Source organism: Miscanthus floridulus, chromosome 8 (genome assembly GCF_019320115.1).
Source record: "Miscanthus floridulus cultivar M001 chromosome 8, ASM1932011v1, whole genome shotgun sequence".
NCBI classification, from domain to species: Eukaryota; Viridiplantae; Streptophyta; class Magnoliopsida; order Poales; family Poaceae; genus Miscanthus; species Miscanthus floridulus.
This window is the reverse complement of record NC_089587.1, coordinates 147,882,503-147,954,591: the sequence shown is the minus strand read 5'-3', so window position 1 is coordinate 147,954,591 and position 72,089 is coordinate 147,882,503. Positions and strand designations below refer to the sequence as shown.

At 45.9% G+C, this 72,089-nt stretch overlaps 2 protein-coding genes across 2 annotated transcripts; one reads left to right on the top strand and one right to left on the bottom strand.

The window, feature by feature from the left end:
• The first annotated feature begins 43,584 nt into the window (after positions 1-43,584).
• LOC136477337 (beta-fructofuranosidase, cell wall isozyme-like) lies at positions 43,585-47,772 on the top strand. The gene is made up of 7 exons (XM_066475461.1): positions 43,585-43,885; positions 44,055-44,063; positions 44,576-45,435; positions 45,615-45,773; positions 46,603-46,847; positions 47,036-47,129; positions 47,282-47,772. The coding sequence occupies exons 1-7, from the start codon at positions 43,696-43,698 to the stop codon at positions 47,465-47,467; spliced, it is 1,743 nt and encodes a 580-aa protein (XP_066331558.1). The 5' UTR covers positions 43,585-43,695; the 3' UTR covers positions 47,468-47,772.
• Positions 47,773-59,090: 11,318 nt separating this feature from the next.
• Positions 59,091-62,667, bottom strand: LOC136473653 (small ribosomal subunit protein uS11y-like). Its single transcript, XM_066471308.1, has 7 exons — positions 62,553-62,667; positions 61,775-61,806; positions 61,552-61,674; positions 61,397-61,442; positions 60,145-60,230; positions 59,941-60,070; positions 59,091-59,352 (listed from the first exon to the last, which is right to left on the bottom strand). Exons 2-7 carry the CDS (start codon positions 61,775-61,777, stop codon positions 59,285-59,287), a joined length of 456 nt encoding a protein of 151 aa, XP_066327405.1. The 5' UTR covers positions 61,778-61,806; positions 62,553-62,667; the 3' UTR covers positions 59,091-59,284.
• Positions 62,668-72,089: the final 9,422 nt, after the last annotated feature.

The following is a 72,089-nucleotide window of genomic DNA, read 5'->3' as shown; positions in this document are numbered from 1 at the left end:
AAGGGAAAGGGTCCCATGCTGCATCAACCTCAGCAGAACAAGTTCACAATAGAGAAATACCAGTATCTCTATTGCAAGAAGATGGGACATTATAAGAAAGATTGTCCCGATTACTTAAAGATGATCATGGCAAAGAAAGGTGAGAACATTATTACGTTCATAAATGAATCCCTGTATGTACAGTATTCGAAATCTACTTGGTGGATTGAATCAGGTGCAACTGTTCATGTTGCTAATTCCTTACAGGGATTCCGTTCGACGAGGACTACGCAAAGAAGAGAAAGACATGTTAAAGTTGCAAATGGAGTCTGAGCAGATGTTGAAGCCGTTGACGATCTTTCTCTAGAGCTTGCTGATGGCTTCACACTTTTACTTAGAGATGTACTTTATGTTCCCTCTTTATAGAGAAACTTGATTAGTGTTTCATGCTTGGACAATAATGGATATGATTGCCATTTTGGAAATGGCAAATGTAAGATAACATTTAATAATGCAAGTGTTGGTCTTGCTATCTTACAAAATGACTTTATTTATTATCACTATGTGATGATGTGAATGTTGTATGCGATGATGGGAATGTTGCGTGCAACAATGAGAATGTATACTCATCTGTGGATGTAAACAGAAAACGAAAGAGAGCTCACGATGCGACGTCGAAATTATGGCACTGTCGTTTAGGCCATATTTTGAGGAGGAGAATAGAAAGACTAGTTAAGAATGATATTCTTCGTCCATTAGAGTTCTTAGATTTAGAACAATGCAGAGAATGCATAAAAGAAAAGTATGTAAAGAAAATTAAGAAAGATGCCAAACGAAGCGTAGGAATTTTATAGATTATTCACACAGACATATGTGGTCCATTTCCTATAAAGAGTGTGGATGGTTATGATTCATTCATAACATTCACGGATGATTACTCCCGTTATGGCTACATTTATCCAATCAAAGAAAGAACAGAAGCTGTCGGGTTCATAAACCCAGGGTCCCTCGCGGACTGGCTTCCCCGCAAAGGCCCGGCCCAAGCAGACAGTGCGCAAATCATGGGCTGGCCCAAATACCTGAGCGACAGGCTGGGGGAGTGATCCAATCTCCGACCGAAAGATTAGGCCGTGGAGGAACAACGCCCGTTTTCCAACTCCAGCCCACATCTCCGACCGGAGCGCTCACTTCGGTCGCCAGCCCACCTCCGGACGACATCTTCGTCGAAAGGCCTGGCCAAAAGCACCGCTTCCGACTTCGACCCCGCACTCTCCGACCAAGGATACGCCCAGCCCTTGCTCACCGCTCTTCTCTGACTAGCACGATCAGAGCCGACTAGTATCAACCGACTGGAGACGCCCACTTGGTAGGGAACAGGAGACTTGCGGAGAAAAGCAAGGCGAGGCGCACAAGTCAAACCACGGTACGAGGGACCATACCCTGCATGGAACAGTACTCTCCAACCACCCTGACACCAATATATTGTAGGCGCCAACATTTCCCTCTACAGTATTATGGGCGCCATTGACTCCCATACGGTAAAGCTCCCCCCACATGCCTCTAGGCATCGATAGTGTTGTGGGCGCTGGAATTACCGTACCGAGTGAACATAGGGAAAAACCCTCACATGCCTCTGGGCATCAACAGTATAGCAGATACCGACATCTGACATACCCAAACAAGACGACGTAACCTCCCACATGCATCTGACATTCTACAGTGACATCAACAGTGTTGTGGGCGCCTACCATTATCTTGTACCCGCGGCATGGGCAACAAAGCTCAGTAGTATGCATACCCTCACCCTCTCACTTGTCAAGCCATTCCCTTTATCTATAAAAGGGGATGTGCTCTCTCCAAGATAACTCAGTCCCTTTATATTTTTTAGATCGATAAGTTCACTAGCTCACAACCACAGAACCGCTAGGTTCGTACCTTAGGCACACGCTTGAACACTTAGCCCATAGCGGAGCTCCTGTAGCTCTTGGCCCTTCCGACCGGAGCCGACCGGACCTCTTGTACACCCCATCTTTCTCCTTCTCGTTTGTATCCCCACTGCAGACTTCGAGCATCTAGGCTCAGGAATAAAGTCATCGACCGACTCAAACTGGACGTAGGGTATGTTGCCTGAACCAGTATAAACCCTATGTCATTGAGTGCTAGGCCACCTCTGATCACAACGTACGGTAAAACTATAAATATTTACGTGTTGGTCACTTTCTGCATCGACAGTTGGCGCCGTTCATGGGGAAGACGTTGTACGTTCAACACTTTTTGGTCATCGGATGACCCACTTTTCCGCCACCCTCGCCGTGGCGGGCTTAGACGATATCATTTGCTTCGGCTCGCTGGAGTTTCCCGCACTCTCACCTGTTGGGATGTGGGTTCCACCCGTCTTTGAGCCATCCTAGGACTTCCTCTTCGGAAGCCTAGACTTCGTCGCCGACCAGCTCGGTGTACTACACCTCCATGAGGACATTTCGGCACCCGTCGGAGGGGCGCCCTCCATCGACTCTGGGATGCACGACTTCAACGATGTGGCATCTGCGCTTCATTCCGAGCAAACTCTCTGCTCAAACCCCACTGTAAGTAATATGCGTACTGTTATTTACCCTTTATTTACTATCTCCCACCGATCATCCGGAGGGACCGTATCGCCCAGGCCACAAACACCGTACGATCGGTTCCCCTATGGCCTCGAGTCCTCCATGGATGCGTATGCTCAGGGGCTCCGAAGGATGCTGGCGCCATCCCCCCTCGCAACTAAATTTTTGGGAATGGCAGGCTATGCTCCTGCCGCTTTCCACGAACTCCCGGATGACGAGGGCGAGAGCGACGGTTCTAGCATCGGCAATGTGGCACCCCACCACCGTCTGTCTCAGGAGTGTGCTATGGTGGATGCTCCGGGACAACCGCCGGTGGTTGTGGAGTCTACGCAGACTCACACCCCTCTGGACCCGTGTCAGGGGCCCTCGTGTCTGCGCAAGCGCACGCCGAGGAATTAGGACAATGGCGGTAGAACCAGCCACCGCCTGCGCCAGCACAGTCGGTACAGCATGTTGCACCCCATGCGCATGACCCGGTTGGTGGCACCCGGGGTCACGCCCGTCAGGTCCAACATGACATCATGAACGAGGGGAACATTCTCCCACAATTCACTCGGGCTAGCCAGAACATCGTTGCTGTGGCAATGCTTCTGCGTGGCGTTCCCAAGCCCGTCGACCCCCAGGAGCGGCAGTCTACCAGAACCTCCGGGTTCTAGTAGAAGCCGCCGCTGTTCAACAGGCGGAAAGCTCCGTGTTGTGACTCCGACATGCGCCCTCTCTCCCCACCGGGGGAACGAGGATGCACCAGACGGATCACTCCATTCGTTCACCGCTACAGCCATCAGGCGCGGCTCAAGGGGCGGCAGCCACACCACGGTCCGACCTGGCACCTGCTCCACACCGACCGTCGGTACACGAGCGGCATGATCCGCACCAGGACGCTCATAGCATCATCAGTAACCGGCATTGGGCCCGACATGATGATGATGTCCACCATGTGGCGGCAAGAGCAGGTGACACGGATCCTGGCCGAACCATCAAGGGGAGCGGTGAAACGCGTCCTAGGCACGATCGCCGGCCAGACGACCGAAGTCCTAGCCCTGAGGGCCTAGGACCATGGGCCTTTAGCTAGCGTATCTGGAGAGCACCATTCCTGCAGTGTTTCCGACCACCCACCAACATCACCGAATACACCAGGGAGAAAAACCCAGGCATTTGGCTCGAAGACTTCTGGCTCGCCAGCCGGGCCAGAGGAGTGGATGATGACTATTTCATCATTTAGTATCTTCCCATTTGCGTGGGGGAACATGTTCGGGCATGGCTTGAATTCCTCCCGCATGATAGCATCCGCGACTAGGTGGACCTCAAGAGGGTCTTTGTCAGAAATTTCTAGGGGACGTATGTCCGCCCTGGGAACTCCCGAGACCTCAAGAGCTGCCAGCAAGAGCTCAGCAAGTCCCTACAAGATTACATCCATAGGTTCTACCAACGATGCAACACCCTCCCAGATGTCGTCGACGCAGATGTCATCAGCGCTTTCCTCTCTGGGACGAACTGCGAGTCCCTGATCCACAAGCTTGGCTGCCTGAAACCCCGTACCACCCACGACTTGCTCGACGTCGCCACTAACCATGCCTCTAGCAAGGAGGCGGTCGGGGTGGTCTTTAGCGGAGGCCAGGACAAAGGCAAGGCCAAGCGCGTGGACCAAGACGAGGGCCCCTCCACACAGAGGGGCAAGAAAAACAAAAAGGATCAGCGCCGATCGGACAACACCACGATGGTCACCATGGCTGATCGCACGAGCAAGCAGCCCCAACAAGGGCTGCCTGACCACTTCAACAAACTCATGGATAGTCCGTGCACCAACCATGCCTACCCCATCAAACACCTCTACAAGGATTGCAAGCTCCTCAAACGTTTCCTCCGACAGGTCGGCGGGCCAAAGGAGGGAGCCGACAAAGAGGCGGCAACCAAGAAAGGAGGCACGGTAGGCAAGGATGGAGATGGCTTCCCCGAACCTAAGGAGTGCATCATGATCTTTGGCAGGTCCGACCCCATCTGGATGAAATGCCAGCACAAGGTGCGCTACAGGGAGGCATGCGCCTCCAAGACGGCAGTCCCCTCGTTCCTCAGCTGGTCGGAATCTCTGATCACCTTCGATCAGAGGGACCATCCCTCCCACGTCGCAAGACTAGGACGCTACCCGCTCGTCATTGACCCTATCATTCGCAAGAAGCACCAAGGTGCTGATGGACGGAGGCAGTGGCCTCAATATTCTCTACGTCGACACCCTTAACGCCATGTGCATTCCCCGGTCAGAACTCCGCCTAGCGGGTTCTCCCTTCCATGGGGTGATCCCGAGAGCGTAGGCATACCCACTCGGGTAGATCGATCAACCCGTCACGTTTAGCAAACGAGCCAACTTCCGCTCGGAGGTCCTCACCTTCGAAGTGGGGGACTTTCTAGGGTCCTACTACGCTATCTTGGGGCATCCATGCTACGCCAAATTCATGGCGATCCCCAACTACACCTACCACAAGCTAAAGATGCTGGGACCAAACGGCGTCATCACTGTAAGTAGTGCCTTCTCGCACGCCTTCAAGTGCGACCGCGAGCATTTTGAGCTCGCCACTGCGGTCATCAACTCGTCCGAGCTCCCACGGCTCGGGGAGTCATCAACCCCAGTAGTCCTAGACTACAACAAACTAACCTCCTCGACGGCCTTCTGCCCACTCAAGGAAACCAAGGCGGTAGGTGTCGACCCCACCGACCCAACCAAGACAGTGCGGATCAGGACCTGACTCCAGGCCAAATAGGAATGCGAGCTCGTTGACTTCCTACGCGCCAATCATGATGTCTTCGCATGGCAGCCATCTGACATGCCGGGCATACCGCGGGAGGTTGCCGAGCACCCACTGCGCCTCATCCCGGGCCTGCCAAGCAGCACCTGCATCGCTTCGATGATGAAAGATGCATGGAAATAGGCAAAGAGATCGCCAAACTCCTGGCAGCTGGATTCATTAGAGAGGTATTCCACTCCGACTGGCTTGCCAATCCCGTTCTTGTTAAAAAGAAGACCGGGAAGTGGAGAATGTGCATTGATTATACTAGCCTCAACAAAGTGTGTCCAAAGGATCACTTTTCTTTGCCATGCATAGACTAGATAGTCGACTCCACCTCGGGTTGTGAGATCCTCTCCTTTCTGGATGCCTACTCAGGCTATCACCAGATCACGATGAAAGAATCCAATCAGCTCGCAACCTCGTTCATCACCCCGTATGGTTTGTACTGCTATGTGACCATGCCTTTCGGCCTAAAGAACGATGATGCCACCTACCAAAGGTGCATGCAACAATGCTTCACTGACCAAATCGACCCGCTCGATCAGCCTGATCAAGCTGAGCGGCCAAAACCAACAATCGCCGTCTATGTTGATGACATAGTGGTCAAAATAGCTCAAGCTTGCGACCTGATCGCAAACTTAGCCACGACATTCATGAACCTCCAAAGGTTCAACATCAAGTTGAATCCCGAAAAATGTGTTTTCGGGGTTCCGAAGGGGAAGCTGCTTGGATACATCATGTCCGAGCATGGCATCGAGGCCAACCCTGAAAAGATCAAAGGCATCTCCAACATGGGCCCCATACGCAATGTCAAGGGCGTACAAAGGCTCACCGACTATCTGGCTACCCTGAGCCGCTTCATCTCCTGGCTCAGCGAACGGGGGATGCCACTCTACAAGCTCCTCAAAAGGACGGACGCCTTCATCTGGACTAAGGAAGCCCAGCAGGCTCTCGAAAGCCTCAAAGCATCCTTGACATTAGCCCCAATCCTTGTCGCTCCTAAACAGGGAGAACCCCTCCTCCTTTACATCGCGGCAAGCAACCATGTGGTGAGTGCTGCCCTAGTTGTCGAAAGGGAGGAGTCGGGACACCAGCTCAAGGTACAGTGACCCGTATACTTGGTCGGAGAGGTACTTACCGACCCCAAGGTCTGGTACCCCCAGGTGTAGAAACTCCTATATGCCATGCTAATGGTGACCAGGAAGCTCCTGCAATACTTCACTAACAACGAAGTTGTGGTTGTCACTTCATACCCGCTCGGAGACATCATCTGCAACCACGACACCGTGGGGCGGATCTCCAAGTGGGCACTCAAACTCATGGGCCATGACATCAGGTACACCCCTCGTACTACTATTAAGTCTCAGGCTCTCATGGATTTTGTCGCCGAATGGACGGAGGTCCAGCTACCGACCCCGGACATCACCCATGAGTACTAGACAATGTACTTCGACGGGTCCATAATGGCGCCTAGCTCAGGGGCTGGAGTGGTTCTAATCTCCCCAGATGGGAGTAGACTCCGCTATGCCATCTGCCTCCATTTTTTGGCCTCAAACAACACCGCAGAATACGAGACCCTCATCAACGGACTATGCATCGCCATCGTGCTCGGCGCTACGCAACTCTACGTTCGCGGTGACTTGGAGTTGGTCGTTGATCAAGTCATGAAGGAATCTTCCTACAAAAGCCCCCTCATGGCAGCATACTGCCAGGAGGTGCGCAAGCTCGAGGACAAATTCTAAGGGATCGAGCTGCACCATGTCCCCCGAAAGGACAATGATGCCGCTGATTTTCTCGCAAAATTGGCCGCTAGGAGAGACCCATCCCCAAGCGGGATCTTCATCAATGACCTCCATGAGCCATCCGCCCACGTCCTAGAAGGTCCAACCCAGACACACCCCGATGCCAGGCCAATGCCCGGGGGCTCTGACCCTGGCGCCAAGCCAGCGCTCGGGGGCTCCGATCCCAGTACCTCCATGACAGCATCACCCACCGACATTGTTGTATTGGCACTTGATCAAACCGACTGGCGAGCGCCGCTACTCACCTACCTCCTCGAGGAGGTTCTCCCACCCAAAAGGACTAAAGCTCGATGGATCGCTCAATGCGCCAAAACCTTCATCGCGCTCGGTGACATACTCTACAAATGGAGTCCATCTGGAGTGCTCATGAAGTGCATCCCCACCGACTAGGGGAAGCAGCTCCTCCTCGAGGTCCATGCCAGGATTTGTGTACATCACGCGGCCCCAAGGTCGCCAGTTGGAAAAGCCTTTTGCCAAGGTTTTTACTAGCCTACCGCACTACGAGATGCAGAGGAGGTCGTCTGCAGATGTGAACGATGCCAGTTCTACGCTCAGCAAACACATTTGCTGGCACAGGAGCTCCAAACCATCCCCATCACCTAGCCATTTGTGGTCTGGGGCCTCGACATGGTGGGACCCCTCAAAAAGGGCCCAGGCAGTTTCACTCACCTACTCGTAGCAGTCGATAAGTTCACCAAGTGGATAGAGGCCAAGCCCATCACCAACATCCGCTCAGAAGAGGCGGTCAAATTCTTCCTCGACATTATCTACCGGTTCGGTGTTCCTAACTGTATCATCACTAACCATGGAACTAACTTCATAGGAAAGAAGTTCCTAGATTTCAGTGATGGATACAGCATCAGGATCGACTAGGCCTCGGTCAGACATCCATGAACCAACGGTCAGGTCGAGCGTGCCAATGGCATGGTCCTCCAAGGACTCAAGTCACGCATCTTCGACTGACTCAACAAATACGCTAGATGATGGGTGGCAGAGGTCCCAGCAATCCTCTAGAGCCTGAGAATGACCCCAAACCGATCCACAGGGTTCACACCCTTCTTCCTGGCTTACGGAGCTGAGGCAGTGTTGCCCTCTGACCTCGACTAGGGCGTCCCAAGAGTGAAGGCTTTCGACTGTGACCGAGCCATGGAGGCTCTACAAGACGCAATCGACCTGCTCAAGGAAGCCTGCGAAATGACCATCATCCGCTTCGCTCGCTATCAGCAAACTCTCCATAGGTACCACAAAAGAAAGATCAAGGGGAGAATCCTCGAAGTCGGTGATCTCATACCCCGGAGGACCCAATTGACAAAGGAAAAACACAAACTCTCTCCACCATGGGAAGGACCCTATACGATGACCGAAGTAATCCGACCGGGCACCTACCGATTGGAGGACGATAACGGCAACGTTCTCACCAAGACTTGGAACATTGAATAGCTACGTCATTTTTCCCCTAAAATTTGGTCTTACCGCTTTTTTAGTCAACGCTTGCTCCTGTAAAGCACCCCGGCAGGAACAGTTTTAGCCCAGGTCGCTCGGGGGCTACATGAGGGTACAATACCGAATATTACCTCTCTTTTTTTATTGTCACGAGGTAAACAACTTTGTCCCCGAATGGAAGCGCATTCATTTTCCTTTGACTGTCCTACGTAACTTTGTTCTTACTCCTAACTGAACGCACCCCTCCATGACCTACGGTTATGAGCAGCCGAGCCCCGCGGGCCATGCCCAGGTTCTTAAAAAAGCTACAGCCTACGGAACTAATGGGTAGGTGCGAAAAAGAAAGGACAAAAACAAATAGCTACGCCAGGATAAAAACAAGGAATGGATAGTGATTCTATCACAAAGAACAGGACTGATGTATTCATTGATACGAAAACTGTTCACACAGGGGCTCACCCATGAACTCAACTATTACATTTTTTTGCTAAAAACTACTTCCATTCCAAATACTACTATGGCCACTCGACGACATCGCATGATGCCAAAGGAAAACGGCACTCACCGCTGGACATAACCACCGCTACAGGGTCCCCTGCCTAGTTCCGCTCACGACTTCGGTGAGCGCAACGGGTACCTCAAGGGACCCACCCGGTTTTGTTCCCTCGACTTTGGTGAGTGCGATAGGTACCTCAAATGCGTCGTACCCATAGATGCTCAGTAGAAGAGCATGGGGCTCCAGACCTTCAGATGTAGTCGAGGCAGCTCCTGGGCAGGGACACCACCACCGAAGTATGGCCACCATGGCTGGAAGAGATCTCATCAAACATTATGAATTGGCCAACCTGAGCAGTTGCAGGCGCGGAACCCTCCACCAGCATGATCCTAGGCAGCTTCCCCTCTACATACGGCTCTATCCCGAAGAAGGCCTCGCAGACAAATCCAGCACGCCACCCCCTTCGGCGGAAGCCGCCCCTTCTTAGGCAAAGACGGCCAGCACTGCCCCAGGCAGCCTCCATCTCAACATCATGCTCTGAATTCATCAAAGGATCTGTAAGTCCTGCCCCTCGCTTACCATCTCTCTCACTTAGGAACCACCACGGCATATAGGCACTCTCGGTGAGGAGGAAGAAGGAGGAGAGACAATAGTTGGAGAACAGGCAAAGGACTACGACGGAGAGCCCTCTCCCTCCCCTTATTTAAAGAAGAAACACGGCAGGCAAAGAGGGGCAAAAGATTAGGGCAAAAAACTCTCTCTCTTCCCCCATCAATGCGGATGGGAAACGATGGGACACACCCTGACCGATGGGACGCACGCTGGCCGACGGAACAACGTCGGGTCAGACGGAACGCCGCCTGGTGAGACAAAACATGGCCTAGGTATGGCCCACCACTATCGCACAACTGGGCGTGAAAACCGAAATGTCACCACACGCAGGCAGCTCTCCGCACCACCAGGCGGGACTTGGAAAAACCCAAAGCGGGATCTCCGCCAGGAGAGACCATCGGGCTTCCTAAGTCGATCGAACAGCACAAGAAAACACACCGAGAGACAGGTAGGAAGCAAAGGGACGCCCCATGTAGGCCATGCCGACTCCATCACGAACGACGAGCATGGGTCCCGGTCGAACATTTCTGACTAAAGCTCTCCAAAACCCTGTCATTCAAGTCATCAAGGTAAAAACTACCAACCCCCTCTATTTCTTTATAAATCATTTCATACATCCATATGCGCATTCATTTCATATGCTCGTACCTACCGGATGATTCGGGACCTGAACCGCCCAGGGTCTCGGGAACTAAGCATCGCACGTGTAGCGAAATGCATCACAATGCTCTGTGTTGCGTCACGAAGAGGTGGTTGCCTCATTCGACATAAACAACCAACAGAGCCAGGGGAGAAAAACATAGATGAGCCCCATGCGGCCCTTGCCTAGTCTGGCAGATAGGGTCATCTCAACCTTCTCATTCGATCCTGAACCTCTCGCCAAGCCCATAGAATCTCCATCAAGGGAAGGCCGTTAGGCCACCCGGGTCGGTCTCCGGAATGACCCAGGCATCTGTCGGGTTGCAGGTAAAGGAGTAGTGGAATGTCACAAGAGGGCTATGCTGACCCCGTCACAAACGATAGACCTAGATTCCACTCGATCATACCCGTTAGCGAACTCACCAAGCGCGTCACTCGAGCCCGAGTGACCAGGACAAGCGACAAAACTCAGCCCCTTCGGTTGTGAGGAACTGAGGATGGGGTAACGCACACAACTCAAACCGACCCCTACTAAGGCCCAACAAGGCTCGGGGGCTCAAGACACAAAAATCCTAGGTCTGCGACCCCAAACTCGCTCCTTCCAACTGCGCTCCAAACACCTGGGTCTGCGACAACGATCTCTTCCCATCTGGCTACGCTCTGACTATGCTCCAAACACCTGGGTCTGCGACCCTGATCTCACCCCATCCGGCTACGCTTCGACTACGGTCCAAAACACCTGGGTCTGCGACCCCGATCTCGCCCCATCTGGCTATGCTCCGACTGTGCTCCAAATGCCTAGGTCTACGACCCTGATCTCACCCCATCCTACTATGCTTCGACTGCTTTCCAAAAACTCTCTGGGTCTATGACCCCAATCTCGCCCCATCAGGATCCGCGAGCACCGCCTTGTCGCTTCGCCGGATCCCTAAACTAACAAACTAACTGACTTGGCTGTGCGGGCTACACTGAGGCCAGGATCTGCGAACACCGCCTTGTTGCCTCACCTGATCCCTAAACTAATGAACTAACTGCATCACCCAATCCCACGGCGCGCATCGATGCCAAGATCCGTGAGCTCCGTCTCATCCAATCCCCACGCCTAACCGCCTCGACTACACAATCATGCCTTGGTTGACAAACTCCGTCTCAACTAAAAACACGCACACATGCCCGCTAACAAAACACCCCCCCAGATGGTTCTGCCCAAACCGCCTGGGGGCTCGGGGGCTACACCCGCGGGTGCGCTCGCGCGCACCCGTCGATAAAACAGCAACCTCCCCCGCTGGTGACATGGGAAAACCCCCCAAATGGTTCTGCCCAAACCACCCGGGGACCCGCCGTCAAGGCAAAAATCCCCCAGACGATTCTACCCGAATCGCCCGGGGGCTCGGAGGCTCCTATTGGGTTCATAAACCCGGGGTCCCTCGTAGACCGGCTTCCCCGCAAAGGCCCGGCCCAAGTAGACAGTGCGCAACTCATGGGCCGGCCCAAATACCTAAGTGACAGGCCGGGGGAGTGATCCAATCTCCGACCAGAAGATCAGGCCGAGGAGGAACAACGCCCGTTATCCAACTCTGGCCCACCTCTCCGATAGGAGCGCTCACTTCGATCGCCAGCCCGCCTCCGGATAGCCTCTTCGCCAAAAGGCCTGGCCAAAAGCACCGCTTCCGACTTCGACCCCGCACTCTCCGACCAAGGATACACCCAGCCCCTGCTCACCGCTCTTCTCCGACTGGCACGATCGAAGCCGACTGGTATCAACCGACCGGGGATGCCCGCTCGGTAGGGACCAGGAGACATACGGAGAAAAGCAAGGTGGGGCGCACAAGTCAAACCATGGTACCAGGGACCGTACCCTGCATGGAACAGTACTCTCCAACCGCCCTGACACCAACAGTATTGTAGGCGTCGACATTTTCCTCTACAGTATTGTGGGCGCCATTGACTCACATACGGTAAAGCTCCCACACATGCCTCTGGGCATCGATAGTGTTGTGGGCGCCGGAATTACCGTACCGAGTGAACATGGGGAAAAACCCTCACATGCCTCTGGACATCAATAGTATAGCAGATACCGACATCTACCATACCCAAACAAGACGACGTAACCTCCCACATGCATCTGGCATTCTACAGTGATATCAATAGTGTTGTGGGCGCCTATCATTATCTTGTATCCACCGACATGGGCAACAAAGCTCAGTAGTATGTGTACCCTCACCCTCTCACTTGTAAAGCCATCCCCTTTATCTATAAAAGGGGATGCGCTCTCTGCAAGATAACTCAGTCCCTTTAGATTTATTAGATCGATCAAGTTCACTAGCTCACAACTACAGAACCATCAGGTTTGGACCTTAGGCACACGCTTGAACACTTAGCCCATAGCGGAGCTCCTGTCGCTCTTGGCCCTTCCGACCGGAGCCGACCGGACCTCTTGTACACCCCATCTTTCTCCTTCTCGTTTATAACCCCACTGCAAACTTCGAGCATCTAGGCTCAAGAATAAAGTCACCGACCTACTCAAACTGGACATAGGGCATGTTGCCTGAACCAATATAAACCATGTGTCATTGAGTGCTAGGCCACCTCCGATCACAACGTACGGCAAAACTACAAATATTTACGTGTTGGTCACTTTCTGCACCGACAGAAGCATTGGATAAATTTAAGATATTTAAGGCAGAAGTTGAAAACCAACACAATTTAAAGATTAAGATAGTCAGGTCCGACCGTGGGGGGAGTACTACGGTCAGCATACCCCATATGGCCAAGTTCCTAGACCTTTTGCAAGGTTCTTATAGGAGAATGACATAGTAGCCCAGTATTCTACACTGGGCGAACCTCAGCATAATGGAGTAGCTGAAAGACGTAATCGTACCCTGATGGATATGGTGCACTGTATGATAAGTTACTCCACCTTACCATTGAGCCTGTGGATGGAGGCGTTAAAACCGCCATTCATATTCTCAATAGAGTACCAAGTAAGTCGGTGCCCAAAACACCATATGAGTTGTGGACAGGAAGAGTATCCTCACTAAACCACTTACGTGTGGGGGAGAGTCCTGCTGAGGCTAAAGTATTTAACCCAAACATTGGGAAGCTAGATCCCAAAATAGTAAGTTGCCATTTCATTGGCTACCTAGAAAAGTCAAAAGGTTTTTGTTTCTACTGTCCAGATAGACATACAAAGTTTGTGGAAACGAGACACGCTGTCTTCCTAGAGGATGAAATGATGAGGGGGAGCATGGTAGCGTTAGAAATTGACCTTGAAGAGAAGCGGGTGTATGCGCCCACTCCGATGATTCATGAGCCATTTTTCTCACTACCTGCTGTCGCTGCACCGACAGTATAAGATACTGTGGTGCCAGCACCAGTTGTGATTTCGCCTGTGGCAACAATGAATGACGATGGAACCTGTTCTTCAGGATCCTGTAGAACCTATTGCCACACTTGAAGGGGAGCAACAACAGCCTCAAACAAAAGATGTGCCAAATGTGGAGGCCCCTAGAAGGTCTCAAAGAGTTAGAAAATCAGTTATTCCTGCTGACTATGAAGTATACAATACTGAGGAATTTCAAATAAAGGATGATCCCACCTTATTTGAAGAAGCCATGAGAAGTGATCATTAATCAAAGTGGCTTGAGGCCATGAAAGATGAAATGAAATCTACGAATGCCAATAAAGTTTAGGACTTAGAAATAATTCCTAAAGGAGCCAAAACAGTAGGCTGTAAATGGGTCTACAAAACAAAACTTGACTCTTAAGGGAATATAGGGAGATATAAAGCGCGACTTGTGGCAAAAGGCTTTACGCAAAGAGAAGGGATTGATTACAGTGAGGCCTTTTCTCCAGTCTCATGTAAGGATTCCTTCAGAATCATAATGGCATTAGTGGCACATTACGATTTAGAATTACATCAGATGGATGTAAAGATGGCATTTCTCAACGGGGACTTGGAGGAAAATGTTTACATGGCACAACCAAAAGGTTTTGTCATGGAAGGAAAAGAACGAATGGGATGCCGCCTAAAGAAATCCATTTATGGATTAAAACAAGCTTCAAGATAGTGGTACTTGAAGTTTGATCAGACAATAATGAATTTTGGGTTTAAAGAGAATGTAGAGGACAATTGTGTCTATGTAAAGTTTAAGAATGGGAAGTTTATCTTCTTTGTCCTGTATGTGGATGATATCTTACTTGCTAGTAGTGATGTCAGTCAACTACTGGAGACAAAGAAGTTTTTGTTCTCAAAATTTGATATGAAAGACCTAGGTGAAGCTTCGTTCGTTCTAGGGATCGAGATTCACCGAGATAGAAGTAAAGGGGTATTAGGACTGTCACAAAAGGCATACATAGAAAAGATCTTAAAGAAATTCAATTTGCACAAATGTAGTCCCTCACCTGCTCCTATAGTCAAGGGCGACAGATATGGGGATTTTCAATGCCCCAGGAATCAGTATGAGATCGATCAAATGAAAATGGTTCCATATGTTTCAGCTGTCGGAAGCTTGCAATATGCTCAAGTATGTACGCGTCCTGACTTGGCATTTGTTACCGGGTTACTTGGCAGATTCCAGCGCAATCCTAGAATAGAACATTAGAAATTAGTAAAGAAAGTCTTGCGTTATTTGCAAGGAACGAAAAGCCTCATGATGACGTATAGAAGATCAGATTTACTCCATATAGTGGAAAATTCAGATTCTGATTATGCGGGAGATGATAGAAAATCCACGTCTAGATATGTATTCACTCTCGCATGGGAAGCTATTTCATGGAAAAGCTCAAAGTAAACCGTCACTACATCGTCCACAATGTATGCTGAGTTTGTAGCGTGTTATGAGGCAACGGGGCAGGTGAACTGGCTAAAGAAGTTCATACCCGGATTGAAGGTGGTTGACGACATCTATAGACCACTTAAGTTATATTACGATAATAATCTAGCAGTACAGTATGCTCACAACAATAAGTCAAGTGGTGCTGCCAAACACATTGACATAAAGTATTATGTTGTGAAAGATAAAGTCCGGGATCATGTCATAAGTCTTGAGCATATAAGTACCAAAAAGATGCTCGCGGATCCGCTTACAAAAGGCTTACCACCCAACGTGTTCAGAGAACATGTAGCCGGCATGGGTTTAAGGGAAAGCCTATAATTCCTGAATAAAAGAAGGCACAAAGTTAAGTATCTATTTCAGAACAGAGTGGTGTGTTATAGTTGTTAAATCTATCGGCAATTGACCGTGACGATTAAACATGCTCTATGCGCTAAACTGTAATGGAATGAACAAAAGTAAATGATATGAAATTGAAAGATGGTAGGAGATCAAGGGGAAGATTGTTAGATTGATCTCTAATCCTAAACTGGGCCCAACGGCCCAATTGGCCTTTTGTTCGCGTCCTGATCGAGGGTGCCCAGCCCACTATGGCTGGAGGACCCCTGTCACACTGCGCTATATATAGAGGTGAGGGCTGGCGGCTCTGAGTACGAGGTCCTGATCGAGCTCCCCACTAAAACCTAAACCATAATCCTGATCAGAGAGGGGCGCAGTCAGTGATGGGAAGCCATCAGCCGCGCCGCCCCGCTCCACCGACGTCGATGACTTCATTGACCTCTTCCCTGGTCGCTGCCCGTGCGCAGACTTCACCGACGAACGAGATGGCGGCTTCTGGACCATCTCCCTCTGCGGTGTCAGGTTCGACACGTTCTTCTTCTATTCCTCTCTGTCCTTCTACTCTCGATATCGTATTCACAGTAAATAGAACCCGCTAGACCTAACCCTAGATAATCTTTTCGATCTCAACATTTTTACTTGGTCATTTGTTTTGATGAATGGAAACGAGCCGGGTTGTGTGTGTGGTGGTGGTGGGGGGCGGAGAGAGAGAGAGTGAGGATAACCCGACTTGGGAATCTGAGATCACCGGCCATCCGAAACGCAACACCAAATGAGACAGGACTGGACTCCAAATACTGCAGAATAAGCTGAAACTACTCTCTATAGGAGTATCTTTCAACGTACTACGTACAGCACACCACCTAATCCCACGACGTAGCGACGTGGGACGGCGCGCGCGAGCCCTTTGAGGCCGGCGCTTCGGGCGTTGTTGATCAGACGTTCAGCGCTGGTGCATCTTCTGTGTTCGTGCTCGACATACATTTCCTCACTAAATACATATGACATGTGACATGTCGACATTTCAACCAGAGCAAAACGGATGTTCTGGACCTGTAACCTGTTGACTGCCTTAGGCCCCGTTCGGCTTACCTTATAATCCGATTTATTCAACTTCTTTTTTCAGCCGGAACAGTGTTTTTTCCTCACAACAATTCAGCCGGAACCGTGTTTTCAGCCAAACGAACAGGCCAATTTCTACAGACCTAGCCAGGGTATGAATATGAACATGTGTACATAGCCGCGTTGCTTTGCTATTCGGCCTCGAGCATTACAGCTCGATCTTGAGTTGATGATGTCCCACAGGCCACAGCACCTTTTTTATTGGAACTGTTCCTTTCATATTAATTCGATGGAAATATTAGTATGACGAAGACATTACCTTGATGTACAATAAGCTCGATCTTGGAACTGTTCCTTTCATATTGTTTGTTTCCCCCTTTTTCTCGTCTAATAAAAATCCAGCAAAGCTCTTTCCGACTTTCAAAAAATGTACAATAAGCCAAGCTAGCTAGCTGTTCTTTTAACAATTAACTACACCATGCATGGTCAAAATCTGAGTTGGGTGTTGTGGCAAAACCGTCCGAAATAACACGTTTTCGGAGACGCTCGTCTTCTACTAGACACTAAACACCTCGAAAGTGAGCTACATCGGACAGTTCCGTTGAGCACATCCCAAGGGAGAACTCGAAACAATCCACGTTTTACATCCAGAATCCAATAATGAGTACGAGCTTACAATACTTAGTCAATTTCATACAAGGAGAGTTAAAGAAAATTATTTATTACAATACCAGAGTTTAGAGTGCAATAATTTAACAGCGGAATGAAAATAAACATCTAGCGAAAACGATACAAGGATCCGTCTGTGTCCACCAGAAGAATCCTCCATACAAGAGCTACTCCTCAAGCTACACCTGCAACAGGTGTAAAATAAATCCTAAGTACACAATATACTCCTCAAGCAATCAGCACTATTTTACCATCTTTTCATCTTTTAGTTCTTACTACGGTGCTAGACCACAGCTAAGTCCTACTGTCTCACAGAAACAGCGATTCACGAACCAATGTATCACAGCTGGGTATCCCGAAACACACGCCCCGTTTGTACCCTAGGCACAAACAAGACCAACCCATTCCACTCTTGTCACGGGGTCCATGTCCCCGTCTAAACTTGGACTCTAAACCCCCACACTTGAGACCCGGTCTCAACATGGTGTTAAGACCTACACCTTTCTCCGCCTCCAATCAGTCGGTCCGGAAAGAGCCAGAACCCACGACAAGAGTGTAATGAGCCTTTCCACTCCCATAAGCATGTATGTGCTCAGGATAATAAGTCTGTGACCTGACTACCATCCACAGCAACGGACGGTCCTTAATTGACACGAACAAGGAAAACAGTGTAACCAAGCTAAGCCCTATTGGCCACAGGACGCAACATGTTACACCCACTAATATCCATACCATATCCCTGTCCGGTCTCTATTTTTCTTTCATTATTTTATTATGAGAGTAATTATAATAATCACCTATTATGAGTAACGGCAGGTTACTCACACTACCAAAAACCTAAGCATAGCAGCTACTCGAAACTATACTAGTAGGACTCATAGGTAGATATATCTATGCATGTAGTTTTCATAAAGTTTCTGTAACGTAAATGCACATTAAGTGACTATCAAAAATAAAGGTTATGCACCGGGGCTTGCCTTGGATAGGCGCGGTGTCAGCTGAGTCAGTCAGTGGCGGCTTCGAGACCTCCTTCTACACAAGAATCTCCTCCTCGTACTCCTTGACTATCTCCTCGAACTCGTGATCGCCGATGGTCACGATCTCCGTCAACTCGTTCTCTACATGCATGTGATGATGATGCAACACTTAGCATTTAGGCAACAGCAACTATTAAACCAAGAATACGCATACTAAGCCACTAAGCTAGCTCTAATGACTAAGGTACTAAGCTAAGTACCATCTTAATCAAGCAAAGTATTGGGTTCAAGTAACAAACATTTAGCTTAGCAAACCAAGAATATATCTTTATTTCTACTAATGATTTAATGTATATTGAAACAGAGAGCATCTAACTACCCTAATGCTTAGTCCATTCTAAAGCTATAAAAATTACAGTGTGCACATAATAATACAATGAAACTACTATAAAAATTTTAGGACTAAAACTATCACCAATATACCACAAAAATTTCTACAATATTTAACTTAATATTATTAAGCATTCTCAATTGATTTAATAGCTCCTAATGTCAACACATATAAACATGAACTAAATACACCAACAGATAGAGTACAATTTTTAGGAACCTAACAAAATTTATTTCACAATTTTTAGACACCTACATGATTTTATATTAATTACCAAAGTTCAACTCATAAATTAAATTAGAAAGCCGTTCACTAATTCCTAGAAAAAGAAAAACCAATCTAACGCGCGGCCCACACGCACGGCCCGCGTGACGCAACGCGCGCGCAGTGGTCCGCTGAAGCGGCCCACGCAACGCCGTCCGCGCGCGACACGGCACGCGGCGGGGGAATCCCGCGCGCGCTGGCGCTTTTGTAAATAGACCTCGCACTTCTCCTGAATTACAATTAAGTCCTAACGCTATTTTCCCTTCTCTCAAACCTTCTCACTTAACCCCCTGACTTTCCTGGAATCCCCCACGCGCACCCCCGGCGACTCAGCGCACGATGGCGCGGCGGGCGGTGACACAGCATGGCCGCGCCGACCACCTAGGACATGCGCCAGCCCACCTATCGGGTCGGTCACCATCCCCAATCCGAGCGGCTATGCTAAGCGACAACACGAGGCAGCGGGGCTCGCTGGAGCTAGCTGCGGCGGCGCACGGCCATCCATGACGGTGGCGTGGCTGCTTCGGCGAACTAGGGCACCTAAGGACCTAACCGGCTAGTGAGTGAGCATCAGTAGATTACCGTGGATCTAGCCGAGGTGATGGTTGGAGAAGAGGGTGAGGGAGAAGGGCTGACCACGTGCGGCCGAGCCATGCGGTGGCGCACCACAGCGGCACAGTCGCATCAGCGACGACGGGGAGGCGGTAGCAGTTCCTCTGGCTTGCGCAAGGTGGAGAGGGAGGCAAGGCGAAGCTAGTGCTGCAGGTGAATTAGTTCGGGGTGGGCGGTAGGAGGGCTGCCCTCGACCATGGCCGAGCACGGCCTTAATGGCACGGCGGCACGAAAAGCTCCAAATTGGAGCTTGGCCTTGCACGGTTCAAGGCTAGGTGGGGTCGGGCAGCGAGAGAACTTGATGGTGAAGCCACGAACGTGCTGAATTGAATGGAGGTGATCACTTGATGGCCAAATTGATGGCGTGGCACAACGTCGGCAGTAGAGGGAGAGAGAGACAGGTCCGAGCTTTGGCCGTCCTCACCTAGGCAGCTAGCGGTCGGACGGACCTGCGACCGTGCCTGCGCAGTCGCTACGCGACACGTGACCAGACCACGGGCGTGCCAGGGAGGCAAGTGGGGGTGCGGCCTGCGCGGTCGCAGCACCATTAAGGCAAGGCGACGGCGTGAGCGCAGCCGGGACAGCCCACGTGCACGCGGTGGCAAAGCGAGCGGCAGCATCGCAGCACGGCATCGCGGTGGCGTCGGTAGCGGCAACGCGAGGCAGTGCAGCAGTGCATGGACGCGACGACGAAGTGATGACGCCGGCAGTAGCTTCGTCGTGGCGCGGGGCGGGGCAGGCGGCAGCAGCGGTGGCTCCACGCGGCGGGGCCAGCTGTGGGGTAATGGTGCAGAGGACAGGCGCGGACGCGACGATGATGCGATGGCACCGACAGCGGCCAGTGGCCATGGCCGGCCATGCAGGCGCGGCGGCCAGCAACGCGGCAGCAAGGTGGGGTAGCAGCACGACGGCTAGCAGCGGCCAGGCCGAGGACGGCCTCGGCCGGCCAACACGCGACAGCACGCGTGCGCACGGGCGGCCAAACATGGCGAAGTCGCGCTCCCTAGCATGGTGACCGCGCCCACCCGGCCAACCAGCCCGAGATGATGTTCGTGCATGTATTTTAAAGCGTTTACGAAAACTAAATTGATTTGATTGAGGCTCGACCACCTAACCCATGCTAAAGACGGTACATCAAACTACCATACTGAACAAAAACATAGCACTGACCTTTAGCTAGTTTTTTCAAAATTAATTCACCAACATAACCTTGTCACACTATTTTCAAACTTAAGAATTTTTCTAAGTCTTGAGCTGGATTTGATTTCAAGTTCTAATTCTAAGCTATTAGAAATACTAGCTAGCAATATTATTTTTCTATAGTAAGAGTTGCATTGTCATCTACAAAGTTTGTACTTCAAACTTTATTTAAGCATCACACACATGTTCTATAGTATTTTTGCTTAATAAAAAAATGGTTTTTAACCCTACTTGACATAACATGAGTTATTGAATAAATTTCCATTTAACATTTTTATTAGTCATTTTAGGTTACAAGAAATTGATCTACACACTTTATCACATGCTTTATCACATAAATATGATACTCATGACATGATTTTGTAATTTATTTAGGACGTAACACCGAGGGTATTACAGGTGTGAAATTTTCGTGGAAGAAAGTTAAGTTTCTTCCATGAAAAAAAGTCACCGGTCATTTCATCATTGAGCGTGTGCAAAGCTTTGTAGGGTTTGGTGTCATCGGCTTTCCTTAGTCCGCGTTCCAGCAGGGTTTGGTGTCAATCTTCTACACGTGACAACTAGAAATAGAGCAGTCAAAGCTTGCACTTTCCAAAAAATAGAAATGATGCTTTTCACCAGATCGAATTTGAATTCAGATAATAAAAAAGGGTAGATGTGCCGGTCCATGTGCGTCACATTGTCATTAAGGCAGCGTTTTATTTGTCGCCTTGAGCTTATCTCCGGTTTCCAAGTTGTTTTATATGGTCTTTCAAAAATAAGGTTTTTATCCATTCAAAAAAATAAGGTTTTTATATATGAACTTCCACACGGGCTTTTCAATTCTAGAAGTATTCCTTCAAAGACTTCACATACATTTGGTTCATTCACAACTGAAATGTCACGTTGATTAAGAGCCTCATGCTTTGCATTGTCTCTAATAAAACATATGAACACCCTTTTTGTTTTATATCTATTAGAGTTTAGAACAATTTTATAATTACAAATGCACTTCACATTCCTACAGTTATTATTTTGTTTCTAGTACTCCCTCCATCCAAAAAACATTGATTATTCTAAAGTCAAGCTATCTTAATAAGTTGATCAAGTCTATAATAAATATACCTATATTACCAAACAAGTATCATTAGATTAGCATAAATTTTGTTTTACATAGTTACCTATTTGGTGTCATATACACATTGATAATATACTCTATAAACCTGGTCAAATTACAATAGTTCGACTTAGGAGGTAGAGTGACATGTTTTTCGGATAGAGAGAGTATTAGGTATTCATGAGATTTATTATTTGAAAAGACCAATGTACTGTGATTATGGATTTTTATAGCCTTGTGGACGATCTATATAAAGTAGGAGATTTCGGTCTTAAACAATCTTTGTGATAGAGGTCAAAGCTAATCATATCCTACCACAACAATCATGCCATTTAAGTTATTGTGACGTACTCTAACATCTCCATAGTTGTAGCATGATCAACATTGGATGATCATACCTCAATCAAAGCTGACGAGTTCTCCCAAACAGATGCCGAAATGTAGTCGGGAGATGGTCTGTCATGGACGTCACCATGGAGGAGGCAGTTGTAGGCCCAAAGCACCAATGAAAGAAATGCATGGATTCCTTACAAAAAAGAAAGAAATGCATGGACAAATTCAGCTTAATTCAGCAAAACACCACTAATAATGATATTTACGATATGGCCTCAAGGGCGGTAGATAGTTCTAACTTCTTCTTCTTCTTCTACTACTACTACTAGTAGTAGTAGTTTATTATTATTATTACAGATTTACTCCTTCTCAGTCACCCTGATATTTGGAATATCCATCAGTCGTCCGTGCCCACGTTGTTCTTCTTCCCCACCACACGCGCCCGCGCTCAACACACACACACACACACACCCGTGCCCACGTTGTTCTTCTTCCCCACCACACGCGCCCGCGCTCACCCCACCCCCTTCTTCCCTAAGGTTGAAGATGACTGATGGTTTGCATGCCATCAGTCACCTGCGTAGGAGACACACCTTAATATTATGCCTGGTGAAAAAGACAAGCAGAATGAGATGAAACCACTGCACCGTATGTAAGGAGGACCAGGGTGTTTCCTAGAGGGGGAGGGCCGGAGGGCTAAATAAGCAATTCCCTACAAATCCAAACCCGTAGCAGGATTTAGATGCTCCAATTAGAGAATAAACTTGCTCGAATCTGATTATGTGGGGTAACTTCACTCAAAACTTCTTGTAGACAGGCTCATAGAAGATGTTTAAGAGTTATACTTTCACAAGCCCTATACCAAAAGCTTTGTGACAAAGTAGATCAAATGAAATCTTCATAGAACAACAAACAAATCAAGAACACAAGTAACAATATAGGAAACTCAAGATTTGCTTCTCGAAATCCGGCCACCTTCATAGGGTACCTACATGTTAGTTGAGGAAGCTCTACAAGCCAGGTTTATTTTAAGCACTTTCCTCGTTCCATTTTCTAGCTTCTTCCCTTGCAGAGGTGCAGACCGAGCATTCACAAGCATCCTCTTCCTGTGAATCACTGCACAAATTGGGAGCTCAATGGGTAACGCCTATGGGTTGTCTAGGAGGCTCCACCTCCAAGAATATGAAATGTTTCACAAAATGCTTGATGAAACCTGCAAGTGCTTAAGGATTAGGTTTGCTCTGTCTTTTTTGTTCACACACATCAAATCTCTCAAACCAACTAAAGAGTAACTACGGAAAAATATCAGAAAGGGAGGTTAGATAGAGCTTACAGGTCCTCTAGGGTGTCTCAACAACGCACCAAATTCAGCACCCTCCTACCCAAAAAAACACCCTAGCTGTTAGTCATAGGTCAGTTCTTATTGGACTATCAAGTATCCTTGCAGAAAATTCGTTAAGACTACATTCTCAACCTTCAAACCAGTTTAGCAAGTAGACACTTTGGCAACATTTACTACTATAAAAATCATTTTTGGAGACAAGCCCCTGATTAATAGAGGGGGGCATTTTTGGGTGCGGCCTATAGAAATGGCGAGGCGGGCCCTAGGCAAAAGCCCGCCTCTATTTGTAGTCCATTAACAAAGGGTCTTGTTATGTCGTAATAGATTTACAAAAGCACTCGGTAAAGATGATCGCTCTATTAATGAGTGGCCTATATAGGCCACACCATCTTCTTCCTTCCTGAGCTCACCCACTTGGACACCTTATCTGAATTGAGGTGGTCAAGGTGCCCAAAAATTGGTTTTCCAATGGTGGTCTTGATTTTTTTTTTTGGACAAGTTAGGTCTAAAAGGTTAGTCTGTGCCCCGAACATGCCTCTTTTGTTGTATCGTTACTAGTTTTTTTTTTTTTTTGCATATTTGGGACGGATATTTTATCTTGGTCTATGGATGTGTCGAATGTATGTTTTGGTTGCTTTGGTTTCTTTTCAGACAATGTCGTGGTTGTAATAATGGACAGCTATATGTATCATCGATACAGAGGCTGGAATATTAATACATATTACCTTTTCTACGAAAAAGATCTAGATGGAGGAAAGAGAGAGAAAAGGAGATATGTGTGTGTTGATTTAGCTAATTTTTGAAGCTTTTCACGAATTTGGCTGCTGAGAGCAAGATTAATAATATAGCATTCTCAAGCTATATATATTCTTATACCAACTTATCAGACCATTTATATAGTAGTTAGCTCACCTATGACTTACTCCTTCTCTACAATGATTATTGATTGGTTCTTGTGCATTAACTGGTTGTAAACTTGCCCACCTCTCATCTCTTTTCTCCACCTCAGCGTAAAGCCTACTAACAGCCCTTTTTTTTATCTAAGTATCTTTCATGATTCTCGAAAAAAATTCTGCAACACATCATGGCAAGAACCATGATAGATAGATGTTTCCTGACATGGATAATACTATATATCCGTAGTAGGAAATGGCCTCATCTTTGATGCAGTTGCTCTCGATTGTGAAAACCATGGCAAAGGGAGCTTACGAACTGTGAGATGAACCTTTGTCGAGTAGCGATGCAAATTGAGAAAATGAGTAATACCCTGATTGCGGATTTGTAGTCTCATAGTTATTTATATAGAACACATAGTGATTTGGAAACTAATATATTCTTTCTTAGCCATATACTCTAAGAATATGACTAATAGTAGGTTGAGCTCATTCATTCTCCAAGCTAAAATGTCTCTTAAGTATGTGAGTGGTGAAATTTAATAAACTTGTGGCACCTTGGAGTTCAGACCTTGTTTGGCTGCAAGTGCTAGTAGGTCCGTATTGGTTATGAGATCAAATTACGTGGATCACCACAAAATGCACAATAGTTTAGGCCAGAAGTAATCTAGTCTCGGTCAGTCGTAATGCGGATTTCCTTTTCATTAAATAAAAGAGGTGCCACGTAGGAAAAAATGACGATATACGACAAGTAGTGTCGGTGTTTTGAGTTACTAACGAATAAATTTGTATTTGCACGTCTGGCTCAGATGGTGTGCTTAGAGGACACGAGGTTTATACTGGTTCGGGCAGAAAGTCCCTATGTCCAGTTCGTCGCTGCTGCTCGTGTTACTAGCACTTGGTTTGCAGTAGGGATTACAAACAGACGAGAGAGAAAAAGGACCCCAAGTCTCTGGTGAAAGGAATGAACGGGTGCTGAGAGCTCGATCGCTGCTCAGCCCTGTGTTCGTGTCATGCTCTTGTGTTTTTATCTCGTGGTTCGGTTTCATGCTGCTCCGGATCTTGTGTCCGATCGTCCTCACTCATGGGATGCCCTGCTTTTCTTTTTATAGGCCTAGGGAAAGCGCGGGTTACAGCGGAGGAAAAGGAGAAGAATCAGAGAGAGGAAGGCTTCTAGGATCACCGAGTCCTTCTTTTCCTTCATGCGGGTCATGCCGATCCTATAGATGTCAATAGGGACGGCTCCACGTCGCGGCCCTGTTCATCACTGGCGCCATGCGTAGGCGTCATCTGCCTGTCATGGCGTCTCATTCTATCCCGGCGGGCATCGTGGTGAACTGACGCACCTGTCAGCGTTCGTACGAGGGTTAGGCAGAACAGCACCGGCACGACTGACACTGTTCTTGATGTGAATCCTCCGGTATGGTCCGTCATGGCCACGGGTTACATCGGAGCGTGCCAGTCTCTTCCTTGGTGTCAGAGTTTTGACTCAGGCCCATACGCTTGGACTTGGAGTGGTTGGCGGCGGTATGGGTTCCCATCGGGCGAGACGGATCCCGCACCCAAGAGGTCGGACGAGACGGAGCACAAACCCAAGGGTCGGGCGAGGCGGAGCCCGCGGCCTTGGGGTCGGAAGAGGTGGAGCCCGTGGCCTCAGGGTCGGACGAGAACAGGCACCCGACCCAGAGGTCGGGCGAGGCGGAGTCCGTGCACCTAGGGGTCGATTGGAGCTGTAGTCGCGCTCTTGACTGCTCAGATGAATCAATGCTGATGACCATTAGCTCCTCCTCTTTGGGTACCCTAGTATTGGTCCCTGACAGTAGCCCCCAAGCCTGCGGAGGACTAGAATATTCCTTTGAATGCTTTTCCGAACGGGAGGACTCTGAGGGCCTTGGCCTTCTTTTGTCGCCCACGGCGTATCCTGGGGACGGCGATTCCCTTTCGTCGTGATCGGACCCCTCGAGGGTATAGCCATGAGATTTGGTAGGTCAGAAAAGGTCTTTCTTGATTCTGACCCCTACGGGGGTCTATTGTTCTGCAACCGCGCGTTCGGTCCCCTTGCGAGTCTAACTTTCCTCGAGCCCCTGCCCGTAGCAGGGGTCCAGACGAGGATCGGCTCGTCTTTGTGATCGTCTTCCCTCAAGCGTTTTTTTTTGATAAAAACGGAGGGGCTGGGCGGTGTCATGATTTTTCTCTATAGACGAATTATGGTGCTCGGTGAGCTGTTAACGGGCTAGTCCGAGTGGGGCCCAGGCATCCCGTTCACGGGTGTCCGGCTTGGGTCAGCTGGTGACCGACTCTAGATTATCAGCGGTCAATCCATATAGTTCTTGGGTCCGTTCGACTGGTCCCGAGGGCTCTCTGCCTTTCTTCGAGGAAAAACCATGGATCGTATCCGGCCGAGACTCGAATGTGGGCCGGGATGCCCACGGCGCTCGTGCGCCCAGGTATTGCCCATTAACGGGCCCATCCCTTTCCACCCCTCACTTTAAAGGTGCCTAGAGCGGTTGTCGAACCCGTCGGTGGGCCAACCTTCGAACTCCTGGGCCTAGACTGGGCGTATGAGCGTTTTCAGCTCCGTATCCCTCTTACCTGTGACGGGTCGTGGCCCATTCGGGGAGGCGAAACGTCCGACGCATTTTCCGAGGGGACGCCATAGGTTGCGTGAGCGCGCCCCGCGACGAGACGTGGTGATAGGTCGTGACATGCACGGAGATCTAGGCGGGCGGTTGGTTTCCTCGCACTCGTCGCCCCTATAAAATCAAAGGGTTAGCCCTCCGTGTTTCATACGCACGCCTGCATCCTTACCTCCGCAGCCACGCCGCCGCCGCCAACACTTAGGTTTCCTGCCTCCGCATCTCCGCCGCCGTTGAGCTCGCATCCATCTGCCCCACCTCCAATGGTCAGGATACAAAATGTATATAGAGGAAGAAAAGGGCAAGAAGCAGGACCAAAGCAATACCCGCCCGGAGGGAACAACAACGTCGTGTAATGCGCCTGTGGCGTGGTCCAGGGTCTCGAGCACGGACGCGATCCCTACGTCGAGGCTCTCCCGCTCCATGCTCTCTGCGGCGTCGTCAAGGGTAAAAAGCATCGATGTCGGATCCTGCGGATCCGTCCACAGGGAGGCCCCGGACACACCGGCTCTGGATCTCGGATGGATGCATCTCCGCCGCCAATGCTTAGATTTCCTGCCTCCGCATCTCGGATCTGCCGGAGTTCACCGGGCGCCTGATCGAAGAGGTCCCGGAGCAGTGGAGGAAGTGGGGCGTCCCGGAGAAGGATAAGAAGAAGATCCGAGACCACATCGCCGCTATCCACAGTTTCCTGCCTCCGCATCTCGGATCTGCCGGAGTTCACCGGGCGCCTGATCGAAGAGGCTCCGGAGCAGTGGAGGAAGTGGGGCGTCCTGGAGAAGGATAAGAAGAAGATCCAAGACCACATCGCCGCTATCCATATCCTGAAGGAGAACGGCCTGAAAGGGTCGGGCGTCATCGGGGCTTACCACGCGAGGAGGGTGGCGCCGTTGATGACGCGCGTGCTCCAGCTATACGCGATGGCGCCCGAGGCGTCGTTCGACGAAACGGCGCTCGCCGAGGGAACGCTCCCCAGAGCAGCACGAAACTGTACCACGAGATAAAAACATAAGAGCACGACACAAACACAGGGCTGTGCAACGATCGAGCTCTCAGCACCCGTTCATTCCTTCCACCAGAGACTTGTGATCCTTTCCCTATCTCGCCTGTTTATAACCCCTACTGAAAACCAAGTGCTAGTAACACGAGCAACAGCGACGAACTGGACGTAGGGACTTTCTGCCCGAACCAGTATAAACCTCGTGTCCTCTAAGCACACCATCCGAGCCAGATGCGCAAATACAAATTTACTCATTGGTAACTCAAAACACCGATAAGTAAATTTATAAAAAAAATGGGGGTAAAGGTTTTATCTAGATGAGACTGAAACCTGCGTTCGAGGTCCAATCCGTTGCCTACCTCGAACCAAACACCACCTTAGTTGCTATAGCTAAGCTACGAGACAGTAATATAACAATTTTCTTTCACTCGTCAATGCAATTAACTATACAAAGCACTATACAGTAGATGATATCATACTCTTGTCAACGGTAAAATAAAATCAAACGATGCATCGGGTTTTGGGGTGCCTTAGCCGCCAGGTCCACGGCTAAGCTATCTACAGCAGGTGGCCATGTCCCATGTGGGACGCCGCCTTACCAGTTTTGCCAGCGCGCGAGCCACATATTTCAGGCCAGCAATCCGGTGGCTGCTGATCCACATCTCATGAGTCATGGCACAAAAACAAACAAATTTCAGCGCTGATGATGCAGCAGCTGTTGTGTTTGTGCACTACGTATACTCCTACATTTCTGCAGAGGTTGGTCGTTGCTTGTGAGATATGACATGTCGGCAGCCGCCCTGGTTCAGTTAATCATTATTTATAGCCATGCAACATGCTCCTTGATGGATCGAAACTTCAACCGGAGCAAAATGGATGTCTTGGACCTGTAAGTTCTGTAACCTGTTGATAGGTTGATGCAGACCTAGCCCCCGGGCTATCAGCATGTCCAGATTCCGAAGCACGTTGCTTTGCTATTTTGCGGCGTCGGGTATATATAGTTACAGCTTATGAGATATTGAGTTGATGCTCTATAGTGTCTTTTCAACTATTATAATTATTATTCCCTCCGTTTTTATTTACATGCCGTATTAATTTTGTCCTTAGTCAAACATTTATATCTTTAACTATTGATTTTCAAAAACTATATAGATTCTTGAAATCAGATTTATGTTTTTAGATTGACCGTGGAAAATACTTTCATACTATAGAATTCATAGATTGTAAACTATAAGAAATTTTTAAAATGAATGGCCAAATGTAATAATATTTGACTTAAGGCAAACCTAACGCGGCACGTAAAAAAGAACGGGGAAGTACTAGACGATCTGTCCTCCTCTAGCATGTCTTTATAATTTTTTGTTACAGAATTTATATCTAGATTTTATTTTAAAATTGATTATGTTCAACCTTTCTGTTCATATTTTATTTTAAACTTTCTCGTCTAGGGTGACTCAAGCGGCGACTTCTCCAACCCACGGCTTGGAACCGCGTCGTTCGCGAACCTTGCTCTCATCATTGCGTTCGAATGGGCTACTGGAAGCCAGCGCAGCCGCAAGGATTGCAGTAACGACGGTACCCATCGCTACCGAAAACATTATATATGCCAGACTGTCCAGTGGTTTGCTGACAAACAGTATCTTTACTGAGTGACTGCAAGTAAAAACTCAACAAAATAAATACACTCGACAAAAAACTTATTTGCCGAGTGCAGGAAATAAAACACTCGGCAAACAACAACAAGACACTCGGTAAAGAATAGACACTCGGTAAAAGACCGCCACGTGTGCCGGCCGTCAACCAAGGTGCCGGCCGTTAGGACTTTGCCGAGTGTCGGTTAGTGACACTTGTTTTCATCTGGCACTCGGCAAATAGGTCCATTTGCCGAGGATTTTATTTTGGCACTCGGCAAATTAAAAAGTTTTTTTCCTCCCTTGACCTTCACTACCCCAGATCTGGACATCACTGCCGGTTCAAAAACCCACTTCACTACCAGATTTTGAACCGACAGTGGTATACCGACAGTGATGGAGGGTTGACATCACTGTCGGTCCTTAAAAACCGACACTGATCTATAGGAAACAGTGTCGGTTCCTGGCTCTTCCCGGCAGTGTCCAGTTAAACAACACTGCCGGTTTGTAGTGCCAACCGACAGTGACGGTTGCTTTAAGAGTGTCGGTTCTTGGCTCAAACCAGCAGTGTTGAGCAAGCCTACACTGTCGATTCATGGATCAAACCGGCAGTGTTGTAGTAAATATCAGTGTCGGTTCATGGATCAAACCAGCAATGTTCTTATAACTTTCAGTGTCGGTTCATGGTTCAAGCCGGCAGTGTTGAGCAAGACAACACTGTCGGTTTGCTTCTAACCGGCAGTGATGGTTACGACAACACTGCCGGTTTGTTGCTAACCGGCGGTGATGGCCCGTTCATATTTTATTGTTTTATAATTTATTTTAATTTATATTTTTTCGTGGAATCGGGTTTCGCTTTATATACGCTACGTAGACGACAGGTCCATCAATATTAAACATTACAAATGTTACGATTACAATTCAAATGTTCTTATCCACATCTCGATCCCTCAAAATAAAAAAAATGTTCTTGGACTTCACACATGCTTCTCGGACTTCTTACAATAATCTGGCGAGTCGCTCTGGGCCATACTAGTCCTTGTACTTCACGGATTGTGCAATAGAAAATACTCCATCTTTTTTCAATACCTCGGCTAAGATGAATTTTGCTAGCTCCGATTGTAGTGTGACGATCTCCATGTCTAGCAGCCTTTCGTGCTTATATTTCTTACGCTGTCGTTCAAAAAAGATGATATCCAAAGAGGAACAGTAAATTATTTTATTGAATTATTAACAGACATAAATGAAATGGGGATTATACACACCAACTTATCGGCTTCTTCCGATTTCCCGCCGATGTAGCGAAGCATTGCCCACATTACATAAAACCCGCATTCATTGTTTCCCGCCGGCTGTGATAGGTACTTCCCCTCCATTTCGACAACCTTGAATGGGACCGGCGTCCCACCGATATATCTTCTTCGGACACTGAGCAACATTAAAAGGAGAAACATTAGAAAGCGGTATGTGTGATTAGAAAATAATAGTTGTTAGGATCGCTTACTAATTCAGCACTGCCACCAGTGCACTGACCTAATTGACACCGTCACCATTTAATACAAAGTCTAATAATAAGTCCACATACAACAAAGTCAAATAATAGCATATGTTTACCTAGAACAAATTCATTGTTTGATTGACCACATACAATAAAGTTCACCTACTGTTCTACAAAACTAAGCCTACAACAACTTCTAAATAAGAAAAGCGATGACCATAGCCATAAATAAAAGCATGACATCTTTCCAAGACCAAGGAGCAATTCTCCTAATCTTCACATCTCCGACGGGTGGCTTCTCTTTGATCTCCAGTGCCAGCGGATGACCATGGTTTACATTCATTGGACCATAGTAGGCCGGTTGCCCATGGTTTTCAAGGTAGGCCGGATGACTATAGTAGGCCCTCAAAGCTCCAGCTTCTATGTTGTATTTTTGTGCAAATTACTAAGGTAGCGATTGACTTGAGCATAGCAATCTTCCCAGGTTCGATAAATCCCAGGCATGTGACCAACATGCACTACATACCATGCCATGGTTGCCTATACATTTAAGTAAATTAGGCATGTGGTAAGTGGTAATGGTAACTCACTGAATAAGAGTTATTATTCAAGTTATATGGCCAAACTAACTCTATTTAATGTTCTTTATCCTTGACATGATAAAAAAATAACCTCAATAATTGGACTGTCTATTATTCGGAGATCAATGCGGTTTAGTAATCATACTTGCTGCTGCTGCCGAGCCAATTTTAAAAGTTGTTTTTAACTTTTTTTTCTGGAACAAACATCTATAGATGCCTTTTTTAAGCATGCTATATATTCCATCAAAATCAATTAACACTCTACCTATAGCGATTATACCTGTACACATTTAACAAGGATCCATCAATTGACACTCTACCTATAGCTAAACCAAGGAGTAATAGCATGTAACTCAATCGAATAGGAATCGGCTGCTATTGGGAAGACAACAACCGTGGGGCATTTCATTGAACACTTAGCGGACAGTGAGCCACGCACTCACCGTGGCGGTGGGAAAGCAGTTATTCGCGCGTGCTCCTGAAGACCTCGGCGGTGCTCCGGCGTCTGGCGGTGGACGGCGTGGGGAGTGCTTCGGCGTGGGGCGGTGCACGAGCGTCGGCATCGAAGAAGAGGAGCGCGGGGCTAGGAACGGCGGCGCGGGGGGGCGGTGGACGGTTGCTCCGGCGTGGGGCGGTGCACGGGCCTCGGCGTCGAAGAAGAGGAGTGCGGGGCTGGGAACGACGGCGCGGAGGACGATGGACGGGTGCTCTGGCTTGGGGCGGTGCACGGGCGTCGGCGTCGAAGAAGAGGAGTGTGGGGCTGGGAACGGTTTGCGCGGGGTTGAAATTTTTCAACCCGCGGCGGGCTTTTATAACAGACCTCATCACTGTCGGTTCTAATTAGAAACCGACAGTGATGGGGGTACATCACTGTCGGGCCATTCTTTAAATCGGCAGTGATTGCCGTGTAGCGGTTACAGCATAAGTAACTTATCTTTTTCACATTTTTCGAATACCTCCTACTTGCTCAACGGTTAAGACCCTACAACTCAGCCCCCGATACCCGTGTTCGAATCCCGGGCGGCCCAATTTTTTTGGTTTAATTTTATAATTTATTAAGCATATGTATTCCTATGTCGAAATGGCTTGAATTTTTTTTTTGGTTAAGTGTCTAAACTCTGTAGCCCGAGACCCAAGCTCAAACCCGAGGGCTGGCATAATTTTTTTTATTTTTTATATATCACTACCGGTTTCAAAATAAACCGACAGTGATAACAAGCATCACTGTCGGTTTCTTCTCATCACTGCTGGTTTTTTGAAACCGACAGTGAGGTTTATATATATTTAAAAAATTCTTTTATATACTGAATAAATAGAAGCATATGTATCCCTATGTCGAAATGGCTTGAAATTTTTTTGGCAAGCTTGGACACCCAAATTAATATCTCACACAGGATCTTAGGTTTTTCTAATCATTTTTTATTAATTATATTTTTCTATGTGCTGAATAAGAAAAAAGATGGTGAATTTCATCTTGGACTCAATAGATTTTTTCATCCACCTCCATAAAATTCTTATACCTAGGGCACATTAGAGCCTATGTAAAAGTTTGACATCATTCCGGATCTTTTCGTGGATAGACTCAGTACAACCTATAATTAAACTGTTTCGTCGCGCGGAAATTCAATTAAACCTTAGAAAGTAGCAAACCATCTCCGAAAATCCCAAACTTGGTGTTTCGTTCACACGTGGCACGTGCAATCCTAAGAAAAAGTTTGAGACCAATACGACACCGGAATACCTATGAACCACAGAAACCTTGATAACCTACGTGTATAGTCATGGTTCGATGAAAAGGCACATGTACCTCTGTGAAGCATGTATACTCCGCCTATGTCGAAATGGCTTGAATTTTTTTTGGCAAGCATGTACACCCAAATTACGACCTCACACATGATCTTAGGTTTTTCTAATCATTTTTTTATTTTTTTTCTCTGTGCCAAATGAGACAAAAGTGGGTGAATTTCATCTTGGACCCAATAGATTTTTTCATCTACCTCCACAAAATTCTTATCCCTAGGGCACATTAGAGCCTGTGTAAAAGTTTGGCACTATTCCGGATCTTTTCGTGGGTAGACTCAGTTCAACCTATAATTAAACGGTCTCGTCGCGTGGAAATTCAATTAAACCTCAGAAAGTAGCAAACCATCTCCGAAAAATCTCAAACTTGGTGTTTTCTTCACACGTGGCATGTGCAAGCCTGAGAATAATTTTGAGACCAATACGACACCGGAATGTATATTTCTAATTGCCCAACAAATGTTATACGAATTAAATGCATGACAATAATTAAACGCACAAAGCCGTACATATTAAAATTAGAACCCAATTAAACTACGACCTTGAAAACATAGCTAAATAAACATTAATTACTATCGGAATTACTGTCGGGATCGATCGGGCCACGCACACTAGCATGTCTCTGTAGCCATATATGGTAATTGATGTCACGGATTATGTATCCGCTTGTATCGATGAAGTCCAATGCCCATATGAGTGCACTCTCTCATGCCTCACAATACCGAAAGAATGGTCGGCCATAGATGTAACCTACTGAATGACCACTGCCCCTGTTAGTAATCCTTATGCAGTACTGACGTCCTTCTATAGTGAGCTGGCCGATGTTTCCATTGCAGAAGTCCCAATCGTACCCGAGTTGCTCCGTAGCTTAGTCTAGAACGGCCCACAAGCCACATGCAGCATAGGTAAGGTCCTGTAGCGTAATCTGCATGCGGAGAAAAAGAAAAAAAATTAGATAATGTTATTACAATAATAAACAACAAATAACCACGACTCAGGTATAAGTGACCATTTTACCACATCCGTATGGTTGTAGCTTGCAAACCATTCGCTTGCTTACGGGACGGGGATATCACCGGCATTCAAAGCAAGTGCCTTGAAGTACGAGAAATCAGGCACATCATAGCGAATACGTCGAAGTGCCTCTAAACAGATGCGCACGGCACTTAATTGGGCGCTTATCACGTCCGGGCTCTGTATTCCCATCCCGTGGATATGGTTCCGATGATTTGAACCCCTCACAGGGATGAAAAAACTGAGTTCACATGTCCATAGCCGACCACATACATTAGATGCCGTGTTCTCGACGATGTCCGAGATAAAGAACCAGCTAAGTGCTGTTCGCAGCCAATCTATTGGGGATATAGTCTGCGACATATATGCATGCAACAATGATATTAAACTAATTACACTTATTTTTTAGCATCAAAAAATAAAAGATGTTGGAAAATATTTCATACAATAGCTGGAACAGGGAACAATGGAATGGCCACATTAGGAGCGAATGGCTCATCGCCAGGGTGAAAACCTGGTTCTTATGGTGGGGGAGGTCCGTTGTTCATACCACCTGATCGATAAAATGCAAAAAAAATATGAACATAAAATATATGCACAAAAAAATCTTCCAAGTAAAATGTGGCAATATAATTAAATATATATCGAATGCAAGGAATAAGAATATATATAAATGTAGAATGCAAAGAAACATGAATATAAATATAGATCAAATGAATATAGATACAATATTGGAGAAGACAACATATCAATACCATTGAAAAATACAGGAGCCATGACCAAATCACGTAGAGAGAGAGTAGATGTCTTGAGAAGTAAGAGTAAAATGTGAGAAATGAGACTGAGAGAGTTCATGGGTGGGTGGGATCGATGTATGTGGCCGACAGTTTGTTTTATATAGAGGGGTATGGACATCACTGTCGGTTTTTAAATAGAACCGACAATGAAGGTGCCCTCATGTGTGCACCATTTTGGTGGACTACGATGCATAACGATATCTATGGTTTGTTGTGAGAGGAAAACATTTTATCATGGCTGATAAGACCTGGCTGAAACCAACATGCATGGAGAAGCTAGCTCCTGGCTAAGGGCCATTTTATAGGGGCCAGCAGTCGTGGTACATTTTTATTTCTGAACTAAAGTTGTCGGGTAGGTGGAAGCAGTGTTCCAACTGTTGTGGTCATGGGAGTACTGTTGGCATGTGAGGAGCATCTAAACATCACTGTCGGTTTTAGTTTAAAAACCGGCAGTGAATTGAGCCTTCTGTGTCGGTTTGAGCAACTGACTGTCACTGCCGGTTTTAAAACCAAAACCGACAGTGAAGTGCCTGCCGCCATCGCAGCCTTTTAGTAAAAAAGGTTTGGAGCCTACCATCGCAGCGCTATGTTTTAAAACCAAAACCGGCAGTGAAGGACCCCGCCGCCATTGTAGCCTTTTAGTAAAAAAATAAAAAAAAATCAGTCTCGTAGCCTTTTTCTAAAAAATATATAAAAAAAATTCCGAGCCTAGGATTCGATCCCAAATCTCGGGTTTCTTAGTTTGGAGCCTTAACCACTACGCTAGAATAGGGATTACGTTAGAATTAGTTGTTCTTTTTCTTTTATCCTGTCGTAATGCATTACTAAATAATAAATGTAAAATCAAAAAAGTTTGGTCCACCTAAAATTCGAGCGCGGGTCTCAGAGTACAGAGTGCGTAGCCTTAATCGCTGAGCTAGGATAGGAAGTTTGCTTAGTTTGCTTTCCTTTATATATTTATTAATAGAAATAATGCAGTTAGTTTATATTCTAAAATAACACAAAAAATTGTCTTGATTATTTAATTCTATGATAATTAATTAATAGTCTATAATTATCAAATAATAGTGTTTATGAATATCATCTTAATATTTGATTACATAGTCAATAATTAAATTGTAGAGATGCGCATAAAATATAAATTAAATATTCAGTGTAAATTACTAATACAACGTCTGCATAATGATTACATAGTTAACGATAATCTAACTATCTTTAGGTGCATCAACAATGAGGGCCTCATTGTGATCAATTCGTACATAAGCAGGTTCATCACCCCCTTGAAGGATAGGTAGGGTACGTTCGCCCCGAATAGATGCATTTCCTGATAGCCCCTGTAGTCTTCTTCGTCCGTCACTCCATCGACACCGACAATATTCCTTTTCCCTTCTAGGACTACTTTTAGCCTTCTTTTTGTCTTGTTGTCCCTTGCATAGAAGACTTGCATAACATCTCTTGCAAGGACGAACGGGTCGTCTCTGTATGCGGTCTTAGTGAGATCAACGGTAGTGAACCCTTCGCTGTCAGTGTTGATTTTCTCGAGCCGGACCCACTGGTAGTGAAAAAGAGCTGCCTTCAACGGACCATAGGCTAGCTCCCATATCTTCTGTATAAAACCATAGTATGTCGCCTGCACGTTGCCGTTCTCGTCGTGAGCATCAAAACGAACACCATAATTTTGGTATGTGCTCTTTCCATCTTGCTTTTTTGTGTAAAATGTGAATCATTGATCTCATACCCTTGGTACTTAAGATATGTACTCAAAGGCCCCTTGACTAAGGCATCTAGTTGATTAACCAACTTTATTCCAAGCAAACGACATCACAACCAGCTGACAAATTCCTCCTTATGTTTTTTATCTAGCCAAGCCTGTGACCTGCTCGGATACAGAGTTTGCTGCGATTGCCTGTGCTCGTTAATATATGGCATCACACCCTCGGCTTGCTGGAGAACAGCGAACTGTACCTGTCTAAAAGAAATAGGGTCATCTACTGTAACAGATTTCTCCCCGATCGTTCCTTTGCCACGTAGTCTTCTCTCATGATGAGATTCTGGAACTCCGACCCTTTTGATGTCCAGATAATATGTGCAGAACTCAATGGCCTCCTCCATTGACCATCCTTCAACCATGCCCCCTTCTGGCCTGAATTTGTTCCTAACATACCTTCTGAAAACTTTCATCAATCTTTCGAAAGGAAACATCTGATGTAGGTACATTGGGCCAAGGGCTCTAATTTGGTCAACAAGATGAATGAGCAGATGCAATGAGATATCAAAGTAAGTCGGTGGGAAATGCATCTCAAGCCTAACGAGAGTTTTGGCTATGTCCCGCTGCAGCTGCTCTAGCGTGGACACATCAATGACCTTTTTTGAGATCGCGTTGAAGAATGAGCAAAGCTTTATGACTAGGGCGTGGACCTTTGGGGGGAGGATACCATGTAGGGCAACAGGGAGCAGCTGAGTCATAATGACATGACAGTCATGGGCCTTCATAGGGCCATAGTTGAACTTGAGTTCTCTCATGTTCACTAGCCTCTTCAGGTTCACACAGTAGCCCGTCGGGACTTTGAGTTCATTGAAGAAAGAAATAAGCGCACGCTTTTCTTCCTTCTTCAATGTCCATGACGCAACCAGAAGTTCGAACTGGCCATTCTCTAGCTCCACGGGATGCAGCTCCTTCCTGATTCCCAAGTGTTGCATGTCCAGGCATGTGGCTAGTGAATCCTTCGATGTCCCCCCGGTGTCCATCAAGGTGTTAAGAGTGTTAACGCACACGTTTTTAGTGATGTGCATGGGATCAATACATTGGCGTACACTCAGAAATGGCCAATAAGGTAGTTTCCAGAAAACCATTTTTTTCTTCCAAACGCTCCCATTAGGCGCTGCTACTGCATTGTCCCCCTTCCCAAGGACAACCTCCAGTTTGTTGAGTTCTCAAAGTATGGCAGGTCCGTCTCGATATTTTGGAGCTAAGCATTTCTCAATAGCACCGTTGAAATCTTTTCTGTTCCTACGGTAAGGGTGATCCTTAGGTAGGAACATACAGTGTCCCATATAAACTATCTTTGAGTTATTTGGTAGATTTACCGCATCGGTGTCGTCCAAGCACTCGACACATCCAGGATAGCCTTTTGTCTTCTCTTCGGACAACGAACCTCGACCTGGCAGGTCAGTGATTGTAGCGATAAGTACTCTCTTGATCGTGACATGTTCCTTTTTGTACTCGTCCCAAACATCCAGCACACCCTTTTCAAACATCTCCACTAGTTCATCGGTCACTGGTTCTAGAAACACATCGATGTCATTCCTAGGCTGTCTTGGCCCTTGGATCAGTAGTGGCATCTGGATGTACGACCGCTTCATACAGACCTAAGGTGGAAGGTTATATATACAGAGCATCACTGGCCATGTGCTATGATTGCTTCTAACCTGGTCGAAAGGATTCATCCCATCTGTGCTCAAAGCAAACCAAAGGTGCCTTACCTCTCCACCGATGTCCTTATAGAATATAGTATTGACAGTCCTCCAGTCATGCCCATCGGTGGGGTGCCTCATCATTGTATCTTTCTTACGCTCTTCGCCATGCCAGCGCAACAGCTTGGCTGACTTTGCACATGCAAACAGCCTATGCACCCGGAGAGCTATAGGGAAATACCAAACGACCTTTATGGGACCTCCTCTAGTCTTGGTGCCCTCATCTGACGGCCCTTCCTTGTACCGTGGAGCTTCACAATTGGGGCACTTGTCCAAGTCTTTGTATTTTTCTCCATGGTACAATTTGCAATCATTGGAACACGCGTGGATTTTTTCAACCTCGAGGCCGATGGGGCAGATCATTTGCTTGGCCAAGTATGTCTTTTCTGGCAACTCGTTTTTTCTGAGAGCATTTTCCTTATTATACCTAACAATTGATCGAAGTCTTTATCGCTCAATCCGTTTATCGATTTGAACTCTAACAGCATGATGTCGGCTTCCAGTTTGCTCATTGGACAATTCCTATACAATGGTGTTTTGCCATCTTGTCTCATTTTCTCTAGCTTTCTCAGTTGTCTTTCACTAAGACATCCGGTCTCTACATTACGTAGCAGCTAAGAAATGCCATCGTTATCCTCGGTGTCGTCAGCTAGCGTGTTCCTAAACACATTATTAACTGTGGCCATAGGTTCCGTGTTGACACCGGGTTCCTCGTCAGCATCGTGGATGGCTACGTCAGACATGTCCACATCATCATCGTTTTCCTGTAGAACATTCACACCAACCTCGCCATGCATAGTCCATATCGTATAGTTTGGCATGAACCCCCTGGTAATCAAGTGCGATCATATAGACTCAATTTGACAAAAATTCCTATGATTCTTGCAATCTTTGCATAGGCAGAAGACAGGGTTTCCATTCCCAGCATGGGCTTTGGCATCGGTGATAAACTGGCTGATGCCATGCATGTACCGCTTGTCCGTTCAGGACAGATGCATCCACTCTCAATCAATCTCTGCACAAAAAAAATACTAAGACAGTAATTACAAAGAATTAATAAGAAATCGAGCTTCATGAACAACAATTGTAGCTCGAAAGTACCATTTTTGGAAAACATTATTATACACTAATTATTGGAAAATTGAAATTGGTAGCCCCGGCCATGTAAATTGAAAATCATAGTAAAAACAATTATTGCACAATATTGAAGAACAACTATTCTACTCTACTTCTAAGAACTAATTATAGCATCACATACTAACAATGATGATCTTGACCACCATGAAATAATTAGCTAGGAATTTAAATGTGTTCATAGACACCAACCTTTTGGATGATGGATTCACTATAATTTGAGCCTGGCATAAATGTTCAATTAGAAAAGTGCTCTCTAGAATGGAGAAAGAACTAGAATGAGAATCAAGCAATGTAGCCATCAAAACGAAGCTAATTAAGCAACAAAATCAAAGGAGTCGATGTTTGTTACTAACCTTAAAGAAAAATATCAAGCCATTCTTAAAAATCCAAGCACTAGCTTCATGGTGAAGAGCAGCTGCAACAATGGAGGGAAGGGGCCAAACGCACGCCTCTGTTCTCGGGATGGAAGAGAGGAGGAAGGAGAGGACGGCTGCAGCATTTTTATGTTGTAGGCTTATCACCGTCGGTTCTTGGCTAGAACCGACAGTGATAGAGCCCAATCACTGTCGGCTGTTGGCTTAAATCGGCAGTGATGAATGCCCGCCAAAACACTGTCGGTTCAAGCCACAAACCGACAGTGATGTGGTCCTTCACTGCCGGTTTTAGCCCAGCCTTAATCATTTTTTCATTTTCAAACTCATAACCGGCAGTGAAGGTACATCACTGTCGGCTCTCACAAATCTGGCAGTGATGAGGTCGGCAGTGATGTGCAAATCTGGCATAGTGCTTGAAACTTTTTCTTCACTCCACATACAACATGTGGTACTCCATGTTAAGATTTGGTATATTTCTAGATCCGTTTGCTATATTTAATTAATTTATTGTCTTTAAAGTAATTTTTTGGTATAAGTCAAATTTGAATTGCAAGTGATTCAAATAATATAATAAAATGAGTAGAAAAATGATATTCATGTTATTGAGTCCCATGTGAGGCCTTATCCGGGAAATGAAACGAAATTTTGAACATCTTGTTCACGAAACCCGACCACGAACGTGTGGTCGAATGATTTTTAAATTCTTAAAAAACAAACAAAGTCTGGAAATCATGAGATTTATCAAGATCTTATGATATCATACATGGAGACCGTGGTAAAAAATTGAGAAGGTTTCGCACAATCTGTCACGTACAATGTTTACAAACCAAAGTATCTCAGAAGAAGAATCGTAACGTTGAGAAGGATTCGGTAAGATTTGAAGTCAAAGTGACAGTTGAATTGAGGTTTGACTTTAAAACTTTTTGTATAGGCAATAGAGAACATAGATTGATTCACGTGTAATTTTGGTAAATTTATGAATCCGTTCGATAATTTTAATTTGTTAAGTGCAATTATAGAATTTTAATTGATATACATTGAATTTGAGCTACAACCACATGAAATAATAAGTTTTTTTTCACTCCTGAACTTGAAACTTTTTCTACTCTCTCCCAGATTCGAGCATGGAGCACGGGTTCCAGTCCGGCGATACGCCCACGGCCGGACTCTATATGGTTCCAGATGTTATTTCTGTTTTATTCATCGTTCATTGATTTTTATATACTTTTGCATTGCATTGTAACATTGGGATGAAATATTGTAGGCTCAGCTGGAACAAGAAACGAGGCGCCGGGAGGAGCTAGAGGCGAAGATGGAGGCAGAGCGGCAGAGGATGGAGGCAGAGCGGCAGAGGATGGAGCTGCAGATGTTTGAATATATGAGGGGTGTTTATGCTGCAATCGGTCAACCTCCGCCACCGATGTCAGTCCCTCCTCCTCAACCTGCTCCAAACACTATTTCAGACACTGTGAGTCGCTTTACAACCTTATAATCACCGTTTCTAGTTTATGTAGAATCAATCTTACAAAGATGTCCAGACACTAGAAACTTAGTGACTAATGCTATATATTTGTTACCAACTAATTGTGCAGCAATCTCTTCTCCTTTGTGCAATCTTGACTCACACATGCAATCTCTTCTCCTTTGTGCAGCATCAATCGGCGGCATCAAATGAGACTCATGACCCAGCGTGGTCGCAGTGGAACTCATGGCCTAAGTGACTACTTGTGATTTTATTTACATTTGCATTTGTGGATTACCTGTAATTATTTGTGGCTGTGAATGAATCTACTAGTGATTCTGAAGTTTATTTGCATTAATGTGTTGTCGATATATCTATATAAACTGCCTATGATGTCTATTATGAATTATCTATGATGGATGTGATGTTTATTTGAATGTGGTACGTGACTGTGACCGAAACAAATAAACTGATTATTTGTGGCAGCTTTGCCGAGTGTTACACTCGGCAAAAGCTCTATTTGTCGAGTGCCATGAAAATACACTCGGCAAGAGGGACACGTGGCAAAAATTTGTGCTTTCTGGGACTAAAATGGCTTCTTTGCCAAGTGTATGCGCTGTGACCCTCGGCAAAGAAGCCAACATTAGTACGTTCTGGGCCAGTCTTCGCCGAGTGTCTCAGAGTTGACACTCGGCAAAGAAGGCAACTTTGCCGAGTGTTCGGAAATTTGACACACGGCAAAAGGAGGAATCTTTATCGAGTGTCTGGGAGTTGACACTCGGCAAAGGAGGCAGGTTTGCCGAGTGCCTGAATTTTGACACACGGCAAAATGAGGAAGCTTTGTTGAGTGTCTGGGAGTTGGCACTCGGCAAAGGATGCAGGTTTGCCGAGTGTCTGGGAGTTGACACTCGGCAAACGCACCGTGACCGTCTCCACGCCGTCGCGTTACTTTTTTTCGCCGAGCGTCGGTTTCAGTTTTCGGCAAAGTGTTTGCCAAGTGTCCGATAGAAAACACTTGGCAAAGAGACGTTTACCGACACTATAGATGTCGTGTGCTATTTGTCGAGTGTTACAATCGACAAATCTTTTACCGAGTGTTTTTTGGTCTTTGCCGAGTGCCTGTGGCACACGGCAAACTCACTGTTTCCGGTAGTGCATCCTCTTCTCCTGAGGTTGCAGGTGGCCATGGTGTGTCAACGGCTACTCTGATCCTGAGCCCCCCTTCATTGGATCTGGCAGCATCGCGGTTGAATCTAGCAGCACCAGGTGGCCATGGTGATTTTTAATAAAAGATTGTGAATCAATTATCTATTATTGACTATGATAATTAGAGCTTGCCAAATTAAGTGTAGACGTTTCTGAATATTATGAAATTTCTAGAGTTCAATTTTTTAGCACATCTCATGAGGATTAACGTGACCTCTAATTAGATTGATTTTTCGCAAACGTATGTGCTTGGTCACATTTCTCATATTTGTTCTTCTTCTGCTTCTTCGACTCTCGGCATGCCAATTGCCATGCATGTACATCCCTAGAGTATTATAAAGATAAAGATAAGAAACGGCTCTATCATTTTCACATGATGTTTTTATACTTCCAATAGATAACCACTACTCTGACGAATTCTCGAGGGATCAAAAGTCGTAGTAGTTAAATTTGTCTTCAATGACAAAACAAAGGAGGACCCACCTCGACACGGCGCTCCGTGGCTGGTTTTGGAACACGAAACCAAGCTCACTGCACCAATTGCCATCGGATTAATTATAATTATAATACTCGACTAGTCAGCCAGTAGAACGCGCTAAAACGTGTAGTTCTTTCCTATAGAACCCCCCGACCCTGCCTGGTCTTCTCACCATCCATCGTCCAAAACCGTCCCATTTCCCCCTCTTCCTGCTGCCGCATCCTCAGAAACGCAATGGGGACTCGGCAGCGGGTCCTCGCGCCATGGGCGGTGCTGCTGCTCGCGCTGCGTCTCGCCGGTGCCTCCCATGTCATCCACCGGAGCCTGGAGGCCGAGGCGGCACCGCCATCGGTGCCGGCCTCCATTGTCAGCCCCCTGCTCAGGACGGGGTACCATTTCCAGCCGCCAATGAACTGGATCAACGGTACGCTAGCTACTTCTCTTGAAGTTGGAATGAATTAATGGTTCTTGTGCTGTTTTCGTTTTCATGCCGCTCGCTGCAGAAGCGTTGTTCTAACATGGTGTTTGTTTTCTGTGTCCCTGTCCGTGTTGGCGGTTCTGATTGCTGGGACGGCGGAACTCATCGGCTGCAGACCCCAACGGTACGCCTTTTACCCAGCCCGTTTCTTGCAGTTATCTTATTCTTATCCCTGTGTTGTGCTGCCTGCTACTAGATCTATATAATGTCTGCAAGTATCATGAACAGCTGTACTCGTTACTTAATCGTGGGAGGATGAAATGGCGCATTTTTAAGTGCTGATCTATCTAGTAGTAGCAAAGGACATTTTAACATCCAAAAACATGCGCATGCCCCTTGTGCCCCGCAGACTCCACATGAGGAGGCAGCTCGTAGGGATGTCCTTTTCCTGTGGTATATGGTTTTTACACATGTGTAGTATATGGTTTTTAGCGTATACGAATCATCAACATCAAGTGGCGTAAAAGCCGGTCAGTGCAAGTACACGATAGAATCTGACTTCATATGTTATATAGTATAGAGCAACTGTAAATAAAGAAATAAAAAAAAATCTACTAGCGAAGGTTAGATTTCTTCAATCAATAGAAAAAGAATACTAATCCTAGTTGACATAGAATTTGGCAACTCTAAGTGCAGCTCCGATGTACTACAAGGGATGGTATCACTTGTTCTACCAGTACAACCCCAAGGGCGCGGTATGGGGCAACATCGTGTGGGCACACTCCGTGTCGCGCGACCTCATCAACTGGATCGCGCTGGAGCCCGCCATCTACCCGAGCATCCCCTCCGACCAGTACGGCTGCTGGTCGGGCTCGGCGACGATGCTGAAAGACGGCACGCCGGCGATCCTGTACACGGGGATCAACCGCCCCGACATCAACTACCAGGTGCAGGTGCTGGCGTTCCCGAAGAACGCGTCGGACCCGCTGCTCCGGGAGTGGGAGAAGCCCGCGGCGTACAACCCGGTGGCGGCGCCGGCGGGCGGCATCAACGCGACGCAGTTCCGCGACCCGACCACGGCGTGGTACGCGGCGCACGACGGGCACTGGCGGATGCTGGTGGGCAGCGTGCGGGACGCCCGGGGCATGGCGCTCGTGTACCGGAGCCGGGACTTCAGGACGTGGAGGAAGGCGAAGCACCCGCTGCACTCGGCGCTAACGGGGATGTGGGAGTGCCCGGACTTCTTCCCCGTGTCCGGGCCAGCGCTCCGGGACGGGCTCGACACCTCCGACGCCGGCGCCAAGTACGTGCTGAAGGCCAGCCTGGACCTCACACGGTATGACTACTACACCATCGGGTCGTATGATAAGAGGAAGGACCGGTACTACCCGGATAACCCGAACAGTGACTACCACCGGCTGCGATACGACTACGGCAACTTCTACGCGTCCAAGACGTTCTATGATCCGGCGAAGCGGCGGCGGGTGCTGCTGGGGTGGGCCAACGAGTCGGACAGCGTGCCGGACGACAAGGCCAAGGGCTGGGCCGGCATCCATGTACGTCCTCTTTACTACTGCCTGTTGCTGCTGCTAGCTACGCCATCACTCCGATCCATCAGTGAGAGAGAGAGAGCGAGCTGCTATCAGCCCGCACGCATGCGCCTACTCCTGCTCCTTGGCTAGCTAGAAATTTCAAAGCGTTGAATCGTTTGACTGCTTGTGGGTGCTCGTGACAGGCGATCCCAAGGAAGATCTGGCTCGACCCCACCGGGAAGCAGCTGCTGCAGTGGCCCATCGAGGAGGCTGAGAAGCTCAGAGGGAAGCCCGTCAGTGTGGGCGCCAAGCTGGTTAAGCCCGGCGAACACTTTGAGGTCACAGGCATCGCGACTTACCAGGTTGGTTGGTCAGTTTTACTGCTACTTTCGATCGATGATAAACTGTTTTTGAAATTGAAAATTTCATTCGTGTCAATTAGTGAATATGTTATCCACTAGCTAGCTAGTGGCGGCAAGGGTAACATGCATGTGCGCGCGCGCGCAGCAGCAGCTTATCACGGGCGCACACTACGCACCGCGAAGAACAACAAACAACTGGTGCTAGCTAGTACTTGTCAATCTTCGCAACTCGTGGGAAGTATATACTAGTAGTAGCACTGTACGTTGCAGTCAAGGGCCCCACGTGCAGAGTATCTGTCTAGTCCAGCCAAGATCCGATGGTCCATACATATATTTGTCTTGTCGGCGATCACCCCTACGTAGGTTACACGAGCCCACTCCTACGCTTGTCTTGCTCTGCCACTTGCAAACACCGGAATACGACGGGTCTCCTCGCCGTCGCCGATCTTTCACGGTTTCACCTCCTTCTCTGCTGGTTTACGTACACACCTAGCCTGCAACACTTGTTTCAGTTTCAAGTTTGAACAATCTTCTGTCACACACACACACACACACACATACCTGTCGCGTAACAAATCACCAACCAGACAGCAGACAGGACATGAGCAGAAGAATCTTCCAACGCACACGCCTGTTATTTTCCAAGACAAGTTAATCTTCCAGTCCACATATTAATTGATGCCACGTACGTGTGACCACTGATTACATTGACTGACAAAGCCAATCTCCTAAGTACTTTCTGAAATGTTTTGTTCTTCCGGCGGAGAGTGAAGCTGAAAGACGCTACTCCTATATGTTGACCCATCGATCGTCGATCTTGTGATGGCAGGCTGATGTTGAGGTGACCTTCGAGATCTCGAGCTTGGAGAAGGCAGAGCCCTTCGACCCGGCGTACGACGACGACGCGCAGAAGCTGTGCGGCGTCAAGGGCGCGGATGTCAAGGGCGGGGTGGGGCCCTTCGGCCTGTGGGTGCTGGCTTCTGCCGACCTGCAGGAGAAGACGGCCGTCTTCTTCAGAGTCTTCAAGGACGGATACGGCAAGCCCAAGGTGCTCATGTGCACCGACCCCACCAAGTATGGCCCACCTACTACCTACATCCTTCCCCCTTCTTGCATCACAACAGCCACATTGCACATGTGCATGCACATAGAGGGGGTACATGTATGCCCCCGCTATGTGGACGCATACGCTTCTTCAGATTACAATGTTTACACAAAACTAAATAGATGCCTTGTGTTTTCTCCCTTCTTGTGTTGAGCAGGTCATCTCTTAGTCCAGATCTGTACAAGCCGACCTTCGCGGGCTTCGTCGACACCGACGACATTTCAAGCGGGAAGATTGCTCTTAGAAGCTTGGTACGTACAGACGTCTCTGAAGCAAATGTCATGCACAATTGTTGACTACTGCTGTTAATAAGCAATTGGATTACGACTTATCACTTGACTGATCCTTATATTATCTTGTTGCTGTTTGTTGTTTTCTTGTGCGACATGGCATCTATATACAGATCGATCGGTCCGTGGTGGAGAGCTTCGGCGCGGGAGGCAAGACGTGCATCCTGTCACGGGTCTACCCGTCCATCGCCGTTGGAAAGGATGCTCACCTCTACGTTTTCAACAACGGTGAGGTGGACATCAAAGTGTCAAGCCTGACTGCCTGGGAGATGAAGAAACCGCTCATGAACGGCGCCTAGAAGCGTACGTGGATGACTTTATTCGTTTCTCTTCAACGACCGTACCTTTGCTGCCAGAAATACTATTGATTATTGATTGTTGAGGTCCTTCAGTTTTCGCCCTTCATCATCTACACAAGTGACGACTAGTAGTTTGAGTTGTTTTACTTCCATTGGCTGGATGATTCTTCTTCTTATGTGCACGCACACAAATGGGAGTATATGCTTAGCTGTCCGGCAAAGAGAAATTGATTACGCTTCTTCTTGTATTGTACAATAATATGAGATGAATAAAAGGCTGCTAATTTTACAGTGTCAAGTAACAAGAGCTCCTCCTCTCTCTTCTTCCAGATTATATCTCCTCCTCTCTCTTCTTCCAGATTATATATATTTCGAAACTTTTAAGTGGTAGAGCTCATTTTGCCTCTGATTCTCTATGTAATGGGATTCTCTAAGAAAAATGATCATGTGACTGAAAATGGTTATCTAAGATAAATTATGTATATGAAGTGATTAGGTGCGAAAGTGAATCGGGAGAGAGCCTACTTTTTTCAACCCACGGTGTCCTAATTAGTTCATCACTATAACAAAACAGCACAAAGAAGGCACACCCAATTTAGTGACACGAAAACGTAAAACTAGTCTATGATTTTAAGAGTTTCTATGATGCATTAATTTTAGATAACCACTTGACGGAATTCACATATATTTCTGCAAAAAAAACACCGGTTGGCAGACACTAGTATTGTAACACTCTCTCGGTGTTACACTGTAAATCGTTTACTAAAACACTGCATGAGCATCATATTTATGTGTTAATATATGTAATATAGGGTGTAGAACAATTTATATAACTTAAAACGACCAACAAAAATGCATAACGAAAGGTTGTTCATGACGTATGAGATTACCAAGTAAGGATGTTCATGAATCTTTATTGAACGAAAACACTATAGAACGTATATACGGAACTTTAATAAAGTTAGAAGTACAAACATTGTAGATGACGATGAAATACCTGCGGTCGAAAAATAAATTCACTAGCTAACATACCTAATAGCTTGGAAATCGAATTTGACGCGAATCCGATCAAGACTTAGTCGATTTCGTAAGTCTAAAAAAATTGTTTGACAAAGCCATGTTTGGCAATTTTTGTAGAGTAATTGGGTTATGGAGTGTGTGGTTTTATGGCTGGTTTTAGTAGCCTAACATGACCTCTCAAGTATAGCATAGGTGGTTTGGCGATTGGATCAACGATTTAGGTTTTTAGAATGCTTTAAAAGTCATGCACAACACGTCCTCGGGCTAGTTCGCAGGCCGTGCGTGGTCACCACGTGCGGTCTCGGCGCCACCATGTCGGCTTTGCCCGCGATGGCCGGCTGAAGCCACCCTGGTTTGGCTGCGGCCTGGCGGAGCTGGCCGTTGTGCATGCCACTGGCCGCCTATCGTCCAGCCACTGGCTGTTGCCACCTTGTGCACCTGTCCGCCGTCGGCCGCGTCCCGCCGAGGCGGCACAGCGCCTCGCTGCCGGGCCTCTGCCATTCATGTCGCGTCGCCACTGCTGTGGGCCACAGTCGCGCTTGCTGGTTCGCTCGCGTGCCCCCACGCCGCTTGCGTCGCATCGCCTCTGCCGCTGCTGCGCACGCCTGCTGCACCGACACATGGCCGTGTCATCGTCGGCTTGCCAATTAAGGCGCTGCGGCCGCACAAGCCATGCCGAACTCGTACGCGCACGTGTAGTCGATCTCTGTTTGCCCTTGTCCTCTTCTATTGAGTGGCAAGCGCCACGATGCGCTCCCCAGCCACCTCCGCCTTAAATGGCGTCGCGCTGGCATCACCGAGCCGCGCCAAGGCCAGCTCACAGCGCCCGATCTAATCCAAGTAATTGCGCACGCCAGAGGCTTGAAAAGGTACCTAGCTATGCGCCAAGCCCGCCTTACTGCTGCAACCGTACCGTGCCGAGCCTCAATTTGAAGTTTCCCTGCTGTCGGCCATCTTAAGACCGAATGGCGATGCCCACTAAATTAGCCTCGCACCGTCCACCTCCATCCAATTCCGTGGTAAAGTGTCTTCGTCTTGATCCCCTCCACCCTCTGCACACCCCACTTGAACCACCGCTGCTTTCCCGGCGACGCTGACACGGTCACGCCACCGTAGTCCATCGCGGAGCTTGCCGTGTGCGCGTGGCCGGATGCACCCGGTCCATCCCCAGCCTAACCAGCACCACAGCAACTACTAGGGTATGATAGTGGTGCTTTAAAGTTAGCTAGCTTTCCCCGCGGGGTCTTATGGTGGCCGGCATGGTCGCGCGCCGTGGCCGCCGCTTCCGCGAGCTCCGCCGCCCCTGTAAACCCTACCAGGGTGACCACTAGTGTCGTCGCTGGTGCGCACTGGGGTGGCCCGAGGACCTGGTCGTCGTGAAGATGGATTGTTCTGAGGGCCAGTTTGCTTAAGTCCAGACTGTAGGAATAGGCCGCATAGTAGTTAGGGGAATAGCAGTTAGATCGGGGGTGTTTTTGCACAAGTGACCGACGCGCCCGGGCCTCCCCGTTGCGGGCCGTTGCCGCGTGGTTGGGTCGCGTTGTGCGTCCGTGGGCTGAGCCGCGATGGGCTGTTTCGCCCTTTTCTTTTCTAATGAATTAGTTAATGCTTTTCTAATGTAAATTGTGAACTAATCTTTGATAAATAATATAAAATTATGTAAGTGTCCTAAAATTGTGAAGTAAATTTTGTTAGGTTTCTAAATTCATGATCTATCTTTTAGTGTATTTAGTTCATACAGTTATGTGGTATCCTTAGGGTTAATGTATTTGTTTTAAAATGCTTGTTGTTATTATGATTATTTAGAGAATGAATTTTGGTGATGAAATGGTAGAAGTGCTAGCTCTAAAAATTTTACAGTAGACTCATAACATTATTATGTACTCACTGTAATTTTTATAGCCTTGGAATATATTGAAAAATATGGTAACTAAGTATTCCTTGTTGTAGTATATATATTAAATCGATAATAAGAATAAGGATGTCTTTAGTTGCTAAGATAATACATGCAATGTTTCATACCTGTTTAGTGGTAATAAGAGCTAACTTAGCGGCTTAGTCGATAGAGCTAGCTTAGTAGCTTGATAGATGTATTCTTATTTTAAGAGTTGCTGTTGCCGTATTATTAAGTGTTGCATCATCATTTCATGCATGTAGATAACGAGTTGGTAGAGTTTGTGCCTGCGGTCGAGCAGAAGTATGAGGAGATCATCGAGGAGTACGAGGAGAAGATTCTTGTATAGGAGGGAGCCCCGGAGCCATCAGTTGCTGACTTTACTGACACCCTGCCTACCCAAGGTAAGCCACGGTGCATAATCCTTATTTTGAATGATCACTATATATATATATGTGTGTGTGTGTGTATGTATGTGTGCGCGCACGCGCGTGTGATATGCATTTACGTTACAGACATTTTATAGAAACTGCATGCATAGAAATACTTACCTATGAGTCCTACTAGTATAGGTCGAGTAGCTGCTATGCTCAGGATTTCGATAACGTGAGTAACCTGCCGTTACTCACAATAGGTGATTATTATTATCACTCATGATAAAAATGGTGGAAAGGAAAATGGAGATCAGACAGAGATATGGTTTGGGTATTGGTGGGTGTAAGAGGTTGTGTCCTGTGGCCAACGGGGCATAGCTTACTTACACTGTTTCCTTGTTTGTGTCGGTTAAGGACCGAACGTTGCATTGGTTTCTAGACAAGTCACAGACTTATTATTCTGAACACATACTTGTGTATGGGCACATTGAAGACTTGTTGCTCTCTTGCCGTGTGTTCTGGCTCTTTCTGAACTAACTGATTGAAGGCGGGGATGGTGGAGGTCTAAGCACAGCACTGAGTCCGAGACTCAGGAGCGGGGGCTTGGAGCCCAAGTTTGGACGAGGACCTGGACCCCATGATAGGAGAGTGGTGGGTTGGTCCTGCTTATGCCTAGGGTATAAGTAGGGCGTGTGTTTTGAGGTACCCAGCTGGGCACATTGATTCACCAATCACCGGCGATCTGGCATGGCTTGTCTATAGTCTAGCACCTTAGTAAGAACTGAAAGATGGAAAGTGGTGAAATGGAACTGTTTGCTCAACTCTTGCTTGAGAGTAGAATAGGTGCTTACATAGAATGGTTAGATAATGAACTAATCATGAATGCTAATAATTAACATACAGAAGGATTCACTATTAGTATTGCTTTCCACAAAAAGGAACCCAGCAAACCATAAAGCTTATCATATCCCTTGGAGTCAGAAAATTATTCCCACTAGTCAGATAAGTCTTGCGAGTATATTGTGTACTCAAGATTTATTTACCCATGTTGTAGGTGCAGCTTGAAGAGTAGCCTTTGTGTGGAGGATTCTTCTGGTGGGCACAGACGGATCCTTGTATATTATCGATAGATGTTTATTTTCATTTCGCTATTTAATTTTCACATTCTGAACTTGGTAATGTAATAATGTATTTCTAAGAACTCTGGTTGTATGAAATTGATTAAGTATTGTAAATTCGTTCTCATTTTTTGATCCTGGAGAAAAATGTGGATTATTCGAGCTCTCCTTGGGGTGTGCTCGACGGAATCCGCTCGTTGTAGCTTGCTTTCGGGGTGCTTAGTGCCTAGTGGAAGGCGAGTGCCTCCGAGAGTATGTTATTTCGGGGGGTTCTGCCACAAGTACAGAAAACATTTTCAGAGGTGGCCATTTTTTTCAAAGGCGGGCAGGTTGTCCACCTCTAACAAAAGGTCATTGTTAATCACTTTATAGAGGCGGTCTGAATGCCCGTCTTTGAAAATTGATCTGAAAATTGATTAACAGAGGCGAACGTCTTACGATGCTCGCTTCCGTTAATTGTTTCTAGATAACCTAGAAATTAATGAACTCACGATCTACAACTTAGAACTAACACCTTCTTGCCAATACACCACAAAATCACTTGTGAGTAGATATAGGATTCTATCTTTTTTACAAATATTTTTGTAATTTTGTTTTGAATATTTTGACTGCTAAATGAACTCAAATGAAAAACATCTTTAACTACAAAGTTTTAAATCTTGTTGACCATTATAACTTTGGTATAGGATGTGTCTTCATCCAAGATTGTTTGAAAAACTTAGAAAAATTGAGTAATTTAAAACATATATTTGAGAGACTAAACAACTTTAATTAAAAAACTTATCAACAAAAATATTGTAGAACAAGTCGGCAACAAGAACTTTGGTATTAACTATGTAAACATTCAAGATCGTTTAGAAATTATAGATTTTCAATTTAAAATCTATGAACTTAGAACACAAATTTAGGACTCTATATCACAGCCGGCCTAGTTTGAAATTTGGCACATAGTGGCCCATGTGCATGTTAACGAGATATTGTGGAGGGTTTAGTCCCACCTTGGTTGTTATGGGTGGGCTAGACCAATATATAAGGCTTCTAGAGTATATCCCACCATCACTTGATTAATCCTTTTACACGAAGCGAGGACGAACGCGTAAGTGGAATGGTGGTAGGTGTGGTTCACTCAGCATGCAAAGTGGATCTGAGCCATTTGGACTCTAGAATGTTACAAATGGTATCAGAGCCGACCTTCGCGGCCACGGGCACGTGCGGGTCAGGGGCACGGACATGGGGTTCATTGCGCGTGTAGGACCTACAGGGTGCACGGTATGGCACATGTGCCAGCACTAGACGCACGGTTGTGGGTATGTTGGGCCGACGAGGACGTCGAGCCCTTTAAGGGGGGGGTGTATGTCATATCCGGCCTAGTTTGAAATTTGGCACATAGTGGTCCATGTGCATGTTAACAAGATATTGTGGAGGGTTTAGTCCCACCTTGGTTGTTATGGGTGGGCTAGACCAACATATAAGGCTTCTAGAGTCCATCCCATCATCCCCGGACTCTGGGTTAATCCTTTTACGTGAAGCGAGGACGAACGCGTAAGTGGGATGGTGGTAGGTGTGGTTCACTCAACGTGCATAGTGGATCTGAACCGTTTGGACTCTGCGGCATTACACTCTAACCGACTTTGAATCAAAAACTTTTCAACTACAAAGCTACAGATTGTATTAAGGACTACACCTTTGATATAGACCAGGTCAACATTGAGATCGTTTGAAAATTTTAAATTTCAAAAATTTGTGAACTTAAAATAATATCAGGACTCTAAACAGTTTCAAATAAAAAAAATCAACTACCAAATATTGTAGATCGCGTGGAGAGCTCAATTTTGATATAAAGTTGTTTTCATTTGAGTTCATATGGTTATGAATTATTTTTTTGCAATTATTTATAGAGATGGACATCTTGAAATATGTCCGTCTCTGAGAAACGACTTTTAAAGATAAGCATTTAGAATGTCTGCCACTGCTAAAATTTTTGGAGACAAGCGGCCACCTCTATTAGTCGATAATTTTCAGGTGGCAGCCACCTTAGGACACCAATCTCTCAGAAGTGAACATTTTTCTAGAGGCCGCCCAACCATTTATTGAGACAGCCCACAAATATATCCGCCTCCTAAAATCATTTTTAGTAGCAAGAGCGAGGGTTTAGTCTGGATTTGGCCTGGAAGCAGCTCGCTAGCCCCTAAGCTAAGATCCACTATCTCTTTTTTATTATGGAGCAAGTCAAACTATCAATCCTCAGTAATACTGTATATGCCAACTTTTACTACTTCCTCTATCATGTAATATAAGTATATTTTAGTATTCAAAATTTATCCTAAAATATAATGCATTTTAGAGGACAAAAAATAGTTTTCTATTAAATACTTTCTATTTATCAGCTAATCACCATTAATCACGTTCATGATAGCGTCTGATTAGAAAATAAAATGAAGATATACATGTGTCTTTTATGTTATCTTAATTTGTCTTAAAATTCTTAGAATGCACTCTGTTACAGGATAGAGGGAGTATTTATTTATGATACAGACAACGAGTTTTCCAAATAGAAATCAGACAACCCTAACTGCACATAGTATAGAAAAAATGGAAAAGGACACCAGAAGCCTCGATCTATGGTAGTGGTAGTGGCGCAAATGATGGGCGGGGTCTGGGGCTGGGATGCCAAATCATGGGAGGTGCGTGTACGAAATCATGGGAGGACACGTCAGCACACGGAGGACGGTGCCCTTAATTAATTTAACCTAAGTTTAGTGGAGTAGTATAGGAATACACACGCGCATCTCTGCTTTGATACCCAAAAAAAATATAATAAAAATATCCATATGTGTTGCTATCTCCAGGTGGAGAGATGGCCAATGGTTAACAAGGAAATCACAACCGGATCAAGTTATTATTAGTATAGTATATACAAATAGTGGGCGACTGATGATGGCCACGTCCATATTATTGCACTAGTTGTTCCATGCTCCACTAATTATAGTTATAATTATACTCATGGATAAGGATGTTTCCACATGGAAAGATTGTGCCAAAATCTAATGAAGTAAGAGCATCTCCAAGAGTACCCAAAACACTCTCCCAATTTAGGATTTTTGGCATGATAGGAAAAGAACCATCTCTAATAACTCCTAATCCCACCTCCCAATCTTTTGGTACTTAGAAAAAAATCCTCCCTTGTGCGTCAAGATGCGCGGACTCCAGGTCGCGCGTATCCCCTCCCGCGGCTATCTGAGCGCATATTCTTCGGCCAATCTAAATGTGGAAGAGCGAAAAAAGAATAAAGAGTAGAAAATTGTTTCTAATGCAAATATACAAGAGAGAAAGCATATATATAATTGGTTAAGATAATTTAGAAATAGTATAGGATTCCTGATGTTAAATTGTCTTTTATATTTTAGGAGTGAATTTATTGGAAACTGTTAAAGATGATCTTATTTATTCCTCCCTATACTTTTTGGTGAGTTGGAAAACTATACGGTTTTAGAAAGAAAATATTAGGAACTCTTCTTAGCTATAAAAAGGGTTTTGGTGAACTGCAGGTATGAACTGTGAATTGAAGCGACGATAAAGAGGCGGCAAGGGTTACATGTGTATGGCAATGGAAAGAGTATATATACACATAATGAAGACAACTGATGATATAGCATGGCATCATGCTTAGGCGGTGAAATCGTGGCCATCTGCCAGGAAGAAGGGGACGATCACACAGTAAAAAAAGATAGATAAAGCGTCAGAGAGTGTAGGTTGTTTTGATTCGGCTAGGTAATTAACAAGCTGAGGGCCGTTGCGGCGTTTAGATGCTTGTTTAATGTTCCCAAAAAAAAAAACGGGACTGTAATAAGTTCTCATTTAAACTAGCTATCAAAATCATACGGGTGCTTATCACGTGAAACTCATTATAATTGTTACGGTTTGCGCCTTAGTGATTGAGACTGTTTAACATCGAGTGGTAAAATTAAATTTAAGTCCGAGGGGAAGATATTTAGCAAAGTCTCAACGGAACGGCGGTGAAGTTAAAATCCCCGTTCCCACAAAACCATAGCTAGTTTTTTTAGCAGAAATAAAAGGAATGGTTACGTTCTTTATTCTTAATAATGAACGGTACCACTAGATGAGTATATCTAGCCGGTAGGCACCACTGCTCCAGTAGACTAATGCGATCGATGTGCCAAGCAGACATACACTTTTTCCTTGTATCTTGCATGTTACACGAACAAGCAGTCTCAGTGGATCCAAAAGTCGAGAGCTTGGCCACAACACGTACACGTACAGAACTCAGGGAAGAAGTAGAATGGATCGTGTTGATGTGGTTAGAGGTCTGTCAGTTAGCTTTTTCTGTTGTCTTTTACTATATGTCATGATAAAGTAGTAAGATTGTTGCTATAGAGATGAGCAACCTCGGTTATTAATGGTGGGTAAAGAAATAAATCTATTATTACTTGTAACTTGATTAAAAGTGACCGGTTTTATTTTTAACCTTTACTTATAAGATTGCTGTCACAATATATGTGCCAAGTGATTAGGAAACACAAAACCACTTTCACGATTACGGGATAGTGATGCCTCGCAAGTGTCAAGTTATGGTTACCAGTAATAAATACTAGTCAGATTTGCCATGTCACTATTGATGTCCTTATGTTGGTATTACTCGTACCACCTGTCATTCATTACTTCTCTGTCCTGAAATTTTTAGTCATCATGTAATTCCAACCATTCTAAGCTTGTACAAAAAAATACTAATATTTACGATATAGAATTGAGTCAAGTAGGTACAATATAAGATGTATTTTTATACTATCGTCTAACAAAAATCCGACAAAGCCTTTGCCACCTTTCTAAAAAAATGTATTTTATAATTTATTTGTTGTGATAGATATTTATATTTTTCTCTGTAGATTTAGTTAAATTTAGAATGAGTTGATTGAGAACAGCTAAAAATGATATTTTAGAAAGAAGAAGTATGCATTCTTTTCATATATTGCGTAGCCGGATTTCTCCAAAAGCAAAGACAGTTTCGAGAGGGTCAAAGTCTTTGCCGAACTTGCAGCTGGCGAACGATGGGCCTAATTGGTTGGCTACCAAAATTTGTCATGTCAAGGATTTGGCAAGCTAAAAGTTGAGAAAAAAATTACCAAAGATTTGGCAAGCTAAATATGAGAAAATGGCAAGTTTTGGTAGCCAACCAATCATTAGCCAAAACTCTGCCCTGCCAAATTCTAGGCATGACAAATTTTAGTAATTAACCAACCAATCAGGCCCGATGAGACCGATCTGAACATCAGCATCGGTCACAGGACTCGCGTGACGTTGATGGTCACCGATCACATGTACCAGTACACACATGTGGTCCAGAAAGCAACTGGATCTTTTCTTTGACCTAGTAGCAGATTAGGATGTTATTAGTAGTATTCCTTGCACGGCTTTTTCTTATTGTTGCTTGTACACATTGGAAAAATCCTTTTCGCAAAAAGTGATAGGACAAACCCTCCCTGCTGTCATGCCTGAATATATACTTTGCCAGATTGTGAACAGCGCTCCAGCATGCGCTAAAAAGAGCCAATAATCTGGTACAGAAACTTGCATGGGCGATGCGTTCGTCATGACACCGTCATCACACGTCCTTTTGCATGTCTTCTAGTACTAAAATCTTATCTTATGATTTGATATCGAATGACCGGGGCAAAAACCCTGATGTTTCACCCCACCTCTCGCCGACTAAAAGAGTTGTGGTCAACTTAAAGAGAGATGATTCTCGCGTTCGCCGCCTCTATCCTTTCTGCGGAGAAATAATGAATGAAATCCTCCAGCTAGCAACTAGCAATGTAACCCAATTGCTCCGGAATGCATGGGCCATGGCATGCGTGCGTAGCTCTATATACGACGATGGCGAAGACGACAGCACAAGCATGCGCACCAACACTACCACATTCAGTTCGTTCGTTCGTCAGCAACTAACTGGACACGATATATCCAACTGCCACTGACAGAAGAATGTCCAACTGTCGATCAATGAAACCTAGAGAGGCCCGGCCCGATCGATCTGTGTTCTGGGCTGTGCTCGCTTTCTCGGCAAGACGACGACGGAGACAAGCAGGCAGGTCGGTCGGTCATCACCATTCCATGGAGATTACAAGACCATGCATGTGGCATATTGGCAATAGTGGGTGGCTGCTCTTGTTACCAGATCGACCCCGAACACGACAGGTCGAGCTTGCAATTGCACTGGGACAAGAGTACTCCTAGTGCGGAGGTGTAGGTGGTGGGGCTTTTCTTTTCGCGCTTTACTAGATTTCTTTTTTCTTCTGCGATTCAGATGTGGGATTGGGTCTGCCGCCGGCACTGTCGAATCCAAATGTAATGAGAGCCAAGAAAGAACTCGGTATAAGCAACATTATCTTCCTTGTTTTCATTTTCTTCCACTTTTGCTGCTGTCAACGTACTAACTATCTTGTTCATGTTATGTGAACCATTCTTTGCATGTCCCTGGCCCCACCTTTTTATCGTTTCAAATACCCCGTATCATTTCGTACTCTCTGTGCTCTGCGTCATCCAATACTATTCATCCGTTCATCAGTATCTGATTTGCTGGTTTTCCCATGCTCGATCCGCCGAATGCGTCGGATATGTTGAGGATGCACGATGCTGGTATTGAACCATGTGTTTAGGCTTGTTTTTACATGCAGATAGAGATCTTCGATTTTGTTTCGAGCACCTATAGCACTAAGGGCCCAGCCCACCCCAGCCGGCGGCCCTGTTGGGATGGACTCTTCCATTGTAGCCAGCCCAGTCAGAAACACGGCGTGCTAGTTTTAACTTGGTTTGTTTTCCAAAATATGAACTTCGTTAGTTTGCCATTGCTCGCAAAATCAGATCACATTATGGCGTACCTTCAACTTCAGGGTCCTCTCAGAAACTAGAAAAGGTTTCTAGTCTAGTCATAAAAAGATTTGATAGGTAGATAATAAAGAATTAAGAAGTGATTAGACAAAAAATTATTTTGAAAAAACTATTCACTAAAAATATGGTTTCTATATGCAATGATACATAAGATAATTTAATAATAAATTAGAAACTACTTGTGGTTTCTATTATTGAGACTGCCCTAACTGCCCTCAAAACTCAGTGGTAAAGACGGCTAACGAGACCATTTATAAACAAAGCTAACAATAATATAAGTAAAACCGATATCACAAAAAAAAAGTGGGGCCTCTTGTAATTGTGCCTTGCTATGTTGAATGCCACATAATTTGTCAAGAACGATTACAAACAGAAAACGTCCAAGAGTTGACACCTCAAAATTTCAATCAATACAGATCCCAAAAACTTCCTCAGTAGGAGTATATTATACGCTGGCAGACTTGAACTGCTACATCTGACAGGGCCGCCACGACACGACTTGAAATTACAGCCTCCTTCCTCTCCTACCACCCTTTCTGCGAGTGCTGTCAGTGGGGACTGGAGTAACATCCTCTGTACACAATGAAATCCCAGGTTAACAAACCATGCAAGAGAAACCACAGTAAATTTTGATGCCATATAACTTTTCAAAGCAAGATAACTACATTCTACCAAATATTTCTAGCAACCACGGTAAAGTTTGATTTGTCATAAAACCTTTTCATCAAAAGATGATTATATTCACAGTACATTCTACAGTTTACGTATATCTAAAACATGATGTATTTTAATGGAGTTATGCCTCCCTCCAGGTTTGGTTCAATGATGCCAACAGCCTCTAGTCCTCCCTGGGTTTGGTTCAATGATGCCAAGTGCCAGTTGGGCATACTATAGAACAATAGCCAGATAATGTTTTCACTTGTTCATAGTAGCTCAAGCTTCAAGTTTTGCCCTTGCCAAGCATGTTTTCACTTATTAAAAGTAGCTCAAGCTGAAGTTTTGTCCTTGCCAAGCACAGCATGTACGTGTTTACCCATTAGCCCCAAAATACTAGGCCAAGGTTCTGCATAACATACAGCAGCAGACATCTAGGACTTTTTAAAATCTAGCTCAGATGACAGAAAGATGCAAAAGGGAAAATTCATAGGCCAGCATGCTTACCAATACGGCCAATCTTCATGCCAGATCGAGCAAGGGCTCTAAGGGCAGACTGAGCACCAGGGCCAGGGGTTTTGGTCTTGTTTCCACCAGTAGCACGGAGTTTAATGTGCAATGCAGTAATTCCAAGCTCCTGCAAATGGGAAATAAGAAAATGAGGACCTACTTATCAACAAGTAACGTATTTTTTCCACAGTAAGAAAATACCTTGCATCTTTGTGCAACATCCTGTGAGGCAAGCATAGCAGCATAAGGTGAGGACTCATCACGATCAGCTTTAACCTTCATGCCACCTAGACAATGCAAAAATTGTCAAATTCTAGTAAAAAGAAAAAGGAAGACCTGAGTGACTAGAAAAAGAACTTGCAACTTTAAGAAACCAGGACAATAGGCAAAACAACATTTAGCTTTAATCCAACTCAAACTGGTTTAAAAAAAGCTGTCTGAAACCTCATAACAGAACATATTATTTGTATCTATATAAACTAAATCACAACTAACTGGTGACAGGGAGACCATTTGACAGTAGTCATAAGTTCAGCTGTCAGAGCAAATACACAGACAGCCAATCTGCAGTCAGAAATTATTCTCAATTGATCTGATGTTTCATTCAGCAACAGGTAATAGAAGCCTAAAATAACTGGTAAGACAAAGTGCAACTGGACTGTACACAACTAAACAGAAGATGAAACACAACAAACAGAAATCATGTTCACTTCCATGATATAGGCACCTTCATTCAATTTAGCGATGGTACCCAGCAGGAATGACTCAGCTAAATCAGTGCAAAAAGCAACTGACTGAGGCCAAGCAAACACCACAGGATACACAATAGCAAGATAAGACACCTAAAACAAACAGGAAGAGAGAGGACCCAGAGAAAAACTCTCTGGCCCCTCATTATCAATGTTGCACAGCTATGACTCGAAACGCTCCCACGTGAATGGAAGGGAGGCGATCTTAAGGGCCGTGCTTGAGAAAGACAACTAGAAACCAATACAAAGCATTACCACATAGCATTCCTTCTATCACAAATAAACCAAGATAGCACACAAAGTCCATCCAATGTGATGCTAGACACCATGTCCAGGGAAACAATGCAATTGAATCAATTGAATGAAGTGGATGGCAAGCTCGACCAGCCAAACTAAGCAGCAGCATATTCATCAACTACAGCTACATCTCCTTACAGAGAAAGGGCCAATCAATAGACAATAGCACAAATAAGCATATGAAAAAATAACAGTGTCATCGCAATCAGAGAGTAACCCCAGTAGCATAGATCAACTACAGCTACATCTCTTTACAAAGAAAAAGACTATGGTAGTAAATAGGCTACCCAACATTACCAAAGTCATTGCAATGGTACTAAATACCCATAAGTACCAATGTCATTGCAATCAAACAATAATCCCAGTATCATAGGGACTCGCAAAAGAAACGTGAGAAGGCTAAGTACCAGTGATGCGGACGAGCGTCTCCCTTCCAGACAGATCCGTCACATGCTGCAACACCACACACAAACACACATGTAAGTTTCAATTTTTCGCTCGTTTCTACGAATCCTTCGCCCAGAATCGGATGGGAATGGAATCGGGGATTGCTGCGTCTTACGATGAATGTGTCATTGAATGACGCGAAGATGTGGGCGACACCGAAGACGTGCTCACCCTCGCGGACGGTGGGGCCAAGCGTCACGTTCTCCTCCTTGGGCTCACGCGTCTTCTTCCTCCCAGACTGCACAGCATCGGCTCAAAAACAGCAACACAGCGGTCATGACCAGCTCGCTTTAAGATCTGAAAGAGGACGCAGAGGTAGAGATGGCAAAGCTACATACCATGGCGGCTACGGCTGCAAAAGAGGGGACGGCTGCAAAAGAGGGGTATGTTAGAGTTTGCTAGGGAGGACGGCGGCGAGTGGCGGCGAAAAAACCCTAACACGCAGCGGTTGTGTTTCGGCTTCACGCTGCCTGTATAAGTAGCGGTCGACCATTCGTGGGTACTAGAATCCTTGAACAATGCACTATCTAATTACCAGAACTCAACTGATATTATTCTAAGCAGTCTTGGACAGGGTTTAAGCTACCACTAAACAACCTACACAGCTGATCAGCAAGCACCAAATTGCTGCCAACTGGAGACCCAAGTGAGGGATCTCTCAGCACCAAACACCTGCAGACTAATGTACTTATTCACTAACTAACTAACTAACTAAACAGCATCCCTGGACCAGAACCAAGAATCGATTTCAATCACGCCAGCATACCAGAATTACAAGACAAGCTTCACTGATGATGCAAAAGCAGAACACAACATTACAAGAGAAGGACGCTTCACGGATCATGCAAAAACACAACACTCAATACCCAATACACAGTAGCAGCCTAAATGGGAACGCACAAGAGCATCAGGAATCAACGCAATCGTGTCAAAGCAGCAGGAGGGGCAGGGATAAATCAAGAAGCCGACGAGGCGCGCGCAACGCCACCGTCGTCCTCCTCCGCCAGCCCCATCCGCATCACCTGACACGCTCTACCACCTCATCGCGAAGCCGATTCAAAGCCCGGATCTGCTATCGTTCGGGAGGACGGGAGGGAAAGGGACGTGGAGACAGACCTCGACGGACGGCGGGACCGAGAGGAGGGCGCAGCGGCAGCGGTGGCGGCGGGCGATGGAGAGGAGATGCTGCTAGGGTTTTGCCCAGCGCAAGCGCGAGGCAGTGCTGCTTATACTGCGCTTGGCCCGGCGGACGCAGGTAGCACAGGTACAAAGCCTTGTTGGGCCAAGTCGCCGTCCAGCAAGTCAAAAAATCCCATGGGCCGTCCAGCAAGCCCAAGAATCCCATCCATGCCAGATCACACGGTTATTTACGACCATTTCTTCGACTGGCTATTTCAAAAGAAAAAAAAAACTTCGACTGCCTAGGAATGGGGCGAGGCAGTGAGTGAGGCTACGAGAAAATATGATGTGGGTCCCAATCCCAACTTTATTCAGGTTTTTAGGCACACTGTTGGTATTCCTCGGAAATCTGCCGGTTCAATAGAAGAAGTTTGTTGATATGCTAATACGAACTTCAGAACTTACAAGACAAGCTTCACTTATCATGCGGAAGTGGAATAATTTTCTTCGGTCTCTTTTCTATTTTATTGTGGTTAGACCTGGTCACGACGAAGAATTAGGGAGAATAAGTTTCATATCAGTGTTCCTCATTCTTCAGTGGCAAAAAGAAAAAGAAGGAAGACACTGGTGGAACAAAGACCTTGAGACATAGTGCTTGACTTGATTATTTTGTCTTTCAATTACTCAAGACCCAAGTGAAGGCTAAGAAGCCACATGGTTAAAGGTAATATGGGTAAGTTTGAAAATCAGATCAATTTATTCTAATCCGGAGGAGAATTCTTGATTGAACGCATGTGTACTTTTGAGGCGTGAAAGCATTATAGCAACTCCTGATCCATTGCTGAGTTTAGCTTTGCTTAGGGACTGACAAAGGTTAAGTTTGGGGGAACTTGTTGACGGTCATTAACACCAATTATAAACTGTCAACATAACCTGCATATATATTTAATTCCATCACCAAACATAAGAATAGGGGTTTAAACTAATGAATTCCATGAGCTTTGGTGAATATGTGACTGCAAGAGGATTTATCCATAAAACAGCTCCTGGGGCCACTGTCATACACTCCAAACAAGCAAACCGACAACAACAAGTGATTCAACCCGCGAAAACTGCGAAAGACAACTCTAGAAGGTTCCAGAGGGCACCATGTAACATCCCAAGTGTTAAGCTTGCATAGTTGCACTTGCATTGCATGAGCATAAGCATCATCCATTTATTTGCACTTATGAGCATGAAATGATATATTTTCTATTTGTGATTACTTTCATAAAATGCTTAAATTGCCTTGTGAATGCGTAGTGATCATGCTTGTTAATGCAAGTGGTTGTTGTTTGGTCACCAAACCAACTTAGACACACTTAGGATGAAAAATGAAACCATGTTTATATTCATGACTTGGTCCAAAGATGTTTTTAAGTGTTGGTATGCTTAAAATTTACCTTTATCATGTTGATTGTTTGACCTATCTTGACTAACTACTTAGAGGGCTTGCATGGTAGTGGGACCTAAATAAAAGTTGTAGTTTAGCTCATGTGGAACAAACTTTATTTAATGGTCAAGAGCTGAATCAGTGCCTAGCTTAGTTAAATAGGGCTCACAAGAATCAATTCAATACTGTTTTTGAAACCTAAGAATTGGTTGTCATAAACTGACTTTCAGTTTGCATGTGGCCAACTTTGGGGCATTTTATTTTGAAAACCAGTGAGAATTAGACAAAGCTTTTTAAAGCAAAGTTGTAGATCTCCTGTAGCTCTACACTTTTGATTATTCAAATTTTCACTAACTCAAACCTGAATCGGCCCTTGCCGATTCAAATTTTGGACGGCGACGTGGCCGACCACGTCAGGCCATGGCCGCCGTGTGGCTGTCGTACACTGGAGCCAGGCCCACGGCATGGTTGCGGTGGCGCTGAAGGCAGCACAGCCTTGCGCGCTCTCTCTCGCCCTCACTCTCACTCTCCCTCTTTCTCTTTCGCTCTAGCACAGCACCGAGGCGGAGGCGACCATGCCACGCCACCGTCGACCTTTCGCTGGCCAAGCTCACCACCCACGCCACGCCACCACTCAATTCCTCGCACCCATAGCTCCGCCGCGTTGCCTTCTATTCCACAGAACCGCTAGCGTAGCTGTTCGAGCCTAGGTGAGCACCTTAGAGCTGGTGCACCGTCATCGTGACTACCATTGCCGCCGTAGAGCTTGAGCTTGCCATGGCCACGCTCGCCTAGTCCTCTTCCTCTCTTGCTTCTAGGCATTAGAGCTTAGCCATAGGATGGGGAAACTAGAACGGGGCTTGGTTGAGTAATGCCGTCACCCAGCTCACAGGAACATCGCAACGCCGCTGTCGTGTTCACGCCGTGCCACCGCCATGCACGCGGTCGTGCCTCATCGGCGCCACCGCGAGCCTAAACCTTAACCCTCGACCTCTACTAGGTTACCCTAAAGCCATGGCCGAGCTCCCCAGAACTTGCCATGGCCGGAGATGGCCGGAGCGCCGCCGTGCAGCGCCGCCATCCGCTAGGAGCGCCGCCGCCCTAGCTAGAGGCTATAATAGGTTCAACCACCTACACTGCTGGATGCGGGATAAGGAGGGGAAGCCATTGGGGGTGATCGCGTCGTCGGAGACCTCACCTTTTGCGAGCTCTTCGTCGGTCAAACGGCGCCCCTGTTTTGTGTGGATGACGGGTGGGGCCGGTTGACTGAGGGGCCCAATGGGCAGTCACAGGGAGTGTGTAGGAATTCGGGTGTGCTTAGCTTTTAACAGGGTTTTGCTGTTTTTCTTTATTTGCTTTTTTAGAAATTGTAGCAAACTTGTAAAATCCATATCTAGAGCTAGGAGTGTCCAAATTGAGTGAACTAAATTTTGTTAGTTTCATCTTGATGAGTACTATCTGATAAAAATATGAAACTTGGTATGTGATACAGTTTTATACCCTATTTGGATTTATTTTGTTTAATGCCTATTAATCTTGATGAGTTAGGGAGATGCTAAAATTGTGATTCCAATTTTGTTGGTTTTGTTTTGACATGTTGGAGCTAGGAAAAAATATTAAACCTACGGTAAGCGTGCTTTGAATATGACTTTGGCCCCGTTCGCTTCGCTGAAAAAACAAGCAAAAAACATTGTTCCGGCTGATTTGTTGTGAGAGGAAAACACTGTTTCGACTGGAAAAAAAAGCTGAAAAGTATGAATTATAAGAGAAGCGAACAGGGCCTTTGTAATTGAACTTGATTAAATGCTAGTTTCTTGTGAAATTAATTGTGGTAGATTTGTGTAACCAATGGGCATGAATTAATTTCCACAACATTCTTGTGTTACGAGGAATGTAAGAAAAATAGGAAATCTATTGTTTGACACTTTTCACTATGCTAAACCTATTTAAGTTGTTATAAGCCTATGCAACTTGTCATTTTTTAGAGGTTGCTATACTTATTCAAATGGCATGAAATTTGAACAGTAGACTCTTGGGAGCATGTGTAGGCTGCTGTAATTTTCCCAGACTTTTCTGTGCACTGGAAATAGCAGTTCCAAATTTTACCTTTGAAAGGTCCTTGTTTGGTTTTGGTAATTGAGTGACAACTTAGATGGACTAATTGTGTTTATGTGAGATACACAGGTGATTAGTCCATAGGTACATGTGTGTGAGCAACAATGCCATGAAGGTGAAAATGGCTTGGAAATGTTGCAAAGCTCACACATGTGACGATGAAGGAGCTTAAATGCACATGAGACATGATATTGAGTCATGTGATCAAGGTGGAGAATATCAAGATAAGACTTGGCTTGATGGACCGGTTGCAAGCGTGAAGGGCAAGTTGAAGGCTTTGGAGTGATGGACCATGTGGCGGTGAAGCTTGAGCAAGACTTGGCGCCGATGGACGATGGCAATGGTGAAGAGCAAGTAGAGTCAAGATCGATGAACCAATATGATCATGTGATGATATGAAGTGGATCATATCATTATTGATTGTGTTGATACATGTGTTGCATCGACATTAGAGGAGATGGAATGGAATGCGCAAGGCAAAGGTATAACCTAGGGAATTTCATTTCACCGGTCATAGGTGTGTAGAGAAGTTTATGACCGGGTTTAGGATAGATGGCCGTACTATCAAGAGGGGCAAACTTATTTGCATATTGGTCATCTAGTGCCACTCGAGTGATCTAACTTTGCATCGTCGCTAGGATCGAGTGGCGTGGCAAGTTGAGTGGCTAACATCCTTTGGGAAATGATTGTGAAAAGCTAACACACATACACATGGTGGTGTACACTTGGTGGTGTTAGCACATTTACAAAGGAGGTGGTGTTTGCAGGGGTGAGATGGGTTTTGGGTCCCTCTCTCCCTCCCACCGAGCTTGAGTAAGGTACCGACCTCGACTGGACGCGTCCGGTCACACTTGATCGGACGCAGCCAGCGTCCGGTCACACTCCAGCTTCTGCGTCATCGTACGTTAGCGTGACTGGACGCAGGTAGTCAGCGTCCGGTGCATTTGGATCCAGCGTCCGGTCACTTGACCGACGCTGGCATCTCCTCCATTCTCTTCACCCTTGCTCAAGTGTGCTAACCACAAGAATTTGCATCTGGTGCAATAGAAAATAGGCATTCCAGGTGCTTTCGAGAAAATGGAATGCCTATTTTCTATTGCGCCGGATGCAAATTCTTGTGGTTAGCACACTTGAGCAAGGGTGAAGAGAATGGAGGAGATGCCAGCGTCGGTCAAGTGACCGGACGCTGGATCCAAATGCACCAGACGCTAACTGCCTACGTCCGGTCACGCTGACGTACGATGACGCAGAAGCTAGAGTGTGACCGGACGCTGGCTACATCCGATCAAGTGTGACCGGACGCGTCCGGTCGAGGTCGGTACCTTACTGGAAACGACCGGACGCTGGGGGTTCAGCGTCCGGTCAGTTGAAAGCTACTGCGTTCGGTCAAGTCAAGTGACCGTTGGAACCGGGACACGTGGTCGTCTGCGAGCGACCGGACGCTGAGGTCCAGCGTTCGGTCAACACGACCGGAGCGTCCGGTCGGCCCGACCGTTGCCCAGTGAAGGGGTAACGGCTAGTTTAGCCCTTGGGGCTATAAATAGAAGTGGCCTTCGATCATGGCTGGTGTGGAGCACCTCAAGGGACTTAGTGTCCATGCTTGTGAGTGCTTGGGAGCCCTCCATCACACATATACTTGATAGTGATCATTCGATTGTGTGAGTGAGCGATTCTAGTGTGATTGCATCGTGAGGTTGCATCGAGTGGCACTAGGTGATCGAGTTGCAAGCCGATGGTACTTGTTACTCTTGGAGGTTGCCACCTCCTAGACGGCTTGGTGGTGGTCTCCGTCGAAGCGCGCAAGAAGCTTGTGCGGCGCTCTGGAGAAGCGCTTGTGAGGGGCATTGTGCTCGCCCTGTGGGAGCCACGAAGAGCAACTCTAGTAAAGCGTGTCATTGAGCTACCCTCACTCAAGGGGTAGGTTCTTGCGGCGCCCGACGTGCGGGCTTAGCGGGTGATGCTAATTAGCCACCGAACCACCAAGTGAGCGGTCGACACAACGGGGACTAGCGTGTTGGCAAACACGTGAACCTTGGGAGAAAAATCATCGTGTCAACCTTGTTCTTCCCGTTGGTTTGCATCCCCATTACACAAGCTTGCTATTACTTTTATATATATTAAGCTTGTGTAGTTGCTCTTGTAATTAGATAGCTTGTGTAGCTTGCTAATTACCTTCTTGCTTGTGTAGCATAGAAGTAGCTCCCTTGTGTGGCTAATTTGGTTTTAGTAACCTTGTTAGTCACATTGCTTAGTTTGTGTAGCTAAGTATTTATGCTCTCTAATTAGGCATTGGTTGTCTTGTTATTGAGCATTGCTAGTGAGCTTAGTTAGCTTTGTGCTTTTGCTTACTAGCATGTGTAGGAGCTCCCTTGTTGCTTAAAGTACTAGTGGCATAGGTTTATGTAACCTTGCTCCTAGAATTGTTTAGGAGAGCTCTAGCTAGCCCGGCACCTTTGTTGCATAATTAGTATCTTTGGAAGGTGCTAGAGAACATATATAGAGGGGTGTTGTCTTGGCTAGACTAATAGTTTTAATTCCGCACTTGTTTCGGTTAGCCAACGTGATTAATTTTAGAAAAGACTATTCACCCCCCCCTCTAGTCTGCCATCTCGACCCTTCAACCTTGCTATGCTTATTAAATCAATAACTGTTTTTAATAAATTGTTTGGGCTTAACCATTATACTTTCTAGCATGTTTGTGATGTATATAATCTGATGGTACACTTGGTGGTTTCCAGATTTGATTGGTTGTATGTAGCTAGCTAATTATTGCTCAATAATTCACTTGCATCTAGTTCTTGACTGGTTTGCTTTGTGTGAGCTTGATGCTTGTTGATTTGATGCTTAGGCTAATTAAGGTAAGTTGTTAGCTGCAGGTTTTAGGCCTCTTACTGCTGATGAAAAACTTTACCTTAGGTTGCTAGAATGTGGTAAGTGTTTGTTTCTTGTACTAGAGATGAGATATGCACCTACTCGATAAAGTAAAGTTAATATTATACTAGAGAGGAGATATGCACCTACTCAGTAAAATAAAATTAATCTTGTCATCACCTTGCTATCTTGTTATTAAGAATGAGTATATATATATGCATGCATTTCACCCTATCATTCATGTCATCCCTTGTGCATTCTCTATATTTATCTATATACTCATACATATAGGATCGATGGAGGGAGTGACATTGCTGGAGTTCGAGCTCAAAGGAGAGGAGACTCCGTAGGAGATCCCACAGCAGGAGGTTCTCGAAGGAGAAGGATAGGTTGAGGAGGAGCTGCCCGAGTGTCCTGATCACAGACCCTCAGCCTATTTGAAAGGCAAGCCCTGAAGCATTCTAAGTCTCCTATGTTTTATAAATGCCAACTTGAGTTATTTATGTTTGATGCATTAGGTTGTAGAAGTTGAGTGGAAACACTTGATGCATATGATCTCCTTGTCTAGAAATATATCTTGAAAGCCTATGTAGGTCCAGGATCGAATAAATGCTTAGCCATGCTTAGTTCGGTCGAAGTCGGATGATTTCCTGTCACCTGCGAGCTATAGGTGGATACCTGGTCACGGTTGGCTATATTTGCTATCGTGGAAAAGAACCATGTGATGATGTAAATGGAGATTGGGTGGAGTCTAGGTTGTAGGATGACACTTGTGATTCCATCCAAGCCGCTTAAGGACCGCATCATTGATGGTCCTCGTCATTTTGAACATAGCCTCTCACTTAGCTGGCTAGATAACTCGTTCTGACCGCGAAGCCAAGTAGCTCAACTCAGTCCAGGAGTCATTCTATCCGAGGGTGCACACTGAAGGTAGTAAGGATGTGCGGAGAGCTAGATATGAGACCAAGGGTAGGCCGGGCCTAAGCATCCTGGCAGTTGGTTAGTCCCTGAGTGTGTGACATTGATCGAACCCACGAAATGAGTCCTGAGTTGTACCAAAGGTGACCTAAGGCTACCTTCGTGTGGTACGCCTGGGTTTGTGTTAGGATTTCTGCCCAGCTAGTTACAATCGATTCGAATCGCCGTCTCTCTCAGATAGTGAGAAACTTGACTGAGCTTCCTTCTATCGTAGTAAGTAAATGGAAGTGAAATGGTTATGATGATGATATAATCAATGGCTATGGTTACTAATGTGATGTTATATCTATATTTGTATACAACATGTTTGGCACAGGTTAGTTGCTAATCTAGAGTGAATAGCTATAATTAACTTGATGACCGAATTATAAAATGTGTAGCTCAACTAGTGGCTTTTTATGCAAAATGATGTGAAGCTAAACCTACTTATCAAGCTTTCCATAATCCTTGGTGTCACTTTATTTTTGGTTTATGACGGGTAGGTCTACCTGAGTACATTCCAGTACTCAGGGTTTATTCCCACTTGTTGCAGATGGTATTGTATATCATGGTTATTGCAAGAACTGCTTCTCTCCAGCGATGGACGAGGAGTGAGACCGTGGGCGTGGTCCTTCTATATTAGTTTGCTCAGGTTGCTTTTGTTGGACTTGATCATGGAACTGGCACGTATCTAAACTATGTGTGTGAGATGTTTTAAAACTATATTGCTTCCGCTACTGAGTTTGAACTTCCTGTTGTAATAATTATATTTGAACTCCGATGTATGTTGAAGTACTTGTGAACTTTAAGTAACATGTGACATGTATGTTGAATCATGTACGATCTTGGTTTGTATGTTGGTTATGAATCGAGGTCATTCGCGACACTTGATGGACTACCGGGTTTATATGGGCTCAAGTATGACAGTGTGACCGCCTCGGTGGTTGCCATTGTACTTGTGCTCATATAAATTGGTCGGTTTTGTGACACACCACGCCGAAGTTGGGGCCAAATGGCCATAATAGTGGGCCAGCCAGCCCACTAGGGAGGCCTCCCGGCCTGCTCTGAAGCCCGCTCGCCTTCTGCTGCCTCATATGCGTTTCCAAGATCTACACCGTTGATTTTAAGGCGGTTATAGGTCGGTTCATCTAATGATGATTGAGGGAGTCGACGTGGATCGATGACGTGGTGATTCCTTGCCCCCTACTCCACCTCGATTCCTTGCCCCCTACTCCATCTCGATTACTTGCCCCCTACTCCACCTCAGGCCTATATATAGTAGCCCCTACCCCCTCCCTAGAGCCATCCCTAAAACCATAATTCATATCTCTCATTCAGAGATCAAGATACACCAAGAGGATTAGGTCTAGACTCTCTAATGTAGTAGATTAGTAGCTTAGGAGTGAGGGTCAAGTTGGGCTGATGCTCAAGTTCTGGATCTAGTCTTGCAGGCTCGGTAAAGCCTTGTATCTTCACTTCTACATTTTGTAAGACTTATTATCAATTTATCATATTCATGTCTACATGGCTATGCTTACTTTGAATATATATCTTGCTTAGTTGAGGTTATCATTACTTTTGTGTGCGGGTTCATAGAGCGCTTAGCCTGCTAGTTTGTTGGGCTAAGTAGCCGAGCCTCGTGTAAGCATGGTGCTTATACGATGCTCTGCCTATGAGTACACCCTATTCTCTGGTTGTGTGGTAGTAGCGGGTGGTGACAGTCCCATCTATCCTTTGTAGTTCACACCGAATTGAGCAAGTTCTTAAATTGTAGGACCGTAGTCGCGTCAGTAGAGTTATCTATTGTGGATGCTCTACCGTTTAAGCGGCGTCCCGAAGTGCACAAGAGTAGAGTGAGTCATAACTATAGTTGGGTATATATACTTTGATCCTATAATAAGAATATCATAGGAATCTACCTCGCCCTTTGTCCTCCTGAGTTAACTAGTTTATATTATCTTAATGATCTATCTTCTGAGTGTCATTATCCTTAATTCCTATCATTATCTCTACCCCTTGCTCTAGCTATGTTGGTATGTTGATTAGTAGACATTCCTTTGTTATCCAATAAATCTTTACTCCATTGTTTCCCTGTAGTAAAATATAAATAACGATACCTGGAATACTCTAGGTAAAATGCTACAATGGTATTCTATGCG

Bases quoted from the DNA above. Each gene is read 5' to 3' on its own strand.
- LOC136473653 (XM_066471308.1), bottom strand. The intron at 60,231-61,396 runs GTACTTAGCCTT...TGCATTGTCTAG, and splicing joins GACGCTCGTCCGCATCACTG to GTGGCATGAAGGTTAAAGCT. The intron at 59,353-59,940 runs GTAAGCATGCTG...CATTGTGTACAG, and splicing joins CATGAAGATTGGCCGTATTG to AGGATGTTACTCCAGTCCCC.
- LOC136477337 (XM_066475461.1), top strand. From the start codon at position 43,696: ATGGGGACTCGGCAGCGGGTCCTCGCGCCATGGGCGGTGCTGCTGCTC. The intron at 45,436-45,614 runs GTACGTCCTCTT...TGCTCGTGACAG, and splicing joins AGGGCTGGGCCGGCATCCAT to GCGATCCCAAGGAAGATCTG. The intron at 46,848-47,035 runs GTATGGCCCACC...TGTGTTGAGCAG, and splicing joins ATGTGCACCGACCCCACCAA to GTCATCTCTTAGTCCAGATC.